Source organism: Cornus florida, unplaced genomic scaffold, assembly GCF_030987335.1.
Source record: "Cornus florida cultivar Cherokee Brave unplaced genomic scaffold, ASM3098733v1 CherokeeBrave_3.0.0_Hap2_Chr09, whole genome shotgun sequence".
NCBI classification, from domain to species: Eukaryota; Viridiplantae; Streptophyta; class Magnoliopsida; order Cornales; family Cornaceae; genus Cornus; species Cornus florida.
This window is the reverse complement of record NW_026775579.1, coordinates 82940171-82999282: the sequence shown is the minus strand read 5'-3', so window position 1 is coordinate 82999282 and position 59112 is coordinate 82940171. Positions and strand designations below refer to the sequence as shown.

Below are 59112 nucleotides of genomic sequence, written 5' to 3'. Positions count from 1 at the left end.
AACACTATTATATAATTTCTTCTATATAAGCACTATTCTTCTATATAAGCACTATTATATTACCCTACTTTCATAACTTTTCATTTATAAAAACTATTATATAATTTCTTTCGTAACTTCTTATTTATAAACACTATTATATAACTTCTTCTATATAAGCACTATTCTTCTATATAAGCACTATTATATTATCCTACTTTCGTAACTTTTCATTTATAAAAACTATTATATAATTTCTTCTATATAAGCACTATTGTATTACTTTCGTAACTTCTTATTTATGAACACTATTATATAACTTCATATATATATATAAACATTATTATATTATTGTGACTCAATCTAAATAATATATACTAACTCTCGTATCTTCTTATATATAAACACTATTATATTATTATGTATGATTCACTCTAAATAATATATAGGTTTTCATTTTATACTTTAAAAACAAATTAAAACAAATTAAAGTATAAAATGCAAAAAAAAAAAAAAATTCAAAATCAAAACTTCAAAATTTTAAAATATTTTAGATCCAAAAACAAACTAAACGCAAAGCAAAGTTGAAACACTAGTTAAAAAGTGTGAAGAACACAAACCATACGACAAGTAAACGGATGGCCACAAATCACACATAATTAACACACACATATAGCCATATTGAAACACTAGTAAAAAGTGAAAAGAACACAAATCAAACTACAATTAATTAACGGATGGCCACAAATCACACATAATTAACACACACATATAGCCATATAAGATCTATAATTACACCATTTCAGACTCCACATAGTCTGTGCACTTAACGTTAAACTTCACGTAACTAGTACTGCTAGTCAAAACTACATATATATATATATATATATATATATATATATATATATATATTTATATATATTAGTTGTGCGTGTGTGTATATATATATATATATATATTAGACTTTAGTGAATCGCATGTAACCCTCCTTGGATGGAAGTTCAACAGTCTGGTAACCCTGAGGCAACATCTGTTTGGCCTCCTCGTCCGACACACTTGAAGAGATCACCACCGGCTCACCAGGTTTCCAGTTCGCCGGAGTAGCTATCTTGAGCTTCGCCGCCTTCTGCAATGACTCCAGTGCCCTCAACACTTCGTCCATGTTACGCCCGGTGCACGCCGGGTAAAGAAAGCTCAGCTTTATCTACACCAACGTCAACATATATGCACCACTGTCAAGTACTCAGTTAATTAAAATGGCTTAAAATATATTGAAATCAGCATGTGTTCCTCGGAACATTTACTTTGAACTACCATCACTTTATGTGACCAAATTTCACCAAATGCGACCTCCAAGAACAAAAGTGGTGAAAGTTACTCTAGTAGGAAATATCTCAACACAATTAAATCGATGTAGTTTTAATAAGTAAATGACATAATGTGACCCTTTTGTGACAAATTTAATTGGTTGGCGCATTTTCAATATAGGCGCACATATCATCATGGTGTTATGCCTTGCTGCCCAACCTTATCTACTCGGATTATTCAAAATGTATCACTGTATATGAGTATATCATCAAATGTTCTATATATATATATATATATATAGTACCCCTTCGCCACAAATTAAATGTTCTGTTTGTATGACTATATATGAGTATATCATCATATGTAGTACCCCTTCGCCACAAATTAAATGTTCTGTTTGTATGACTGTATATGAGTATATCATCAAATGTTCTATATATATATATATATAATACCCATCCCTCCCAAATTAAATGGTCTGTTTTGTGAACGAAAATTAAGCGTTTGGTTTTGTGAACAGTTGTGAGTCCCAATTTTTAAAGTAGAACCCCTAAATGGGGACAGAGAAGTACTCCGTATTAATGGACGGAAAATTAAGAAAGTACAACCTTTTTATCGGGGCCCACGATGTGGAGGGCACGAGATGAAAGTTGGTTTCCATTAGAGTCTTTTTCATCCGGGTCCACCATATTCAGTTGCTTGATGATCTCTCTGTTTGGATCTGCTATGATTGGGAATGTGACCTTGCACCCACACTGCATCCAAATCAGACCACCTTAATTCAAATCAAGTATATATATATATATTTTTTTTTTTTGCCAAAATCAAATATATATATACATACATGTATATAGCATATGAAAAATTGAGATGGCCCATTTAATGAAAGACAAGTATTCTAATGTAATAGAAATAGGATAATACTTAGCTATTCACTCTTAGTGATTCAATAATAAAATAATAATTCATATTTAATAATTAAATAATTTACACCTAAAGACACTATACACTATATATCATATCACACACGGATTAAATATGACAAAATATAATTAGTTGACGGCATTGATGAAATGATAATACTGGTACAAATAAAATACTCTCACTGTGTTCGGATCCTTCTAAATAAAGAAAAATTACAGTAATTAAACAAAATCCGTGAAGATGATTGAATTAAGAAAATCGCTTACGCTGAAGGCTTCAACGTCCTTGATCCACTCCTTGTGAGACTGAATATCATCACAGGACAAGCCCAAAAGCTTCACTCCTCGTTTGGCAAACTCCTCAGCATAAGCTGCCATCTTCCCAAGTTCAGCAGTGCACACTGGCGTGAAATCACCTGCATGGCATCAATATTAATTCCACATCCAAACAACCCCTCCAAAACATGCAACAAATCAATATATATATATATTACCAGGATGAGAGAAGAGAATGGTCCAACTATCTCCAATGTAGTCATGGAGCTTCATCTTGCCATGGGTGGTTTCGACTTCAAGGTTTGGAATGGTGTCTCCGATTGTCAGACCTGGCATTTTCAAAACAGTGGAAAACAAGCCAGCCTTTGATTTTCTTGTGTGTGTGTGTGTGTGTGTGTGTTTTGGGTCGTGGCGGGGATTAAAAAGGTGTGAGGGTTGAGTGCATGGACAGCACGTGGCTACTTGCTTTGACATGTGTGTGCCTTAATCTTCTTCCACGTTTCGTCACCTTTTGCAGTCTCTCTGCCCTTTTGAATCCTTTGAAAGTCATCATAACTGCTGTGTCTGTTTGACCTTCGTCTGTGATTTCAATCAGATTATGCATGATCAACGGTGTTCCAATGGTAAAGTGTCACTAATCAGTTGTGTGTGTTAAATTTTGACTAGTGGATGATATGTTTTCCTATGCCCATGCTTTCTTGCTAAGACTTTCATCGATCGACCATCTCATAGATGTCCAATTAAGGATAAGATATTGGGAAGAAAAAATATAAACCATATAACATTGCATTTATTTCTCTTTTTCCCTTAAAAAAATTCTAATATCTAAAGTGACAACTTATAATATGAAAGGATGGAGTACTGCGAATAGGGACGGTGTTTAAAACAGTTATGGGGTGATTAAATAATTTTATGACGAAAATGGAAATTATGATTGAAAACCCGCATGGTTATCAGGTGGGGATTGGAAAAGTCACTCCACCCCTCTCTATCCCCGTATACTTTATTTTTATTTTTTATTCAATGATATTAGGTATATATATTAAGCAAATCCTAATTTATTATACTCTAAGCACTAAATATTCTTTTGTGTTTATTCTTATTTGAGAACTTCTGTGTATTATTTTGATATTCTTACAATAATATTGAGTCATATACGAAAAAATATATATTGAGCCTCAATTTCTAAGTGAGAAGTTGAATCTTGTATTTATTTGCATTAAGATCAAAAAACTTATTACCACAGGTAAAAATATGTTTTGCATTTTTTTTAGATTCGGAAGTACTTTATAAAACTTGTCTCCGCCCCGCCTCACTCTACCCGTTACATTTAATAAACGATTTTGAACAAAAATAGGAATAATTATGCTAAATGGGAATGAAAATGAAAATAGAAATGAGTTCCATGTCCCACGCCACCCCTATCCCTAACTTGGCCGAAGTCCAATTAAGGACCTCTTTGTCCAGTTATTCTCACATGCATAAATTTTCTTACCTTCCCACAAAAAGTTATTCAGTGAAAAATTGTAAATTGGTATTTATGAATATTTGGTCTCCACATTAATTCATGGGCACATGTTTACTAATTAATTATAGTTCTTGGTTGTGTTTGGAGTCAATATTTACAATCATGTTAGGCACAATTTATATCATCTAAGGTATAACTCACAAGACATGGAAACAATCAATGTAATTTAATTGTTATATTTGGATATTTTACTCACTTCTCTTCCTTTTATTTATTTTGTAAATAAAATAAAATATCTTTTTTTCTAATTTAATTTATGAATAAGTAATTGTTTAGACACACATAATTTTAGTTCTTAGACATATGTTTTAATATATTTATAAAATTATAATAACTAAAAAATTACAATGTTTGAAAATCTAATAATCACGCAAAAATATTATTTCATTCAACAAATCAGAGATCTACACAATTCCATGATAGATTTTCCCGCCCAATGGATTCAGTTATAGACATCGATAAATAACGCGAACGAATAAATTAGTCAATTTTCCCGCCCAATATACTTCATCATTGCACACTTCACTTCACTAAAACCTTTTGCCCCTTTTCGCCTCCAAACTAGGGTTTCCATCAGACCCTCGAATAGTCTCAGCTCAGCATGGAAATCAATCGAATCGCTCAGCTCCTCAACGAAACCCTCAGCCCCGATGGTCTCGTCGTCCATGCTGCCACCGAATCTCTCGACCGTCTCTCTCTCCTACCAGATTTCCCTTTCTCTCTCCTCTCCATTTCCACCGGTAATCTTCATCTCTTCCAATCTTCACACGCATACACACACAGACTGTATATATATATATGTGTGTGTGTGTGTGTGTATGGATAGGACGCAGTTTTACTCTATACATAAGAGGTGAAATCATCATGTTGAAATATTATGTCCTCTTTATAGGATATGAATGATTGTTGAGTTTAATTATGAGGAATTTGATGGTCATTGAACATGATCTCTATAGGCTATAATTTATAAATGACTGTTGATGTTTAATTATGAGTGATTTGATGGTAATTGAACTCGGTCGCATACACAGGAGGTGAAAACCAGGGTCAGAGAATTGCTGCTGCTACGTACCTGAAGAACTTCACTAGGAGAAATGTCAATGCAGATGGAGTGCATTCCAAAGTCAGTAAGGAGTTTAGAGATGCGCTTATGCGGGCTTTGCTGCAAGTAGAACCTGCGATTCTGAAAGTTTTGGTTGAAGCTGTACGATTGTTTCGCTTTAGCTACTTAGATTATTATGAATTTATTTTGCATGATCATTTCTTGGACATGGAGATTAATTGATTTTTTTTTTTTTTTTTTGCAGTTTCGGGTGATCGTCGCAGCTGAGTTTGTGAAGGACTATTCGTGGCCTGAACTTGTTCCAGAATTGCGATCCGTTATCCAAAATAGTAATCTTATTAATAACAGTGCGAATTGTGAATGGAAGACTATTAATGCACTTACTGTTCTTCATTCACTTATGAGACCATTTCAGGTACTCATTATGAGCAATGTATACTCCAGATTTTACATTTGGACTTATTTTCAATTTCTTTTTCTAGAGTGTCTTTAATATTTAAGAGAATTTATTACGATCCTTGGGGGATTTGGTATGATGCAAATCTATATGTACTTTGAAAATTGAGTTCAAACATATTTGGGAATAATTGTGAACTGATAGTTGAAACACCCAATCCCAACGAATATGTGGGGAAGATATTAATGACTTTATCCAAATGGCTCATTGTTTTTTGTGTGTCAGACTTTTTCTCTTTCATTTTTCTATTGGAACCCATTGCCATATATGGCAGTTATTGGTGGCAACCAAAAAATTGGAAAGTACTAAATGTGTTTTTTTTTTTTTTTTTTTGGAATTGGTCTCTGCAGTTGGTAGCTATAATTTATTAATCTGTTTGCAGTACTTCTTGAATCCAAAACTTGCAAAGGAGCCGGTTCCACCCCAGCTAGAGCTAATTGCAAAAGAAATTCTCGTACCTTTGGTTGCTGTATTTCATCATTGTGCTGAAAAGGTTATTATCTTCTCTTCCTACTTGTGTAACCATACTTTGCTCTCCCACATGGCTTTTATTATTATTATTATTATTATCTATATTTGAAGCGTCTCTTTGAATTTCACGGTGCATGAAACAGACGTTAACTATCCATGTTAGAACAGAAATGGAAACTGAGAAGATGCTTCTAATTGTATGCAAGTGCATATATTTCGCTGTAAGTAACAATTCTACTTCTGATTCTGATGATATATGGAATTAAGAATTCATGTATAAATATTATTTTCCTAGATGTTCAATCATTGTAACAGTTGGGTCTCAGCATATAATATATGAGAAAGGTTGATAATCTAGTTTGAAATCCTCGCATAGGTTTTTATAGATAAGTTCTACAAGACCCAACAACGAATATACCAAAAGAAGCTTTAAAATGTTTCCTTTTACATGTGTTAATTGGACCTCTTTTATTCACTTCTTTAGTCAAAGCTTGTCACTGTAACATTTTATCTCATACCATTGCTGCTTTGTTGTTTATGTGATCAAACAAGCATTTCGAATTAGTAGTAAGCTTGAGTGGCATCTTTTGCCACTCCCAAATTGAGAGGTGCTGGGTTCTACACTTCTAAGTCCTGGTTTAGGTCTTTAAAATTTTTACCCCAAAAGAAAATAATGATAATAATAATAATAATAAAGGAGAAAGAGGAAGTAAAAGATGCTTGTCATGTTTTTCCCCACACATAAACAGTCATCATGTCTATCAGATACTCTTCAATTTGTATGAACTCTATTATCATATCAACAATTTTCTGATTTCATTGAGTGAAGTTCAACTTTTGAGATGTCCATTATTCATTATAGATAAGGTGCTGCTGTTTAGATTTTCAATTGATTGCTGCTGCTTAGATATTCAACTGATTGCTGCTGCTTAGATATTCAACTGATTGCTGCTGCATGTTCTAGACCACTACCAGAGTAGCAGTTATTGCATCGTCTCTTTGTTTCTCTTCACATTCTTCCTGGTGCATATGTTTCATTTTTATTTCACAACTTGATCAACTTCATCCTGTCTATGATTTTCTATCTTGTATGTTGTTTTATGCCTTTTTAGCTATTAGTATTCTTCTTAGGAATATTTACTGCAGTCAGTTTTGTAGGTGAGATCACATATGCCTTCTGCCTTGGTTCCTGTTCTTCCTTCACTCTGCCGAGATCTATTTGGGGTCCTGAGTTCTTTAAGTTTTGATGGCACATTAACGTTGGAAGATGGGTACACGCTGAGGCTGAAGACGGGAAAGAGAAGTTTACTTATTTTTTGTGCTTTGGTCACACGACACCGAAAGTTTTCTGATAAGTAATGCGATCAAATATGCACTTTGCTATGATTTTCATTAAATATTTATCACTATTATTCATGATTTGTTATCTCTTACATTCTCAGGTTAATGCCAGACATTATGAATTGTGTTTCAAGAATAGTCAAGAGTAGTGCAACTATCAGTGTAAGTTCTCTGCGATTCTGGTTAATTTTGCAAATAGATGGTAGATAAAATACGTAACATTGTAATACTCTTTATTTGAAAATATGAATCAAGTGGCAGCCTGAATGCATTGTGGTTTCAAAGACAATTCTCCTTGTGCTAATTATGGATTATATAAGCACCATTTACATTGTTGGTCAGCACCAACCTTAATTTTGTAGCATGCATATAAAGCACCCACTTATGAGATTAGACCATGGCATCATACTCATGCCAATATGATATATTCTCCAAAATTAGGATACAAATAAGAGGAGGACATTGCAGTATATATATGTGTGTACTGTGTAAAAAATAATTATTATGGAGTTTTTAAATCCTCTATGCTTCTGAATATAAAACATAATTTCATGCTAGATAACATTGGATTATGTTGCATTGACTAACTAAATTATCATGTTTTACCATTGCACCATCTCACTTTTAAATAAGAAGGTCCAAGTGTAATATTAAAACCCTCATTTTCTCCCTAAGACTTATACACTTGCTTCTGTAGTAAAAGGCCTCATACTAGATTTAATAATTCCATTGTAGATTTTCCGTCAGATAGATTGTTACACGTGTTATATGATCTTACTTTTTATCCTCATATCTTCTTTTTCATGTGTGGTTTAGCAAATTCTTTTTATCATGCAGAAGCTGGATTTCCTCTCAGAGAGGATTGTTTCATTAGCTTTTGATGTTATTTCACATATTTTAGAGACAGGACCCGTAAGTTAACTTGATTTTGTCTCTTTCTCTTCCTTTTTTCTTTTGAAGTTCAATGTTATTATCTTGGCATTTTTGGTTCTTCGTATTCGATCAATATCTTCTGGTCGTTTACAGAAACCTTAACAACTGCAACTTTACTATTTTGATTTTTAAAAAGATAGTATATTTTGTTTGAATTCAAAATCACCGATATCATCTGAAAACAGGGATGGAGACTAGTTTCCCCCCACTTTTCATCATTGCTGGACTCTGCGATCTTCCCTGCACTAGTGATGAATGAGAAGGTGTGGTATGTCAGATCCTCTCTTTTGAAATATTGGGTTGCAAATATGTGTCCTAACATCTTTACTACTAAACTGTGGCCCGCAGATTAAATAAGGATCAGTCATTGATAGGCTTATGCTGTTTCGAGGCAACTCTTATTTTTTCTAAAGTCAATTATAAAAGTATTTGAGTATAAAGAAGTGTTCCTTTGACATCACATTTTCATTTCTCTTTGTTAAAAATTGGTTGGCTAATTCCGTGTTTGATTATTTTGTATGCATGTAGGACATGATAGAATGGGAAGAAGATGCAGATGAATACATACGGAAGAATCTTCCATCTGATCTTGTACAAAATTATATTTTGTTTTTTATTTTTATTTTTATATTTTGCAGTTTACCACTTCTGTATTTTATTAATATTGCTTTCAATTTGTGTTGCAGGAAGAAATTTCTGGATGGAGAGAGGACTTGTTCACAGCCAGAAAAAGTGCATTGAATTTACTGGGTGTTATTGCAATGTCGAAGGTTGGTGTTGTGGAAGAAGTGTCAAGTCATATTGTATTAAATTCTCATTGTAGTTGTTTCTGCTTGCAGGGGCCTCCAATGATCGCCTCAGGTAATAGTTCTTCAGTTTCCTCAAAGCGTAAGAAAGGTGAAAAGAACAAGGGAAAAAATCGCAGTTCCATGGGGGAGCTGCTAGTGCTTCCCTTTTTGTCGAAGTTCCCAATTCCTTCCAATGTCGACACATCTAAAACTAAGATTCTAAATGAGTGAGTTTACATATTTACTTGTAGAGTAGCTTCACTCGTTGACTCGTTCTTTTTCACTTTTTACCACCGGGCCATTGGTCCAGGTGCTATGAGCTCTCCTCCCCAAAATGGTGGTGAGCGGTTCGAACCTCATATGGGGCAATATGGTGTGTGTGCATTGCTTACCTACCAAAGAAGAAAAAAAAAAAAAAAATGGTTCTCAGAAATATCTAGTAATTTTGGTTGTGTAATGTATGTCAGCGTACATTTCACTTGTTCCCCATATGTGCATCAGTTTACATAATTGATTTGCCATGAAAATTAAATTTGATAACAACTATGTCTTAAGGGAGTTGCATTTAGTCTGTGAGAGAGGAAAATAAGTTGTCTGAAGACATTTACATATGATCTTGGTGGTACTTCGAAGACAAGGACGGAAGTGTGCATTTGACTTTCTGCAGCCTTACTGCTTCTTTTCTTTCTTTCTTTACCTTTTTTTAGGCGTTTGCTCACTTCTGTTAATGGATGGCTTACCTAATGAACAATTTCGCCCCAATTATCTTTTTTTTTTTCTCCTTCAATTATGCGTGCGTGTGTTTTATTTTCCTCATTGTGATCATTATAATAAAGAAAACATAATTTACTTCTTTCTTCCCTTTTAAGTTGATTTCTTTTGAAAAGAATATATATCTATATATAATTCACAATATTTGGGCTACTGCCATTCTTCTTTTTGTTCCCTTTTAACTTGATTTCCTTTTCAATTGTGGCAGTTATTATGGTGTTTTAATGGCATATGGCAGCCTTCAAGATGTAAGGCGATGTCACTTTATTTATTTGCTAAAATTTTGTTTTGCTCCAGTCTAGGAGATATTTAATACTATATAATTGCATATGCAGTTTCTAACAGAGCAGAAGCCTGGATATGTAACAACTCTTGTTTGTACTAGGGTGCTACCGTTGTATACAGTATCAATATGCTCGCCTTATCTGGTTGCCTCTGCAAACTGGGTGCTTGGGGAGCTTGCTTCTTGTCTCCCTGAAGTGAGATAAATCCTTTATTTTTTTTTTATTTTTTATTTTTAGCTTCAAGTCTAGATTTTAGATAAATGTTCACCTGCCAATAGTGCATATGCTTAATTTGGTATCATATACTTTGGATGCTTCAATAAACACCAGTGTATTTTTCATGGAATGTGCTTTTGGAATCCCCCTCTGAGGTTAGTTCTTGCTTTCTCAGGAGATGAGTTCTGATGTCTATTCTTCATTGCTGAAAGCCTTGGCAATGCCGGATGTTGAAGTTATTTCTTGTTATCCTGTGCGGATATCTGCTGCTGCTGCAATTGCAGAACTTGTTGAAGTATGTGGGGTGTACCGAAATCAAAGTCTAGCTGTGGCATCTACAATGTCAGTATGGTTTTTAATCTGACTTTTATGTTTATTCTCTGCAGAATGACTACTTGCCACCAGAATGGTTACCCCTTCTTCAAGTTGTGGTTGGTAGGATTGGTGTTGAAGTTGAAGAGACATCCATTTTGTTTCAGCTTCTTGGTACTTTGGTTGAGGCTACTAATGGAAGCATTGCTCTTCATATCCCACATATTGTTTCATCGTTGATTGATACAATTTCAAAATGTATACCTTCTAATCCAGAGCCATGGCCTCAAGTATGTATGGGATCCCCATTTAATAATATTTATGTGCTTACTCTGTTATTTATTTTTTCATTTTAAATGATCTTCTGATGCTAGATGTTCCAGATACTGCTTAGAATATAGTGACATGCAGTATCGTTGGCTTCTTTTTTTTCTCCTTTTTTTTTGGGGTTAAATGCATATTATTTGGATTACTCTTCTATTTACCAGTATGAAAAAAAAGAAAAAAAGATTCTCAAGCTGTTGTCCAGACAATCCATTGCATTTTTTAATATCATAAACAAAGGAATTTATACTTTTCAAGTAAATTAGATGACTAATATTTTTTTTTTTCTTGGTACTCACACATGCATGCCTCCACTGAGGTTCAAACCCCTAACCTCCCTTTGAGAAGTAGGAGCTTGGTACCACTAGGCCACTGGCCTGTTAGTCAGTGACTAATAATTCAATTGATTGAATTTTGATCTTTTGGATCCCTCATGCAGAATTAATCAAATGGGGGATTTTATCATTAATAACGATTTTGCTTTAATGCTTTAATATAGGGCAACAGTGTGAATCGCTTACAGTACACACACTAACATAACCACCATTTTCTTTTTGCTGTAGTGGGTTTTACACTCACCTTCATTGGTATATTGGAAACACTGCATTCTTTAGTTTGGAGATCTGTGAGGAAAAGATGTTGGAGAATGTCATAAATGATTTTAGTTTGTGAATTGGACTCTATGATTAATCTCTATCTCTTTAATGGTTTAGAATTTTTTTTGTTTACTACAAGTGTATTGTGCATATTTTAATATGAATAAGGGTCATTGCTAGGTGTAAGGGTAAGATGCTCGGAAGGTAAGTATGAGAATAGCCACTTTTCTGTAAATAATAACAAAGGTTAATTATGTATCCGGTCTAGCCCTCCTAACACTCTGCATTAGTGGGACTGTCATTGGGTAATGGCCTTCTCACTAGTGTATGACTAACTAAGAGAGTATTGAACAATAAGCTGACACTGCATTCTTTCTGGGAGTAAAGAATAAACTGACACTGGCTTCATAATAGATTGTTGAACAGGGCTTTGCGGCATTAGCGGTGATGGCTCAATGTTGGGAAGACTCTGTACCTGAAGAAGTTGAGCAGAATGAATCAAGTGAATGGGTATCTGGTCGTAATACCATAGCTAGAGCTTTCTCAGATCTCTTACAACAGGCTTGGCTTAGGCCCCTGCAGCCAATGGTTAGTCTTAAATATTGCTTCTTTATAATTTCTAGGAAAATAAAATTACAAGCATATACTGAATTTTACTTCTTGATGGCGTTATACATGTATATAAAACAATTCACGCCATCATTAATTAAATATATATTTGCACCTTATGAAGCTAAGTGACATTGTTCTTCTGATGAAACAATTGTTCGGAGTGAAGCTGGAAGTGTGAGCCACCCTAGTTACTTGTATTGTAAGGGAGATCACTTCTCACTTAATAAAGTTTCTGAAAATTGTGCTTCTGATGTAACAATTGTCCGGAGTGAAGCTGGAAGTGTGAGCCATCCAAGTTACTTGTACTGTAAAGGAGATCACTTCTCACTTAAGAAAGTTTCTGATGCTTATTATGAAATTGATTGAAATTGTACACTCGTTCAAATGACAAACTTAAGCTAATTGTTAGATTTTGCTAACTTTTGGGGGTAATATTTCAGTTTTCCTTTAAACCTTTGTCTCAAACATATTAATTAAATGGCAATGTGCTTTCTACTTGAGAATGGGGTTATAGTAGACATTATAAGGAAGTATTCTATGTCTAATAATTTAGCACCAGAAAACTGGACCTGTGTCAAAAAAAAAAAAAAAGGATGTCTGACAAAAAGTTACAAATTAATTCTCTGTTGCTATGAATTCCAATTGAGAGTGAGGTTGTAGTAAGTCTTATTAGGAAATATTTTTTGTCTAAAGTTTGAGTTTTAGGAAACTGAATATGTCAAGCAAAGGATGTCTAATGAAAAGAAAGTCAACTCCATTTCAAAGGGTGATTAGATTTTTCTGTAGAAATGGAAAATAACAGTACCAGAATATTTTCCATTTCATCATGAAAATTCTCCCGGAAGTCTTGCCAGCATCATGTCCCCACCCTTTTAATGGCCTTATAGTTCCATTATTGTAATTGTCCCAAGAATTTTTTCTGAATTTCCCCTTTTTTTTCTCTCTTCTTCCCAAGTTCTCCTGCAGTTTGCTGTGCCCCTCTTTCATCCCACGTGTTGTGTGCTGCATGTTCAGATTAATTTCCTACAGAGTGCCAGTCTTAGCTCACTTGATGTTGTGTCTTGGTATCTTTATTGTTATCAAATTGACAGGAACCTTCCATATCTTACTGCTACTATCATTATTATTTTTTATTTATTTATTTTATTTTATTGGGGTGGGGGTGGGGGTGGGGGTGGGCCGTTTATGGTTTTGTTTCTCTATGAGAATGAGTGGGAATGTGGAACTAACAACTGTAACTGACTTGCCCTTGAAGGATTTTGCCACGTGTAATTTTGGTTAGTAAATAGTTCAAACCTCCTTCTCTTATGATATTCCATTTAATTTTTCCTTGGACCAGAAAATATAGTAAGAACCTTCTAGTGGCAGGCAAACTGTTTGCATACGTCCTTGCCTTGCTACTTTGTTAATAAACAACTCTGGTCTGATTGTTTTTTAATCTTGTGTCATACTTTCAAATTCTTACCTAGTACGTATATGTTCAGGAAGGTGATGATGCTGCTGTGTTGCCCCCTCCATCATGCATAGATGATTCATCAGCATTGCTCAGGTTCATTATGCAAAGTGTCACTGAAAGCAATGAAATTATAAAGCTAAAATTATCAGAACTTATAGTAGTTTGGGCTGATCTGATTGCTGACTGGAATGCATGGGAAGAAATGGAGGATTTAGCAATCTTCAACTGCATCAAGGAAGTTGTGAGTCTCCAAACAAAATTTGCACTGAAAAATTTCTTTGTGGGACAAATGCCGTCCCCTCCAGCTCCACCCGTACCAAAACGTTCCATTATTGAAGGAATTGGTGCTTTCATCACTGAGGCCATGTCACAATATCCAGCTGCAACCTGGAGGGCTTCCTCCGGCGTCCATATGCTGTTACATGTTCCGAGTTACTCATTTGAAGCAGAAGGTGTTAAGGAGTCATTGGTGATAGCTTTCAGTCGGGCAGCATTTTCTCGTTTCAGAGGAATTCAATCCAAGCCTTGTTCACTATGGAAACCTTTGTTGCTTACCGTATCTTCATGTTATTTATGCTATCCTGATATTGTGGAGAAGATTTTGGAGAAGGATGAACATGATGGCTTCACAGTCTGGGCATCTGCTCTAGCTTTTATCTCCAGCAGCAGATTCGAACATGGTCTGTCAACAGAATCGGAGATTAAGTTAACCGGTTAGTATTTTACGTCTTGCTCTAGGATCCCAGTAGAAAATATAGGCATCAAAATAGATTCCTCAAGTATAGATTCTCAGTTCATTAGAAGCATGAAGTTACCTTCTTTTAGTATTCCTATCCATCTGATTTTCAATGAGTTCAGGTGATAACATGGCTAACTGTTTACTGAGGGTACATTTTGGAAAAAAATGGATTTAAATTAAATTAGGAAGTTGGATTTTAAGTGAAATGTTGAAGATTCAAGTTCCCTTGGGGTCAATAGTGTGTTTTTAACTTATCCACCTGAAAAAAACCAAAGATGTTGGATTCGAAAGGCCAAGGGGAAGCTAGATCAGAGGTATGGGAGACATACTTATAACAATCTTTGTGCAACTAAAATTCTTACCTGCTTGTCATCTCTCTTTCTATATGTGAGTGTGTGTGTGTGTAAGGCTCTAAAATCATTCTATGCATATTCTTAAATGTTGGGTCTTAATTAATGCTATACTCTCATTTAATCCTTAAATATATATGGAGCCTAATAGTTTTGTACTGAATTTCAGTGATGGCATTAGTAAAAGTGGTTGAGCGGCTGCTAAAACTAGGAAATCTGGGTAGTGGTTTGTTACAAGAATGCTTTACCTCATTAATGGAGGCATCTGTAAGGTTGAAAGAAGTGCAAGGAGAAGAAAATGAAGAGGATGAAGATGAGGATGTTGGTGATCAGGACACTGAAGAAGAAGAAGATGATGATGATGATGATGAGGTCTGGCTACCAAACTTTCTTGTTAAATTTTACTTTTCTGGAAAGCTATCTTTAAACATGCTTTAGAGATGAATTGCTGCTTTCTTTCCATCTACCTTTCCTTCTTTTTTTCCTACCTCGGGGTGGGTGTGACTGTACAATGCCACCCTGTAGCAATAAACAAATTGTTTGGAAAGTCCCGCCAATGACAAGAAAATAATGTGGCTTGGAATCATCAAATGAAGTGACAGAATCCCTTCTGTATTACTAATTAGGATTCCGAGGATGATGAGCGTGAAGAAACCGAAGAAGAATTTCTGGATAGGTGTGCCAAAGCAGCTGCTGCCTTAGAAAATGGGACTTTTCTAGAAGAAGGGGATGTAGAAGATCAAGAGCAAGGGTTTGAATTGGGTGAGTCATTAAAAAAAACTTCCATTTGTCAAAGTCACCTGTTTATTACTTGAAAAGTTGAAACAATTGGATGGTTAGTTAACTAAGTTTGATGCTTTTAAAATTTCGGACTGATTTAGATTATGTTTCCCTGATTTTTTATCATGAATGATCTAACATTAACATTATTGCTTTAAAAGATATATTTTACCTGTTATCTAATTTTCTCTGTAATCGGAAAATATGGTAGGCGTGTAGGATGATGATTTAGTTGTTGTCTCGTTGAATTTGTGTTGGTAACTTTTTGCTGAATCCTTTGTTTCTTCTGTTGTTTGATGGGGTTATATAGGCCATTTGGGAGAGATCAACCAGCAAAGCATTGTGGTGTCATTAATAGAGAGATACCACCAAGTTTTGGTACAAGGACAATCATTGCCACCAGAACTCATTTCAGCTTTTGTGAACACATTCCCTGAATGTAGTTTGTACTTCCAGCAATCTCGGTAAGATATTTATTATGCTTGAATATCTATAAACATGTCTACAGGGACAGCAAGAAGAAATTTGTTGTAATATTAAGTGTTTCTGAATATGTTGTGACGTAGAGATCCTCCTGGATCTGTTGTTTTCTTCTTTTATTTTTATTTATTCAAATTACTCATAAAGTTTTGTTTTTATTTACTAAAAATAATTTATAATTCAAAAAAGTGATATATATTCTTCCTAGTCCTGTTAACTATCAAGCCCTCTGTTGTCCCTTAAATCTTCCCAACCGAAGGCTGGACCTGACTTCAGTTACTAGCTTAGTAGACACCACTTTCATCAATTGCATATAGCATTGGGTGGTGGTGTGATTGCCCAGTGGTAGATTGTTGGTGTTTGTGGCCAATGGAACTTCCAAAAAAAAGAAAAAAAAACTTTGCACGTAGCAGAGGCAGCTGAACAGCAATAAAGTCATCACTTTTTCCTTTTTTTCTCTTCTTTTCTTTTTCTGGTTAGGTAAATGCTCACTCATGAATGTCCATTATGACCTCTAACACTCACCTTCACTTTGGGAGAAAGAAGTTATACCATTTGGGCCAACGTCCTGTTAAAAGTGTTGGTAAAAACTGCTTGTTTCAATATCAAATTATAAAGATCATTCTTTTTCTTGCTTTTTGTTTTGACATGAGCATTTTCTAGATCAACGGAGACACCAGTTCCAAGCTTTATGTATGAGAAAATCTTTCAGCACTTTCAAGTAATTAGAATTCAGTAAAATAAATTTGGCTTACAAGATCTAAAAATGAGCAACATGATTTGTATCTTTGGTATAAGAAACGCGGTGAGATTTCTTTAGAGTGCCCGTACCAACTCTATTTTTAAACCATTGGGTTTTCAATTTCCACATTTCAAAGTCCCATAAAGCATGTGGTGGGTGAGTATCCAAATACTTTACTGCAATAAACAATCAAAAACCAAGAAGTACTAGGAACACAAAATATGCTCTTTTGGGGGAACATATGCTCAGATGCTTGCTTTGCTGCATTTGCAAGCTGTCAATTTGCCAATCGCGACCACATTCATTCATATGGCATTCAAATTGAGACTAGAATACTCTTTGTGTGGCTTTAAAAGGAACAATTACGAATCTGGAATCTCACAATATATAATATTCATCATATCTTTCTAGCATTGTTTTCCAATTTTATCCAGAACACCAAGTCCGTCCATTCTTGGTCCTAGTACTGACACAGAGACTAAGGAAGAAACTCCCCTTCAACTTATTCTAGTACTGACACGGAGAAATGGGGAATAAACTCCCCTTACACTGGAATTAGGGTGTTCCTCAACAACAGAGCATGCAAATAATAATAATAACAATAAAGATGGCATCCCTTACTTTAACTTGTAAGCTCAAAACAAACGATTTTTTTCAACATTATCGTTACAACATTCATTAGATCTACAAACCAAATCTTAAAAAATACGACTTAGCAGCGCAACCTATACTGATTTTTTTCTTGGAGTAAATCCCATTACCCTTGGGAACCAACATTAATTTAGAAAATTCCATTTTAACAAGGCGGACTTGATTGAATCTCGTATCATTACAACAACATAAGCAAATATCAGCTTTGTTCTTTAGCCTTCAGTTTTGATGCTCATATCAGTCCATCATCAAAAACTACTTTCCCTAATCTTAGTGCTTAGAGAGGATCCCCATCAAGTATCTCTGGAGTGTTCTTTGTTCTTTCTCAGATGCTCGCCTCGAACCCTGGCAGGGTTAAGTTCAAAGGAAACCGCCTCTCTGTTGTAGGAGCACAAATATACAGAAATTAGCTAATTATTAAATTAAAATGACAGTTATTTGACTTGATTGTTCCGCAAGAGTTCTGAAAGGGGAAAAATAACACTCCCTCTGGTCTCATATTAGTTGTCCAGTTTTCCTTTTTGATATGTCCCAATTTAGTTGTCACATTTGAGAGGTCAGCCAAAAGAAATACTATCTTTCCATCATTACCCTTTAAAATTTTCAAATATCTTCCAAATTAGTAATATACATTTTTAAACTTAAAAGGACAAGTTGGTAATTTGAGAAGGGGACAATGCATTAATTGCATGTCCCTTAAAAATTACTATTCCCATACGGGATGGAGAGAGTAATAACCAAGCTGAAGCATACAAAAGTTCATATAAAAATATGCAAGCCGAAACTAATTAGATCATAAGCCATATAACAATAACCCAGCTGAAGCATACCTTGTTAACATTGTTTGAAAGCTAATCCAGTCCCTAGTATAACATTTCTCCAGCTCAACTTTACATGATCTGATCTCTGTTATTGCTGTTAGCCACTACGATAAGCTCATATGCGTTAACACTATCCCCAAAAAGCTTGAATCTAGAACCACGTCAAAAGAAGAATTGATGAAATATAGAGAAAGGTATTAAAAAAAATTCAGGTTGAAAACAAACCACTCAAAAGCACAGTGGCGTGTAATGGAGGGATATCTAATCATTACTAGACCATCCACATATCAAAATTGTCAATCCATACATGTATGCTATATAAATGAGTAAAAATCTTTAGAAAAAATTCAAGTGAAACCTAACAACCATCAAATAGGAAGTTAGGAATTGTAATACCACGGGCTGATATTGCAGAACCAACTAAGAGAAGGAACAAACAAATTGACTCTACTTGTCATAACAAAGGAATATATAAACAATGTCAGCCACAATGTAGATCACTGTTCCTAATAAAATTCAAAGAACGATTAAAACAAATTTGGCTATGGTAAATTTAGCTTATGATAATGTTAGGTACTGAAGGAGTGGTATCTAATCAGCACTGGACCGTCCATAAGCACACCCTATGGTAAGTCTCACCCTCATGCTTGTGTTCAAAAGACGCATGAAGTTCAGTGGAGTCCAACTCTCTTGAATTGAAATAGTATAGCAAAAACTCAACTTGGGGGCAAATAAATAAATAAAGAACTTCATTATAAATGGAACTTCATCAAGCAACACAATTGTCAAGATAGAAAGACATTTTTATTTAGTAGCATCCATCAAAATATACTACAAGTCGACAAGACATGCATAATCAAACAGAATGCATAATAATTAATAGACTGCCTCAATTTCACTTAACGCCAAATATTCCGGAAATAGTACTTGATCAAGTCCATCCAAAAGTATGCCAACCATAAAAAAATAAAAATAAAATTTGTGATATATATGTATTGATGAAGATATATCAACAGAATGAGATTGTGGTACAAGATCTTACAGCCCCCATAAACAATTATGGTTGTAATACTTTAGAACCTTTTTGGTAGCCAATCATGATTTTCATTTTAAAAAATGAAACCAAAGTAGTTTTCAAAAAATACAATCAAATATGTCATCAAGGTTTATATGTTTTCATTTCAAATTTATTCAAGTAAATTGTGATAGTGTGCATTATGGGGAAAATATAACACTAATTGGGTCATAAGTTCTGAAATATATATATTATTTATCCGGCAATAAATTAGAAACCCACAAATCAGAACTACCACTGGGCCTAAAGCGCTCAGTGGTCGTTCCCAAATATGTAAGCCACTACGCAGATAGCCTTCCCTTATGAGGTTAAGAAAAGACTTGAAAGACAAGGTGGCTAAGATAAATCTAGCTTATGATTATGTTAAGTACTGTTAGGGATTGATTAAAACAGCACTAGACCGTCAATAAGCACATCGACATTATTACCTCACAATCATTTTGTACACCTAGAGTAACTTCTGCGGCTAGCTACACATCACTGTTTGGTGTGTGTTTGTGTGTGTGTTTGGATCATATAAAAAACAAACATATTTCAGCCACTACATGAATAGCTTTCCCAATGAGATTGAGGAAAAACTTCAAGACAAAATGGCTGAGCTAATTCTAGCTTATGATTGTGTTAAGTGCTGTTAGGAGGAGATTGAAACAGCACTAGACCGTCAATAAGCACATCAATCTTAAGAATCAGAATGTGAACTTTACTCTAATACATCACTGTTTGGTGTGTGTTTGTGTGTCTGTTTGGATCATAGAAAACAAACATATAGACCGTCAATAAGCACATCAATCTTAAGAATCAGAATGTGAACTTTACTCTAATACAGGTCCATAGAACACGTGTACCAGTAGGGGAGGGGAGAGAAAACCCTAACGTACCTCGATCTGGAAGGAGAAAGAAAAGGCATGAGAGAAACGGTACACGAGGTATCGACCACTTCGTCATCGGGGCATGGAGGGTGAGAACGAGGCGGTGATGGTGTTTGAAAAGTGAATTTTATGAACCCTAACCCTCATTTTATAACCTATATAGACTTGGGGTAAATTGCTCTTGGACCCCTCATAAATGCTAAAATTTCGCACAATTGTTTCAAAAATTGCATGCGATACCCTTGACGACGTTTGTGCTTTGTACAATACACACCGCAAATCGTGACTCGGGCAGCAAGGCAGCAAATTTTTTTTTAAAACCATTTTATTTGTTTAAAAGGCAAAATGGACCTTCTAAACTAAATATTATGTTGATTTCAATGATATATAGCGGTCAAACCATCGGCTATCACGTTTTGAGGTGAAAGTGATACAAAATACAAAGTGTTTTGCATGCAAGTTTTTAAACCACGGAGGAATTGTGTGCAATTTGACCATTTATGAGAGGGCCTGGGAGCAATTTACCTCATAGTTATAGGTACCGTGGTAATTATAAATAAAAATGGTTTTAGGAGTGTAATATCGTAATATAATGAAGATGGGGCGGGGGTGTGATAAACAAAAATTTACCCAACTTTAAAAAAATTTTACGTGATTACAAACATTCATAACTTAACGTGCAAGTAAATATATCACCGTTATTCATATATTTTTTTATATGTCAATTTGTAATTCGTTGTAATCGTGTGGTCTCGATCATGTAATAATAATTTCTTATCTGATCCATTCCCAACTTGAGTTCACCACTCAAATTGTCCACCTATACATATATATATATTTTTAATAAAAATTAAGTTTGGAAGGCAAAACCACCAAAATAACTCACTGTAATGATCATATTGAGTGTTGATAGTGTACAATTGATCATCATAATTTCAATAAGGAGTAGTGTAAATATATATATATATATATTGAGTGTTGATAGTGTACAATTGATCATCATAATTTCAATAAGGAGTAGTGTAAATATATATATATATATATATATATATATATATATATCCATATGGCATGTATATAGAGTTTATAACCCATTATATATTCTAAAAACTCCATAACATTCAATTTTGGAACAAATAAAAAACTAAATGTTGGAAAAAATAAAGTATTCCTCTATAACTGATTAAACAATAATTTTAAAAAAAAGCTAATTAAATGTTGAAATAGATTAAACCGTCTCTCGTCTTGTTGTTGGCGATAAAGCCAGTTGCCTAATCGCTGTCGACTTCCTCTCATTCCGACGAGGTCGACGGACCTTACGACAGTCTAGTCACCGCATGTAAGCAGTGACTCACTAATTGTTCTTCATCGGTAGCAAACCAAGGTTGCTGCCCTTCTTCTGATGGTCAATTAGGTCGTTGGATTGTGACTTGGTGAGCACCACGGATAGCGACCCAAGTCGTCGTCCCTCTTCAGCTGCGTTGGGTCGCTACTTTTCCATATTACGACCTTGGTCGTTGTTCCTCTCACGGTGACGTACCAGATCGCCGGTAGGCGACCTGGTTTACTGTTCCATAAATTGGGTTTGTTAAAGCTCACAATAACCGAATGAATGTGGCTCGTTGTTGGGTTGCGTAGTTGAAGCTTCACCGAATTTAACTAAGTTTCACCGGAATTGTAGAGGTGAAGCTCTCACTGTCGTTTGCACCAATTAAAGTTCTCGTTGGCGTTTGCACTGATTGTGGGGCCCGAAATTGTCAGTCACCGAATTGAGGTACACACACGGGACTCAAGTTTTCTTGGAATGGGGTTCACTGAACTAGTTGGTTAGAATGAAGATCACCATACCTATTCATTAAACTTGTTGAAAAACAAATCACACCATAGTTGGGAAGGTTACCAATTGGGTATTCTTATTCGGTTTGGGCTTGGTTTCGTCATAACTGATTTTACTGTCTGGATTCAGTGTGTATAATATGTGTGTGTGTGTGCAAGGGCATTATCGAAATAGACAAATGTGTTTTTGAAATTTTATATCTTAAAAATGTCATGTGCATTTGTGCAATGCACATGACTAAATTTATAACGAACCAGTGACCTTAAGCCATCCTTTACCACATTTTTTTAAACTTAGGGAACTTATATATACAAAATAAAGGACACGGGTGTTATTTATCCAAAATGTAAACATTAAAGATGGTTTCCTCACCTTTCCCTTCCATTAAATAAGATTCATTTCACCATTTATTATATATATATATATATATATATTTCACGCATGTTCACTAAAAGCAATAGCTTTGCTAATGGGCAATGCATGCTGCTATAATGTTAGGATTTATATGCCCTGGCATAGCAAATTCATATCTGGATTATAGTGACATATGTTCCTGACATATCTGAAATATTTATGATTTATATAATTAGTGAATTCAATGTATTATGTTTCGATTCACTGTGAAATTGATAGTGTCCATGTAATTACAAGAAATATTTATATATATGTATGTGATGGCAATCAATGCATGATATATAAATAGTAATTATAAATTGTTCATAGTCGGTAATTATGGATGGACTCATAATTAATTAAGACTTGAACTGGATCCGCGTTAAGTTGAGATATATTGCGAGAGCCGTCGTATGCAATTACTCCCTATCACCGTCATGACATTTGACTCTTAAGCATGAGAAAAGTATAGACTCTTTTATTAATTAATAATTACTTTGATTTGTTCGGCGGATTCTTCGGGATCCTTAGACCGACACTTTGGGTAGTTATGTAATTAATAGTTAGAGGGTTATATTTTCAATATTTGCATCATTGCTACTTGTATTTATTTTGTATTGATTATGGTTGATCACAAAGTAAATTTGAAGGCCTTCGTGTGTTTTTAGACAAAATGATTTATTATATATTTATTTATTTAAATTATTATTTTTGTCAAACAAATGTTTTATTGTGATCGAGCCAGAAATAATCAAAGGTACCAAAATAGATATATTAATTAAGTAGTCGGATTGATGGCTTTATTTATCCGATAACTAATTATGCATAGAGGGGTCAAAGTGCAATATTGACTTAGAGGTTATTTATTATTTAATTGGAGTTCAATTAATTTCTTTTAGTGGAGTAGAAATTAATTTATGAATTAATTAAATTGGGTCCATGGACCGGGCCAATTATTAATTCATTGTAGCCAATAAAATAATAGGCCCAATGGATTCTCACTCATAGCCCAACTTGATATTGGAATCATATTAGATTTGAGACATATGAATTAGAGATGGAGAAGGATTTGTTGTTTCCTTTTCTTTATTTTTATGTTGCCTATAAATATACATGGTCTATGTATATTTTAGGGGGTGATTTTTATGAGAAGGAAAAATGAATAAATTTTCTCTCTCTAGAAAATTAGGGTTTATGTTATCATCTAATGGAGGCTCCCACAAGCCTAGTTTTCCAAGGTCATTCATGGAGGCTTATGAGTGATTCCTAAAGGCAAAACAATTACCAATAAGATGGAGATCCAAGAAGAAGGCATCTTGCTAAGGGATCTACAATAAGTGAGAACATTCACTTTAGAGGAAAGTTTTAAAGGTTTACTCAGACCTTTGATGTAAGTATTCAATCTGTTAATTGAATGATACATCATATTTTTTTTTTTGCGTAAAATTTGTCTCTATGTGATGAATCAAGATCTATGAATCAAAATCTCTCGAAAAGTTTTTAAAACTTGCACGTTTCCCAACAGTTTGCACTAATAGAAATTTCACAAACCACGTACCCATTTATATACAAGTTAAAATCATCCCCAGTAATATATATATATAGAGTGGTACACTGAGAAGGACGTGTTATTTGATACAGTGATCAAAGCATTCAATACTTGTAAGGGCACAAAGGGCGTAGCTTAGTGAGATTTTGTAATACCCCCAATTTTCAGAGCATTTTAATTGTTTTATTTGGCTAATTGTTGATTATTTGATTTAAATGGCTATTTTATTAATTTGGTTAATTAGGTTATTTTAAATTATTTAATGTGTTTTAATTGTCATTATTTGTATATGTGTAATTTGCTTGGTTAATTAATTGGTTTATTTTATTTTAATTAATAATGGTTTAGACTTAGAGTTATTTGACCCATATTGGGCTAATTAGATAAGATCAAGTTAAGTTATATAGAATTATTGCCATGGAAAGGTGTGTATATATATGTGTATGTTAATTTTTATATATATATATATATATATATATATATATATATATATATATATATATTAATTGGATATTGATTTTGTAAATTATACAGGATTTATTATTATTATTATTTTATTATTTTTGTTATATTTAGATTATGATTTGTGGGTTAGTATATACATATGTAATAGTAAGAAGAATAGGGTTTTTATACATGCGTGAGTTATAAAATAGACAGAGATCTAGAGAGAGAGAGATAGAGGGAGAAGGGGAAGAAAAATGTGATCGGAGATAGTTTGAAGGTTGTCGGAATTAGAGAAGAAGACCCGAGAGATTGTGTAGTTGATTTTCAATCCGAAAATCATAAGGCAAGTTCTTTATCTATCTCTTCCACTTTGAATCTATAGTCTCTTCATCACATGCTAGATTTTAGGTTTCAAATCAAAGAATTAATTGGACTATTAATTGTTATGCATTAATTGAATTAACTGTTTTCATGTTAATATGTATTTGTTCTTTACATTGATGGGTTTTTTAATTTAATGCATGACATTTGTTTTTAATTGAGGGTTCTTGTGTATTTTCATCATATAAATCGTTGATAATCGTATAAAACTTAGAAACTACGTTTTTAGGACCCAAACGACAAGTTTACAAGCCTAAAATAGATCTGTGAAACTACTGCCGTGACTTTGTGCTCGAGCACAACATTGTTCTAGGCACCGGTGCTCGAGCACTATGAGTTATCTTCAATCACAGGGTTATGCTCGAGCACAAGGAAGTTGTGCTCGAGCTATGGGAACTAGTTTTCTTCAAAAGTGTTCTGAATGATCTCGATTTGAGTATAAATGATCCCGAATATGTTTATAAGTATTGGTAATAGTGACACGGGTTTAAAAATATATAGAATTGTATTAGATTCTCAAGATTTGATGTTTGATGGAAATGATTAAATTATCTAACAAGTATAAGTTAATCTTTCGTGATATATAATTTGTGTAATTAAATGTAATTATTGGATCATGGCTATAATCATTGTTGTTGTTGTACTTATGATTTACAAGTATGATTAACATTGTTAAATATGAGTAAATAGTATTGTGGTTCTAATCATTCCTCTACCGCATGTATGTGGTCCTAGATTCGATCTACGACTGTTTGTGGTTATTGTGCCATTATTAGAAATGGCTATGAAGAGATTTATCTCTGTATGTGATGAGATCATCGAGATATATAATAAGCTATAGGCTCTTTGATATTTACACCATTGTTATATATGGCTTTGTTGGATTGATGTATAGGTGGACTGGCTAATAAGTCACGACACTCTATTTGTGTCATTGTTAGATATGACTCTCTTTATTGATAATGTATTATACATATATATATGTGAGCCATGATACGAGCTTGATGTTCCGGGATCAGTGGTTAGGACTAAGGCGTAAATTATCGGTTTAGATTGGTTGCTGGATATATGACATATGTGTACCCGGGTGTAAGGGGACTCTGGACCACCTCGTGTACGATTTTTCCATAAGATACCCACTATCTGGTTAAGACTGTCCTATTGTCCAGTGAGAGTCTTAGTGTGTATATATGTATGTATCGATTATGTAGATATTGCATGAGTTTACTTAAGGGTGTATGGATTGTTGGTTCTCTTATCGGGTTGTAGTGTAAGGAACTTGTTTGTGGGTCTGACCCACTATTTATTTTCAGGTCCTCGGCAGTACCAGTCTTAGAGTTATTCGTGCAAATCAGAGATCATTCATATTCACTATTTTGTATCATCGATGTATGACATTATCTTTTATTTCTTAGACTTTGTAGTTAGTTATTGTTTAACATTATTTCAGGTATGGGATTTTTATTAGGGGTCCTTAATATACGGATTTCTGAGTTATACTTTGGAGGTTTATGGTTTATTGGATTTTTTGGAGTATTGGTATTAGAGGATAATTATTTATTATTTAATTTTCCTTTCGATCAGCATTATTTATTTATTTTTATTCCATTTGTATTATGTGCTTGTTTTAAAATATTAATTATTTGAAATCCCCCTGGTTTTGGGCAAGGACTTGATCAACCCGCGTTCCGAAATTGAGAGATATCACTGATTTCTTTTATATTTCAAAATAGAAGGTTGGAGCAGATGCCTTCATAGTCAGCAGTTGGGTAGCTCCCCGTTGTCCTTGAGAATTTGGCTTCGAGCTTTCACACCCAATAACTAACTTATAATCTGACATTTTTACCATAGAAGAAAAAAAAAAAAAAAAATAGAAGGTAAGAGATTCAAATCCCCATTAGAACATACGAGTGTGGGAGTTTATTTCCAAGAGGGCCAAGAGGGGGGGGGGGGGGGGGGGAAATGCGTGAACAATGTAAGTTGTGAACTAGAGCGTGTTATTTTTGTGAAAATTCATTCAAATACGGGAATCGTATCACAATAGTAAGTTGAGAGAATCCATGAAAAAACAGTTTGAACAAAATTAACATAACAACAAGGGTTTAGTGTGGTGGTAGGGGTGGCAATTCGTGTTGACGTATCGTGTTAGAATATGGGTATTCTATTATATTGGTTGACACGAACACGACACAATTATTATTCGTGTCAAGAAACCCTAACACGGACACAATATGATTATTATACGGGTAACACGACATGACACGCGTAACCCATTTAATAAATGGGTCAAGGCTTGACATGGTACAACAAGACACATTTAAATCATTTTTTACATGAACATGACACATTTATTCAACACATTTAACTAAACGTGTCATTTTTTAAACGAGCACGACATGTTTAGTTAAATGGGTTATAAATGGGTTGGCAGGTTAAACACGAACACGACACGTTTAATTATTGTGTAAATTCGGGTCGACACGATTACGATACGAACGTGATTAAGTCAAATCCAAACCCACTTATTCCATGTGTTCGTGTCGTGTCAAATATTGTCACCCCTATGTGGTGGTATCTTTTTTATAATCTTATGTTGAAATGCTATTGAAGAGTTACAATTAGGAGAGGAAAAAAGAAAAAAAGAAAAACCTAAGTAATATCAAGTTTTCTTATACTTTATATAGGGGTGCAAACGGATTGTTTCGGTTCAATACAGTTCCGTCGGGAACCGAAACCGGAACTGATTACAACAGTTCCTTAAAAATGGAACCAAAACCGGAACCGTTATATATGGAACCGAACCCACGGTTTGGTTAGGTTCCACGGTTCCCCAACTATATACTTTTTGGCTATTGTTCCCTTACTTATTTGAAGGCTTTGAGCCCATAACTAAATCAATTAAACAAAATATATTTTAAAAAATTTATCCTTTACCTGATGTACTGATATATATCTAATTTGCAAAGACTTGTATACACACACACACACACACACACACAAATTTCATTACAACAAATGTTGCCTACCAAATGAAGGTTCAACATACAGATAGTCAAATTATAGAAGTTTTAATTAAGCATCCAAATGAAAAGCTCAACAACAGAGTTAAGTAGAAGTTTAAAAACATCAAGTAAATGAAAAACAGTAGTCAAGTAGTAGTTTTAAAGCAGTAGTCATTACCAAGGTGGACTGCGTGTTACTGGTGTATGGCAGCAGTAATATGTAATTAATTCTATATATAATTAAATATATAATCATATATATATACATATATATGCGGTTTGGTTCCCAATGGTTCCCACAGGTCTGGAACCAGAAGCTTACAGTTCAGTTCTGGTTCTAGACCCGTGGGAACTGAGCATACAGTTCAGTTCTGGTTCCAAACCCGTGGGATTCGTTGGGAACCGAACCGTATATATATATATATATATATATATATATATATATATATGATTATATATTTAATTATATATATTATTACAGTTCCAGATTTTCAGAACCGGGACTGTGAGAACCGGAACCGAAGCCCCGATTCGATTCAGTTCGGTTCGATTCCACAGTTCTACGATTCTACGGTTTTTTTGTGCATCCCTAACTTTATAGGGTAAAGTGTAAAAAACTCCCCTGGACTATGTTTGAATTTGCAAATAACCCATCTGAACTATATTTGGTGCATGAAACTCCCTCAACCATTACATTTTGTTGCAAAATGCCTAGATTATATTTTATTAAATGACCATAATGCCCTTTCTTATTGAAATACACTTGATCTATTTTTCTTATTTGAAATAAATAATGAAAAAAGTCATGCTAATTTGATAACATATTCTCCATTAAATTTGCAAAAATTAATTGTTTAAATAAAAATTTTAAGTAGAAAAATTTAAAATAATTTAATTAATTTCTTAAATTTTCATTAATATATTACATGAAAAGAGGTATTTTTTATTTATTTAAGTAGTTTATTAAATTTTCATCAATATATTGTATGAAAAAGAAGGTATTTTGGTATTTTTATATGATAAAAAAGTTTAAACGGGGTATAATAAGTTTTATTATACATAATAAAATTTTAATAATAAGTTAATCATTTTTGAAAATGAAATTTACAAATCTATTTATTTATTTTTTCATTTTTATAATAAATTGATGTTAATAATAAAATTAAGGTACATTATATAATTAATATTTAGATAAGAGAAAAAAATAAAAAAAATAATTTAATAAGAAATGACAAACTTAATGAGAAAGGGTAAAATAGTCTTTTACCATGAATTTGTCCTCAATTACAACCCATTAATAGTTCAGGGGATAGTTTTTAGTTCAGGAAGTTACTTACAAAAGAACAATAGTTTATGGGGAGTTTAGTACACTTTACCCTACTTTAGAATTCCTAAATTTGCTTGTTTTATCAAATATTTCAAGTGTCTTTCTATGAATTGGGTGGGGGATTAAATTCTTTCCGATACTTCCTCATAAAACCAAACTATTCCAAGTTAATTTTTATTTTATTTTTTTAATATTATGTAAGTTAATAATTCCACTTTAATCTGAATGACATGACTAATTATCATATTTAAGGAATATAAGGGAAGAAAATTTTTTATCATATAAAAATAAATAAAAGGAAAACCACTTATCTCTCTCTGTGTTTTTGTCAAAGTTAAAGTTGGCGAATCTCTTTTTTCCAATATATAAGTTTTTTTGAGAAAATGAAAATTTTGTAACGTCTAGAACCTCTCCTAAAAAAAAAAAAGAAAAACCAAATTTATATATTGTTTTTTACAATATATATATATATATATATCGTATAACCAAACGGATCCTTACAGTTTACACGGTTAACATTATTTAAGTCCAAAAATATCATAGGTACACAGCCGAACTCTGTACTATCGTTACAGCCAATAACACACTACCTTCCTGAACCCTAAACATCAAAAAGCGGTCGAGCCTTCACTGAAAAATCACCCATTTCATTGAAGTCGCACCACTCCTCTTTCGATTTTCTCTCACTGCTACAGAGGGACACGAATCGAGTTCTAGGGTTTCCATTCTTCTGCACGGCGTGGCCCAAATCAGGAGAGAGAAAGAGGGAAACCTAGAGAGAGAAAGGACACAGGTTTCTCGATTTTTTCAACAAGGTTAGCATGTTCTTCGAGCTTTTATCCGAATCAATTTATTGTTTTGAATTCCTATTTGATTGTATTTTAAAGATTGAGTTACTCTACTCGTGTAGATCCGATGAAAGCTTGCTTTTATGTATTCTGTGTAGCTGATTTTATCTAGAGTTTGAGTGACCGGACTTTAGCTGTATTCGTGTTGGTTTGGGTTTTCGTATCACGCATAGTTGACGTCCCTAGGGTTTTATCGGTATGTAATCAATCGACCTAGGCGTTTTCCTCCCCTAGGGCTTACCATAACGATGTGGGTTTGTTTTTTGTTTTTATAAAATTTATTTTGTGTGTTTGATTCTTTAAAAAAATTATTGAAAAAAGTAGGAAAAGAAAAGAGATGAATAGTAGTTGTTTTTGGATGAATTGATTTTGTATTGTTGATTCCCTCAGTTATTCATGTTGCCTTATACTGTTATTTCATGACTATATGGCATAGTCTACATATTGTATTTGTACCTGTAATTTATTGTCTTGGGTTTTATGTGTTTGTAGATATATATTGTATCTGAAATTTATTGTATTGGGTTGTATGTGTTTGTAGATAATCATTGAGCATGGCAACTGCGGAGCCAGCATCAGCTTCCCTTGGTCCTCGGTATGCACCTGACGATCCCAGTCTGCCAAACCCCTGGAAGGGATTAATTGATGGAAGCACTGGTCTTCTATATTACTGGAATCCTGAAACTAATGTCACCCAGTATGAAAAGCCGACTGCTTTGCCACCTCCTTTGCCGCCAGGGCCACATCCCACCTCATCTACACCTAAGCTGGCTCCTATACCAGGGGTTCAAACAATGCAACAAAATGGTGTTCTGGGCCAGCATGGGCAGCAAGTGACGCAGACCCCACAACAGCATGGGCAACAAATGACCACTTTATCACAGCAGCATGCACAACTAATTCCACAGGTCGCTCAACAAAATAGCTCACCATTAGCACAAGCTGGGCAACAACAAGGATCACAAATAGGACAGACCATGCAACAGCATTTGCAGCTGCCAACTCAACAATCTGAGCAGCAAATGATACAGCAACCGAATCAGAAAATACTATCACAGCCAGGACAGCAAATGCCACAGTCGGGACACCCAATGCAACAACAGTCAATGCAGCAAATGCAACAGCAGCTGGGGCAGCAAACACAGTTGTACCAAGGCTCACAAATGGGACAACCGCAGGGACAGCAATTTTCACAACAACAGATGCCATACATGGCCTATCAGCATAATGTTCTTCCACAAGGGCAGCAAAGTTCACAACCGCAGACTCAGCATATCACACATGGACAGCAGTTTCCCCACCAACAAGAGCATAAGGCAGGATTCCCGCATAGAGAGGATGTTGATTTCCAGAAAGGAAAGCAAATTGGGTTTTCTCCATCACATATTCAACAGATCGGTGTGCCAAATGTTCAAAATACACCTTCAGGAACCAATTCCATTCAAATGCCGCAGATGGGTGTTCAGCCTGGTCAAATGCAACAGTTTGGTAGCTCATCCATCAATATGCAACAGCCCGCTTCTTTGGCTCCATTGCAGCAAAGTGGGATTGATTTAGTTCACCAGCAGCGTGGTCCCATTGTTCAAAATCAGACAGGCCCGGGAATGTTGCATAACCAACAGTCCAATTTGCCCCCTGTTGGTTTGAAGATGGGGTACGAAGAAATTCCAACAGGAAGACCTGGAAATGAATATTTCTTTAACGCTAACAAAGATGGGCCTCCTATAATTCCCCAGCAGCCTAAGCTTGCAGCAATACCCATGGCAAGAAATCAGCAGGCATGTTCAAATTATGCTCATTGATTATGTTTCATTGATTCTTATTCCACTCTTCCAATGCTTATTGCTTAGGTCTTAACATTTTGTGGCTACTAATGTCAGTTTGCCACCTATGCGTATTTTTGATTTGGCAATTCAAATAATAATGTTTCTCCATGTATAAATGTTGTTTAAATTTACTATATGACATGAAGGATCACGAGTTGCCTTCTTTTGATATCCTTCCATATATCTTGTATACCTTTTTTCGTCACAATATGGTAATTATGGGTGATTGCTGATATTGTTCCTACTTCTAAATAGGACATGAGGATGGGTGGTGTTCCACATCAAAATGTTGCACCTGGTGTTACCGGTGGATTGCATGTTGTACCAGGGCCTTCCTCCCAAAACATGTACAGTCATGCAACTGGTGGTCAGACATTTCCCGGTAATGCTTTAATGCGGCCTCTTCCTTCTACAAATATGGGATCGTCTGATGCCATTCATCTCTCCCCTGTTGACGTTTACCGTCAGAAGCATGAAGTTACAGCAGCGGTTTGTAATTTACCTTCTCCAGAGAATGCGTTTATTATCATTGTTACATAACCCTTTGATATCACAGTTTCATTTACTTCGATTTTGGAATAGGAAATCTACTGTATGTTTCTGCGAAAAAGAAGACACTTGAGGTTTTAAATGCAAGTAATAACATAACCATACGATATCACAATTTTATGTAATCTGATTCTGGAACAGGAAATTTACGGAATGTTTCTGTGAAAAAGAAGAGAGTTGAGGTGTTAAATGCAAGGATGTCAGGATTGGGATCCTACCTAGGTCGATGGGGGGTTCATAGGATCAAGATTGTTGGATTGGATTGTGTAGAAAAATAGCTCAAACTAACTTTTTAAATTGGAATGTCTTTAAAATAAATAGAGAATAAGGCAAAAACACAAAAACCACATAGAAATACTACTATTATTTTTCTAAGAATATACTATATCATACATTTACAACAAGTCCATACAAGTATATTAGAGAATATAGCTCAAAGCATATATAACATACATCTAGGGACAAGTTCATTTTAGTATATTAGTGAATCTAGCTCAAGAGGTAGAGCTCTTGCACTAACCATGCATTTTAACACCATCATCATCAACAATCCAGCAGTAATTAGCAGAAATGTTAAATATCAAACAACCAATTAAAGCAGAGACTAAACAAACACATAAAAAGAAAGAACAGGAAGAAACATAGAGAACTTTTCTAACACAAAAAAGAAAGACCAGGAAGAAACAGATAACTTTTCTCAGGAAAAAATTGGTTGTGTTTATCGCCTTCCTGTTTAACTGAATTTGACCAACTTTAACTCAATCTCATCTCTTTAGGACCTAGTGTGGTTATTGATTGACAATCACAATTAATTTTGTCATATGTGTAGCTTTTGAGGGAGGGATGAATTCCCCTTTTGAACGCTTCTTTAAACAGTCTTATTTATATAAAAAGAAAAGAAGTTACTTATCAAAAAAAAAAAAGAAAAGAAAAGAAAAGAAGTTAAAGTTAGCATGCAAAGCAAGCTAATAGTCACTAATAAACTAGCAATTATAGTTAATAAATATCTGCTACTTTATAATGTAACTCTTTAACACAATAATATATTATATTGCCTTCATATCATTGTTGTGTTTGGTTCGCCAAGTGCTTCAGCAACCTGGTGGTGCAAACTGTGTTCAATGCTTTTTTGTTTTGACATCTATTGGTTGTAATAATAGTTTAATCAATTTTGGAATTTTATGACTTATTTTTGGATCAAATTGCATAGGGTGAAAAATTGGTTGTGTTGACTTCTTAGCTCTTAGCTTGACCTTCCCCCCTTGCTCTAAGAAAAGAAAGCAACTCCAACCCCGGATTCCTCCTCTGCTTTCTACATAACTAGGGTAAACCAAGTTCCCACATGCGTCCCTACGATGTAACCTTAATGAATTGCCCCAAGTCACCAGCCGTTCTCCCTTTGTGGGTCACTGAGAGGAGTTAAACACAACGAGATAGCCTCTGCCAATGGGGGATTCCTATAGAAAAAAGGAAAGATTCGTATCCCCAGGAATGGCCTGTAAATCTCTTTTGGGGTTCTTAGATCTGTGCACGCCTCTCAATCTAACATTGCTGCATAGGCCCATTGGATGTAGCTTGAATCCACTTTATCTACCTCTTGTTGATGGGACGGACTATCTATGGATAAAAAGGAGGTTCTTTGCCATAACGCCCATTCTGGGACAAGTTGGAAGAGGAATTCCTAATTCTTACACTGATGAACCGGATCACGCCTGATCAGTGAAAAATTATTACACCAATCATTTACGAGTGAGTATTATACCAAAAATTTACAAGCGGATGAGTTTGAGAGTTGGCAAGGATGAGTTTGAGAGTCAAAACCTGCCCTAAAGGTAGACGCAGGCATGAAAGAGCGCAGGATAGGTATAGGGCTGCCTTTCTGGTTCACCATTTTCAACTCTTTACCCAACTGACCTAATGGTTGCTCTAGTCTTAGTATTCCATGTCAGCGCTCCTGCTAGCTATGACACTCAGAAAACTTTCACCTACGGAAGCGAATGATGCAAAGGAAGCCTGCGGCTCCCAGCTTGGTGTACACATTATACCAATAAGTAGCTAATCCCAAGTGAGAGCATCTGACACTTCCAAAGGATACGAATGTGTAGCTTAAGTCTTCCCATACATGCCCCGGGGAAAGGAAAGAAGGACATCAACACAATCGACCCGTATTTTACTTCATTTTCGCTGGCTACGAAGGAAATCCCACTCATCTTGACAATGAACTACAGCTCATTTGGATCTTGCTTTTTTGATAAAGGTGCAGGGGCCTTCACGTTTAACTGAATTTGACCAACTTTTACTCAATCTCATCTCTTTAGGACCTAGTGTGGTAATTGATTGGCAATCACAATTAATTTGGTCATATTTGCTCAAGTTAAAGGCCCTATTTGGCCTTGTGTAGCTTTTGAGGGATGCATTCCCCTTTTGAACGCTTCTTTAAACAGTCTTACTTATAAAAAAAGAAAAAAAGTTAAAGTTAGCATGCAAAGCAAGCATAGTCACTAATAAACTAACAATTATAGTTAATAAATATCTACTTCTTTATAACGTAACTCTTAACACAATAATATATTAAATTGCCTTCATATCATTGTTGTGTTTGGTTCGCCAAGTGCTTCAGCAACCTGGTGGTGCAAACTGTGTTCAATGCTTTTTTGTTTTGACATCTATTGGTTGTAATAGTAGTTTAATCAATTTTGGAATTTTATGACTTATTTTTTAATAAAATTGCATAGGGTGACGATGTTCCAGCTCCTTTCATGACATTTGAAGCCACAGGCTTTCCTCTAGAGCTACTAAGAGAAGTAAGTTCTTGTACCTGGATTTTGAACAATGGTTCCAAGTTTTAGTGCTAGATAATAAGTGTCAAATACTTCCATTCATTCATTTTTTATTTTCTTTTTAAAATTTTTTAATTTATACTTCAAGCTTATCAGTTTTCACTTATCGCAGGTGCGATATCTGCTCCAAAGGAGGAGCACATGTCGTACGCTGCGCTGCTATGCGCATACTCACGTGACAACTGTTCTGACTTTTGGAGGCTGCAAAAAGGACAGTTGGAGCCTTGTGCGTCTTCTAGAAGGGTGGTTGGCCCTTCATCCAAATCACATTTGATGTGACTGGGATTTCTAGCTTATTGGCTCCGTCTCTGTCTTAATTTCTCCCTTTTGTTGCCTCAAGTTGCTTCAGTAAGCAACCACATACCCATGGGTTTTCTTTTTCCATACATTATTTGGATATCAGGCCTTAGTTCGTTGTATTTTACTTTTAATTGTGTGTGGTAATTTCAATCAAATGTGCTTGATTTTCTAGGGGTTTGTTATATCTAATTTTTGTTTCAGATACACTATGCCGGGTTCTCTTCTCCAACACCAATTCAGGCGCAGACATGGCCAATAGCACTACAAAGTAGGGATATAGTGGCTATTGCCAAAACAGGATCTGGAAAGACACTAGGCTATTTGATTCCTGCCTTCCTTCTTCTTAGACATCGCCGTAATAATCCCCAGAATGGCCCAACTGTGTTAGTTCTTGCTCCAACCCGGGAGCTTGCCACTCAAATTCAAGATGAGGCCATTAAATTTGGCAAATCTTCTAGGGTCTCTTGCACGGTGAGTTGCTGATTCTTCTTTCTCTTTAAGCTTTATTGATAAAATCTTCTTCTTTGCTTTTTTGGACCGACTTATGGATTTATCATATGATGCAATTCTTGTTTCAGTGCTTGTATGGTGGAGCTCCCAAAGGCCCTCAATTAAAAGAATTGGATAGAGGAGCAGATATTGTTGTGGCTACCCCTGGTCGGCTCAATGACATTCTTGAAATGAAGAAAATTGATTTTGGGCAAGTTTCTCTTCTTGTGCTTGACGAGGCTGATCGAATGCTTGACATGGGTTTTGAACCGCAAATACGCAAAATTGTGAATGAGATACCTCCACGCCGGCAAACTCTAATGTACACAGCGACCTGGCCCAAGGAAGTTAAAAAAATAGCTAGTGAACTTTTAGTTAATCCTGTTCAGGTGAATATTGGCAATGTTGACGAGCTTGCTGCAAATAAATCTATCACGCAGGTAAGTAAGAAATTTAGGCTGCCCTATGAATGATGCAACAGTTTGGATGTGTATAAGGAAAAGCTTTGGATTGAAGAAAAAGAAATGAGTGTTCTGGCAATTGGAATTTATCATAAGTTATATTTTAACTTATGGTTTAATTCGGAGTCTCTTTTTTTTATTATTTTTAAATTTTCTGCTCTTTTAGCGCTGAATTACCTAATACTCCCTCTGTCCCAAAAAGGATGTCTTGTGAGTCACGGTTCCCCAAACAGGACATCCTTTTTGGGACAGAGGGAGTAACATGTGTAACAACTACTGCCAACAAAATCTGTATTCTTGTTTGTTAAGCATCTTCCTCAAGGAGATCAGGAAGTTGAATCTTGACAAAACTGTCCACTTGTAATGGTAGGTTCTATTGGACCTCTAAGTCTGATATGGTCTGGAGGTTAATCTTGTATGTATAATTGGAAGTAGGCTTTAATGATGATTAGTGACAGGCTAATTTGGACTTCTATTGTATGTCTTATAGTGGGTTTGATGGATATTGTTCTGCAGTAGTTCTTTTCCAGGTTATACTCATATACTTTCAAATGGAAATGCCTACATATGATGTTCCACCTTGATGAGGATAATCACAAGTGGACAGGAAAAATAGTACTGTATTTTTATTTGTTCAGATTTAATATGAATCCTGCGATTCAAACTAGAAATTATTAAGATTGAGGATGGTGGTCATACTTGGTTGATTTAAAAATCTATTAACTAGTCGCCTTTTCGGGCAAGTTAACAAGCAGTGTGATGCGTACCTTATTTTCTGTTGACCAAGCACAAGTAGCAATCAAAATGTGAAATATTACTCACCATGCATAATTTATGTAAATAAATAACTGTGGCATTTTGATACTTCTGCTAATGTTTTTTTCTTTTTATTTTTCTTTCTTTCTCTTCTAAAAAATATTATACGTTATTATGATTCTGTGCAGTATGTTGAAGTGGTGCCCCCATTGGAAAAGCAGAAGCGCTTGGAGGAGATTCTTAATGCCCAAGAACGGGGTTCTAAAGCCATTATATTCTGTTCTACGAAAAGGTTGTGTGATCAGCTTACACGTAGTATTGGGCGTAACTTTGGGGCTGCTGCAATTCATGGAGACAAGTCTCAGGGCGAGAGAGATTGGGTTCTGAATCAGTTCCGGTCTGGAAAGACCCCAGTTTTAGTTGCCACAGATGTTGCTGCCCGGGGGCTTGATATCAAAGATATAAGGCCAGCTCTCCTTTCCTTTTTTTTCACTTGGTGGTCTTGTTCAAAGAATTTTAAATTTAAAGCTAACATGATACACAATAATGGAACAGATTTTTCAAATGGTTGTATTTTCATGGAGGATATGGCATCATCTGTGAAGAGTTACTTGTCGCTATGTTGCTTATTTTCAAATTGTCATGTTACAGGGTGGTCATCAACTATGATTTTCCAACTGGGGTTGAGGATTATGTCCATCGGATTGGAAGAACTGGGAGGGCTGGGGCTACAGGAGTGTCGTACACCTTTTTCTCTGACCAGGACTGGAAATATGCTGCTGATTTGATAAAAGTTTTGGAGGGGGCTAACCAGCGTGTGCCTCCAGAATTGCGAGATATGGCTTTGCGTGGTGGGCCCAGCTTTGGCAAAGATCGGGGTGGGATGAGCCGTTTTGATTCTGGTGGTGGTGGTGGTGGGCGTTGGGATTCTGGTGGCCGTGGTGGCATGAGGGATGGCGGCTTTGGTGGCCGCAGTGGTTCTAGGGATGGAAATTTTGGTGGCCGTGGTGGGATGAGGGATGGTGGTGGCTTTGGTGGCCGTGGTGGAATGAGGGATGGTGGCTTTGGTGGCCGAGGTGGAATGAGAGATGGTGGCAGGGATGGTGGCTTTGGTGGCCGTGGTGGAATGAGGGATGGTGGCTTTGGTGGTCGTGGAGGCATGAGGGACACCGGATTTGGTGGCCCTGGCGGTGGTCACGTTGGTTGGGACAGGAATGAACGAGGCCCACAAGATCGGTACAACATGGATGGGAGGGGCCGGGGTCGAGGCCGGGGCCGAGGGCGGGGCAGGTTTGATAACAGAAGGGACATTACAGATCGGAGCAGAGGCAGAAGTTATAGCTCTAGTCCTGACAGGGTTCGAACATGGGGCTATAGCAGGAGCCGGAGCCGAAGCTCAAGCAGGAGCAGGAGTTATAGCAGGAGTCGAAGCTGGTCCCGGAGCCGCAGCCCTCGTCGCAGCCGCAGCCGGAGCCGCAGCTATGACAGATATGAAAGACCTGAAAGGCCCCGTAGAACAAAATTTGATCAGAAGGAACCAGATATGCCAGCATTCCAGGCTCCTCCTGAATCTAGGATGTCTCCTATGTCCCCAGGTACCGTACCTCAAGGCAATGCATTTTCTGGAGCTGAACCACAGGTTCAGTTACCAGTGGTTGACGGTATTGAACCAGTGCATCCGCCCATGGGGGATGAGTCGAGCAATCCAGTGGTTGAATCTTAAAGATGTGATACAGGTTTTATGTGTTTTCTTCCGAGTGCGGTGCCTCAGTTTTATTTTTCCAGTGGTTCTCCACTCACTTTTGTTGAGAAGACGGTTAAATGTGGTGGTGATATTATTGGCAGCAAGTTGAGGTTGGGCTGCTTAGGTGATGATTTGATATGATGATGAAATTAAGAGCAAATGAATTATCTTTCTGCAATTGTTGTTGTGGAGAGTGGGTGCTAGCTAATCTAGGAAGCTATTTTTGGAGGTTGGACCTTAGGGCAGCTTCCCTTCTTCTTTCTGTAGGGGGCCTTTTTCCTGTATTCATCTGTTGGTATTTGGAATTGAGTTATGCCATTTAATTGTTAGTCCCCTTTTGGGGAACTAGGGTTAGCAACTGCAATGGTTTCCCTTAAAACTCCAATGGTCACAATGATGACGTTGGTACGAATTTATCATAATTGTAAGAAATATTTTGCAATGCAACCTTTTTTCTATTGGAGTAGAAGTTATGGTGTATGTAAACAGAGGAAATGAAAATAGTGACTTCTTTTTTCTTTTCTTTGTCACCAAACAGAATACCATATCATTGAAGTGGGAAAATGAATTTTTTTGTTTGGTTATACAAATTTTAACAGTGCTTGAAAGTATTGACTGTATGAGCCTTGCTAAAGAGTTCAGTTATGACCGAGCCTGTTGTGTAGGGTGGTATATTGATAGTGAAAACTGTGGATGAAGACTTGTCTGAGTTTTAGCTAATTATTAATACAGAGCAATAAGCCATAAATGAAAATGAGAATGCATGTGGTAGAAATGATGATCTTTAAAAGATTTGTTGGCATCAACACTATTCATCCGTAGCATAAATAGATTTTAATTATTTGTTTTTCTTTTCTCTTTATTTTTTCACGGGTGGGGCGTGGTTTGGGTCGTATACTTCTGGGACCAGGGTCCTTTATAAGAAGAATTTTTAAGATTAGCAGTAAATGAGTAATGACTGTAATGTTGTGGAGAGGTATTTAGGACCTACTCTTACAATGAGATGCCTTTTTCAATCGTTGGATTGAGAAATTTTTAGGATCGAAGGACTGCAACAGAGTGCTCATTAAATTTTAGGGTGAATTACATTAAACTCCTATTTTTGTTTTACTAAATTTCTATTTTCTATTTTTTTTTGTCAATAAATCCCCTTAACTATTCAAGGGGGGTGATTTAACTAACGAAATTAGCTGAAAAGAGTTATTTGGACATTTAATTTCTCATATATTTTTTAAACAAAAATGTCCTTGTACCTATTTTAATATACCCTCATATATATATGTACTCCATTATCACTCTTAACTACATACCTTCCACCATTGCAACAACACTTACTCTTCCATCATTATAATATTATATATAATTTGTATCATAATATAATGGTATATATAATATGCACCATTAAATATTATTTATAATATATTTTCATTTCCATCCAACCTTTAGACCAATATAAATTTAGGTTTTTTTCTTGAAAATTATTTACTATATATATATATATATATATATATATTTGAGAATTATATTGTGCATTCATTTATTTGGTTTTTATTGATTTTCATTTTATATAGATTTATTAAAGGAACACTACGAGAAATAATGGGCTAATTTTTTTTCTTTTTTATATTAATATTTATGCCTATATGTTTTCTTCTTCTTCTTCTTCTTTTTATTTTTTTTTTAATTTTTTTTTTTTATATATATTTCAATATCATTTTTTTCTATAAAAAAATAAAAAATTCCTTCCATGTGACTAATATAAACTTGTCAGTTTAGTAAAATGTTAAAACAAAAAAAACAATAGAAGTGTTAATTTGTGTGAATGATGTCGTTTAGGTTATTTAATAAATAAAAAAATAAGAAACAAAGTAGATTTCAAATGGACTTTAATGGGTACTTAAGTCAATTTATATTTCAGTTCTCTTTCAACTAATTTCTTTTAGTTAAATTACTTTTCTTGAATAGTTGAGGGGGATTTTTTGGCAGAAAAATAGAAAAAGAGGGTTTAATGAAAAACACAAATAGAAAAGGGAGGTTTAATGTAGTTCACCCTAAATTTTATAATTTAAAAGATCAAACGACGTCAAAGTTAAAAAAGAATTGAGTCATCTTTTACCTGGTATAACTAAAAGCGGAAAAAAGGAATGGAAAAAAAAAAAAGAACAAAGAAAAAAAATAAAAACATGGTGCTTCTTCTTTCCTCTCACCAATTGGAAACTAAAAACTCTCTCTCTTCCCATTACCAAAATTCTTTTGTTGAAACCAATAGTTAAGGAAGTTTTGATTGTTAAAATAAGGAAGTTCTGACAGTTAAAATAATTTGATATATTCAAACTGTATAATTTTACGAATTTTTATTTTGTAAATTTAGATTTATGGAATACGGAAACAAGTAATCTGGGGAAAGAAGAAGCAACATATATATATATTTTTTTTTTTTGTTAACTCTTACGTGCTAACCAAGTTAGATTTAGAAAGTTTTAGCGTTTTCTCTTTCGTGTTGCCTATCATTATTTTATTAGTAAAATAGCTTAATTGTGATGCTATTGCCTATTTCTTAATTATTATGTGAAAAGTCAATCAATTTTAAGGTTGTGATTGGTTTTAGGCACGAGTCATGACCCACGTGACAATATATATATGGGTCAAGTATAGAAAACAACTTAAAATATGCTTATATTGCATATCACACCCCTCACGTGCAAAAAACACTTCTAAAGTTTTAATTTTGTGCAAATAGGTTCATCTGACAAATTTAAACTTTAAGTTGACTAAATTACCCTCAGTGAACCATTTTATAAAATATATAAAAATAAATAATTTTATGAAATGACCGAAAAAGATACTATTGGAGGACGTCTCTCTTATACAAAAAAACACCTCTAAAGTTTCAATCAGGTGCAAATGGGTCCATCTGACAAATTTAAACCCTAAGTTGACTAAATTACCGAACTATTTTATAAAATATATAAAAATAAATAAATTTCTAAAATGATCGAAAATGATACTATTGGAAGACGCCGGCAATGGACAAGTAAAGATAAAAATAAAAGTATAAAAGAAAATAAAGATAAAAATAGAAAATAAAAATAACAAAGTGTAAACTAAAGAAAATAGAAATTTTCCAAACTCCGAAAACCAGTGCACACTGATAATATTGGGAATTTTTTTTTATTTAACAGTTTTTGTACGAAAAATAAAATAAAATAAAGAAAAAAAAATTTAGTAGAAGAGTAAACTGGAATCTCATAAATTCAAATCCTTGTTTCACAAATTCTCAAAGTTTTTTTTAAAGAATGTTTAGAGATATACATAGAGAAAAAAGTTTCAAATATATATATATATATATATAAGGTAATGTATACATAACATCCCTATACTATAAGATTAGTAGCATATATATCCCTTTAGGCATTTTTAGAAGAGTAAAAGGGCAAAACGGGTATTACAGAACTAATTTATGTCAGATGGGATATTTTTACACAATGTAAAAAGATTAGTGGTATTTTTTGCATATTTTTTCAAATAGGGAATAAAAATGTTGCTCGAAACATACTTTAGGGGTGTTTCTTGCACTTGTCCGGTATATATAATCCCTGTCAAGTACATATCAAGTGGAGTGGAGGGGAAGTTATTCTGGTGCAAATCATGCAAGGAAGCAAAGATATGGGAACATAATTCTTTTCTATGAGATGCCATTTTGAAGAATCTGAGAGCTAAAAAGCAAGAATAATCTTCATTTTTCTTTCTTTTGCTTCAATCCACTATTTGTTCTCAACAAGTCTCAAAGTTCCATCCCTCATATGCAAGCCTTTATAAATTTGTTTATATTTCATTTCTATATTGTTCTTAAACTATAAGAAGCTAAGCTTAATAAGGATTAACACTTTTCTTAATCCATAAATTATGTTATCCTTATGTCTTTTTAATGGTGACCAAGCTAAGCTTAATAAGGACTAAGACCTGTTTTACTCAATTATTTTATCCTTTTGGTTAGTGCTCTCTTTTTTTATGATTAACCTTTTTCAATATTGGTACTTTGCCATTGGAATCTTTCTTTATTTATTGTTTGTCTTGTAATATATAATAATTCCTCTAAGAATAATCTTTCTCGTTGCATTTAACGCAAAAATTAGTTGATTTTGTGTTTGAAGCGGAAAAGAGATGGGAAAAAGAATTATCATATATAAAATTAGTGAGAGAAGGAAAAAAAAAGGGATTACAGGAGCTAATAAAAAAAGAGAAGGCATATGAAGAGGCCAAATTGAATTATAAAAAATGATACGTAGCCCGCAATCGGATTAATTCAAATGTTGAATACAAGTGAGAGTTGACGTACTTAGTTACTTAGGTGACGTCATGATTCCCCTAATAAAAATAATTAAAATTATCTAATTATCGAACTCCATAACTCTTATGATCATATATATATATATACATATAACACCTTTGAGTATCATTGAGTTCGTGCAAATACACTATTGAAAGACAAATATAACATGTCTTTACATTTGGGGGGGTTTAAGAGAGAGAAAAGAGAGTTTTGATTTCTAGGAAAAAGAAAGTTAACAATGATACCTTCCATTGTTTAGGAATTAGTATAGAGAAAAGAATAGCGTGTTCTAATTTTAAAATAGAAATGACCAAGAAAAATACCAAGCCAACGTGTTTGTAGGTCTCATTACATGGTGCCATAGTGGTGGGTTCTACAAACTTTACAACTTAATTAGCTTGGCTGATTTACCGTATAATACTGTTCAATCATAAAAATAATTTCACTTATTACTACATAAGTTTGAAAATCACTATCCGTTGCAAAAAGAAAAGAGAGAAAGGAAGTGAAGAAACAGAGAAACTCCCCGAATGGATTCCTCCTTGCACTGCTTTCTCTTGTTTCCTTTTATTTCCTTCCATCCAAACAAATTGTTAACCCATTTTCCTAACACAACAACTAGCATGGTCAAACACTCAAACCCATATTAAAGACGCCCAAATTATATTTTAATATTTTTGCCAAAAAAAAAAAAAAATTGGTTAGTGGTTGTAGTCACCTTACATTTTAAGATTGGTCCAAATATATATATATTTATCTTTCTTTCTTTGCAATTTGTGTGTTTGCAGGATGAATAGGTAAGCATAGGAAGATTCCAACTGGTTTCATTCCATGACTCTTGGCGCGAGAGTGGACAAAGATGGGCCTCCTACTTTGTTTGACATTATCTTCTACTTTTATTAGTTTGATCAAACAATAGCATTTAATGAGATTCTTGAAATGACTATTTCACATTCTGGCTCACATAACACTTATGAGTTTGTTTTGTTCTTTTACAGCCATTTGTGAAGACTCAATTTTGATTGTACCTTAATATTATTGATTTCTTGAAAAGAAATGAATTCTCAAAGGTGGACAACTTGTTTTTTGTGGTCGTTGTGGCTCCATTTAGTGCATTGCTTTGTGCTTTAGAAAGTGAAAAAAGTGCAATGCATTTCTTTCCCTCTCTTTTTTATTTTTTACTGTAGAAAAATTAATTCCCGAGACGAATTCACACCCGCAAGTCTTGTGTTTGGTAGAAAAATTATGCGGAGTTGGAATCAGTAAAGGAGGGTCGAACCAATAACTTTTGGGTATGCTTGGTTAAGTTTTTTGAGAATTATTTTTTATTTTTTTAAAATTTAAAAAAAAAAAAAAAAATTAGTTGAGAGTCTTTTGAAAACAGTTTCTTGAACACTCTATTAAAGTTACTCTTTTTCTGCGAGTTTGTCTTTTATAATTTTTTAAAAATTAATTTTATATTTTCTGAATTATTAAAATCATTTTTAGATAACTAAACAAAGCAATTTAGAATCGATTTCCGAAAAGTTATGTCCTATCAATTATTTTACCAGGAGATCAACAGGGCAGAGTTAGAGGGGGCAGTAGGGGCCATGCCCCCGCCCAAATTCTTTTTCCCCCAACCCAAAAAAAAAAAAAAAATTCAAAATATTTATTTATTATCTCAATGGTTATACCTTGTGATACTCCAAAACTCATATAAAATTTTATTTCCAACTTTTTTAATTTTTGAAAGCTTAAATTTGATAAAGAAAAATATATAAGTTCATTGCTGGTAGAAGTTTACAGCAATACATCCTTGTTTTACTTATATACATATACTTACGAAGTCAGAAATTAAATAGATTCTATAAATCAAGAGACCAATAAGAAGAATTACTCAAAATAATAGGTCAATTAATGAGTAATTTAAGAAAAATAAATAGTTAACAAAAAAATTAAAAAAGGAAAGAAAAATGAGAGAATTTTGAAAGGGAAAAAAAAATTGGATTTGATTCAAAAATGAAAATTTTGACTTTTTAAAAGGAAATTAATCGAATTTAAATAATAAAAAAGAGAAGAAATACAAAATTTAAGAGATAATTTTAGAAAATAAAATTTTAAGAAGGACATTATATGAAAATTTTCATATATACATGTAAACATAAATAAATTTAGAATATGTATTATAGTAAGAATATGTATTATAGTAAGCGGGGCCAAGCCAGGGGCACGTGCTGGCTCCGCCCCTACATATACACACATATAATATTTATTAGTATATGAATTCAAGAGAGAAAAAAAAAAATTATTCTAATCTCTCCTCGTATTTAATAAGAAGAGTAGTGATACTTACACATTGTATAAATGAATAATTTTTAATTGGTTATTTATACCAAAAACAACTAAAAGGAGGGCTCCATTTTTTTATTTGTTGTATAATTGGCTAATTAAAAGAGTATGTCTAACAATTCACTGCAACTATTTGGTGTAAGAATCATTTACCTAATAAAAAATACCTGTACCTTCTTTGTGAATCAACTCATGAAAAGTAATAAAAATTAAAAAATTTAAAATATTGTGATACCAAAATAACAATAATTCTAATAATAAATTTATGTTACCAAACAAGTTTTAAAATAGTATCGAACACACTAATCTAAATTAAGTAGAAACATTGCTTTTGCTTCGCGTCAAAGTAAAAGCACAAAACAACTTTAGTTGCCAACCTGCCCTTATATTTGGGTGTAATATAATATAAGCCTACTACAACTATATACATGCAGTTGGAAAAATTGCATATCTTTCCCTTTTTCTGTCACAAAATTATGGTACATGTAACAACATGTGTGCATGTGTCTCTCTAATTAGAAATTTAAGTATTGCATGTACGAGTAACTAATTTTAAAATGGTCCGATCAAGTCATGGAAAATTAGACGGTAAATATTTATAATATATTAAATTGCCATATTTCTTTTCTTTGATTATGTAAGAACATGATGATTAATTGATATCAATAAACTTTTTTGGCCTATCCAAACAGTGGATTAAAGCTATGATCATGAAACTTTTTAAAATTGTTACTGTCAAAGCGTGTTGACGGATCAAAATGGAGAAAAAACACACAGCGTAACCGGCCTGTTGGAATTCTGAACAAAACTTGATATAAAAGTACAACAACACTTTGTTCATTGTAACTTTCATAAAGCATCCAAGACTCCAAGTTGACATTTTACCCCAAGGAGTCAACATTGTTTATAAACACTTCCACTTTTGAAACTACCAATCAGAAGTGGGCACTGTTATAAAAAAATTAAATAAATATATGGAGAGGAAAGCAAATAAGTTATTTTCGGTGAAAAGGGCAAAATGGGCAAAATTATTTCATTGTTTGCTATGCACGAAAGGGTAAAATGGGCAATCTAATTTCACAGTTTGCCATGCACGAAAGGGCAAAATGGTTTCACGGTTTGCTGTGTGCGCAGTTGACTGTTCTTGTCATCTTATACCCAAGTCATTCTTGGATAGGGAAGCAACTAATTTCTCATTCATAACAATATATAATTCTGAAACAAAATATATTTAATGTCAGAATAAAAATTATAATATTAATAAAGGATGCCTTGCCATGTTATCACCCATTTCATATTCATTTTTTTTTAATGTTATTTATTAAATAAATGCCTAAATTATAAGAGAGATGTATTTAACATAAAGAATTACATACGTGTATATTATGTATACACTTGTTAGTTTTATTTTATTTAATTAAAATTCTTACTAAATATTTTAGAATTTATTAAAGTAATATCCTTATGTGTGAAATTTAAAACGACCTTTTGAGGATATAAAAATCTATTTATAGACTTTTTGATATACAAGGACAAACTCAGTTTAGAATTTTTCATCATTGCAAGAATTTTTGAAGAATATTATATCCGTAAATAGATTATTTTTTGTTTTGAACTCTTGTCCTTAAAGTTACAATAGGTGACTCTTATGTTATATGACTTGTAGTTATTATTATTATTTATATGCATTTCTTAAAAAAAGAAAAAAAAAATACAATGCAACTTTCTTTAATTCTTCCTAGTAGACTGTTGGGTTAGAGTGTTAAGTCTGACTAGCACCGTAAAAGAAAATTATTCCTAATGAATATATATATATTCCGGTTTCTAATGGAGTTTAAACTCTTGAAAAAGTGAAGTACCGACACATATTATTTAATTTTAAAGGGTACACTTGAAAGCAAGGCGACGACGTCGTTTTACGTGGTGGTGACTTGTGAGGTTGCAAATAAATCGTCGTGTAGTTTTTTGCTTTGTCCCTTTTGGAGGACCTTCACACATAGAAATTGTTGTCATCGCTGACACTGTTAAAGCGAGGGTACTTTCGGAATAAAAATAAAAATCAGCACTGCATAAAAACACCCTTCCCCAAACGCTCCGCGTCTTGCTATCTCTCTCTCTCCTCTTTCTCTCTCTTCTGCGTCTCTCAATTTTTTCATTTTTTTTCCAACAAGACCGCCATTTTACGAGAGTCTTTCTCTCTCTATGTTTGTTCCCAAGGGTTAGGGTTTCCTTAGGCGCGTTAACTTTGACCTCAAAATGTCTCATAAAAACCCCAATCCTCTCCACGCCTTATCCAATTTGGTCCTCCAACAACTTTCTAGGTCAAGCATGGCTTGAATTACATCTTTCTTGGTAATCTTCATCACTAATCCCCTTTTTATGCATACACACAAATTATTTATATACATATATTCTTCCACTTTCTATGATGCACACACTTGTTTAGTTAATCGAACTTTACATCTCTTCGGTACGTATCTCTTTCTGTTCCTTGTTGTTTCTTGGACTTTGAATTGCTGTTTTGGTTTTAGAAGATCGATGAGAGCTAAATTATTGAACAGCTTGTTCAGTAATCTGCTATTTTATTATAAAATCGTTTTTGGGGGCTTTATAAAGGAGCAGTTTATTATTTTTTCTAAATAATAGGAACCATTTTTTATTTTTATTTTCAATAGGTGGGGATATTTTTTGAGATTTTCTTTGCAAGAAATTGATTTTTAGGAGGGTGTTCTTTGTTGGAGTGATTGTAATTTTTGGAACTTAGTGTTTGGAATCGGTAATGAGATTTAGGGTTTTCTTTACTGTTGACCCAGAGATCTTTCGTGCATAGTTCATATTTGGAAAAGTCTGATCTTTGAATTCATGTCACAGTTGACATGCTCACTTGATTTTTACTAATTAGTTGTGTGTAATTGATATCTGAAATATTTAGATTCAAGCAATTGCACACTTTAAACACACATAATTTTTGCTTTATAATTTGAATATAAGGTTTTAAGCGGAGTGAGTTGGATCAATCAAATATATATTTCTCTTGAGCTTGTTATAGCTGACTGGATATTATAACAAAATTTTATGATATGCATGTCTGGATTTAAGAAGTATCAGCTGACTCTTTTAAATCTGCTCAATATATTGCATTTTTCGGAAACCTAGTAATTGATGTTGTTTGCTTGCATTATTTTTCTAGGTTGTATATATGCTTGAAAAATGTTCTGAGGGTTTATTTGGGGGAGTATAATCTATTTATAGACTGTTCCTCATTTAAATAAGAGGGGAAGGAATGTGCTTAACACTTGTTTTTCTTTCTTTGGGATTTTAGTGTTTCTATAGTTTTACTTAATTATTTTCTAAAACCAGATTGCGTTGATCTCTTATATGATTGCGTTGATCTCTTGTATGATTGCGTTGGCTGGCATGTCATTTTGCTTCTAATTATTATTTGCTCAACTTTTTTATTGGACCATTTATCTACCTTTCTAGTGTTGTTGTTATACATGAAAGTTTCTTTGTGAGGACTTCATTGATGTCATTGTCAGGTTATCTTTCTTCATTTTGCATGATGTCAATATTCTACTTTCCCTTTTTGGTTTGTATTAGTGTTGTGCCTTCTATATTCCTTCTCTCTCTCTCTCTCTCTTTTTTGGGTGGGGGGGGGGGGGGTGTGTGTGTGTGTGTGTGGTGGGTTGGGGTTGCAGTGTTTTGTTTGCTTACACTATATCACATCTATTCTTACAGTGGTGGCAGTCCTGGGATGGAAATGTATAACGTTTCTGAACATGGAAACACAGATGTTTATCTGGTGATTTCTCATGACTACTGTTCTTTACTCTCATCTCAATTAAAATTAGAATCTTCCTGACAATCCAGGGGAGCTCAGTCTGCTGTGTAATGTGTATTGATAGTAGAATTTCTAATCTCATCATGTCTTGGTTTGCAGATTCAAGGTACCGAGTCAAACCCACATTTAGCAAGTCCACCTATTGAACAGTTTGAAGCTATGTATAACAAAGGAGCCCAAGAGTTTGTTTTTGAACAGGGCTTTTACCCTACTGCCACCAACTATGGCTACATATGTACAGGTAAATTGTAGGTTATATTATATTCACAACTTGATGATGATTTGAATAGCAGAAGGCACTTGATGGCTATATTTATGCCTTATTATTTAATGTGGTCAGGATTTGAATCACCCGGCAATTGGGATGACCACCACAGAATTTTTGGTCTGGAAGGTCAAGAGATTCAGTACGCGGTCAGTCATCCTCATTTTATTATTTATTTATTTTTATTATTTTTAAATTGGTTTTCTGAAAGTAAGATCTACATCCCTTATCTCAGTATATATTTTTTTTCTCCTTCAGGGTGCGCAAACTGAAAATTTGCCGTATGTATATTATACACCTAGCTATGGATATGTACAGTCTCCATATAATCCATACAATCCTTACATCCCTGGTGCTATGGTAGGAGTAGATGGCCCATTTGTAGGGACACAACAGTATTATCCCATCCCCTCTTATGAAAGTCCAGGGTCATCACCTGGTTATTTCCCCATGCTCGTCCAGTCTAGGCCAGATATAATATCGAGTGGTACAACCGACCATTTCTTAGATACTGGTGCATTTAATGCTGATGGAACTGATGGCCCAGGCCCAAAACATAACCGGTCTTCAGCATCTACAACCTTTTCTCTGACCTCTGCAAGGCCTGCCTCAAATCAGACACTCACAGTTACTAGGGCATTAGAAGGCCCGAAAGCCAATTCCGGATCAAGTAAACAGCCTGGCGCGCATGGAAGTGTTACTTCTGGTAGTTTTTCTAATCTGCCATCATCACAAGTTCTTCAGGTACGTTTTTTCCTCTGTTCAGATATGGTCCAATAAATTTTCCCTTCTGAAAAAGAATGGATTGTTGGAAGCTATTATCATTATTTTTAAAATAAATTTCTAGACAACCAGTTGCCTAAATTTTTTTAAGTTGCCAATGAATCAGCCCAGCCATATGTGTGGAGTCCTCACACCTTACCTCACATGTGATCTTGTCTCGCACGTAGACAGTCATTCAGATAGATAGAAAGCTCAACTTATTTTGCAAAGATAGGTTGGGAAATAAATGAAGATTGAGTCTTCACCTAAGAACTACTAGAATCAAGTCACCAATAGCATGTCAAACCAATACTCCGAAGAGGTTAAATTGTCAATGAATGGCAACAAGTCTGTATATCAAGATATCACAATATTAAAAAGTCACCGGAATTCTTCTCGTTTTTTGTTGCAGAAAGACCGTCAGGGCTTTATAATTTTGATTGATGCATTATGCATCTTCCTACATACTCCTTCCTATCAGCTGCTGGATGCCCCATTTTGATGGTTTTCCTCTGTATTAGGAAATAAAAACAGATTGGATACGTCGTCAGTGTCATAGAAGTTTCTATTGGATGCTTTGAAGTACGGATACATATTAGTGTGATGCAATAATAGTATTTGGCTTCCTTTAACCTATACTTTCCTGGGTTTAATTCTTAACTTGTATTTACAGGGTAGAGTTGCTCAACCTATAGATAAAGTTTCACATGGAAAGACACTATCTCACCGTAACCAACTAAAAGTTGCCCTCCCTCCCAGTAATGGCTTGTCTAACTTTGCATCAAGTGCTCATGGACGAGCTGTAGTGGATAAGGTTCGACCAAAGTTCAACTATGGCAGAGTTCCCAGCGATGTTAATGGAAGTCCAGATGCAATAGCTGAACAGAATCGGGGCCCTAGAACCAATAAATCTAAGCATCATTTGGCTGTTAAAGCCTACACAACGAGAGCTGGAGATTCTGATGCACATGGAAACATCATTATCAGTGCTGATCAGTACAACAAGGATGATTTCCCAGTTGACTATTTGAACGCAAAGTTCTTTGTAATCAAATCATACAGTGAGGATGATGTGCACAAGAGTATCAAATACAATGTGTGGTCATCTACGCCTAATGGAAACAAGAAGCTGGACGGTGCTTATGCAGATGCCCAGAGAATAGCTGCAGGGGAACCAAGAGGCTGTCCTGTTTTTCTGTTCTTTTCTGTGAGTTATATTCTACTAGTTGGTTATTGATAAACTGGAAGTTTGTTTGTTTGTTTGTTTTTTTTTGTTTTTTTGTTTTTTCTTTTTTTCTGCCATCTATTTCTCATTCACTTTCTTTCTGAGCCGGGCAATTTTTTCAATATTCATTTGGTCACTTTTTTTCCCCTCCTATACAGGTAAATGCAAGTGGCCAATTCTGTGGTGTTGCAGAGATGATAGGTCCAGTTGACTTCCATAAAGATATGGATTTCTGGCAGCAAGATAAATGGAGTGGTAGCTTCCGTGTCAAGTGGCACATTATAAGAGATGTACCAAACCACAACTTTCGTCATATCATATTAGAGAACAACGAGAATAAGCCTGTGACTAATAGTAGAGATACACAAGAGGTTTGTTTGTTTGTTCCTTGTTTCTGTTAATGCACTCTTCACATTTTCTTATCCTGCACTTATATTTTGATTTTTGTTGCATATTTTCTTATTATTTTGAATTTAAGTTGTCTATTTCTTTTGTCTATTTGTTTGCTAAGATATTCATGGGTAGTATTTGAATCATTGTGCAGTTTATTTTTGTCTTTTGTCTGTTTCTTTTTGCATATTAAATCATCTTAGTCTGTGTATCTGCTACGCACTAGTGTTTTCATGCAACTAAGACACTATTTGGTAAAATTGAAAATTAAGTACTGATTTACACGCCAGACACTATTTGGTAAAATTGAAAATGAAGTACCAATTTACATGAGCTGAATTTTAAGTGCTAAATTTGCAAATCTGAAAACATGTTGCTATTGTCTAACTTTTGAGTCTCAACTATATGAATCCTGTTTCAAAAATATATAAACTGAAGTATGAGAAGTGGTTACTTCATACTTTACCGTCAGGATCATGTTGTCGACTTGTCACACAAATTAGAGATTACGTTCCATTGGGTCTAGTTAACAACCAGTTCTTCAACAGCTAAACTTGAACAAAGATCATTTTTTTTTTATTTTTTTATTTTATTTTCATGCAAATACAAATAAGCATGTGTATGAGTGCATATCAATTTAGAAAGTCCATTTTTTAAATGTGCATTTGAGTGTGTATGTATTTACTCATCAGTTTACTAATAAAAGTATGAAATGTTGAAGGAGATCAAAACTGACCACCCTTCGTCTATCTTGCTATATTGTTAATTTGTTATTTTTAATTTTCAAAAATTTAACAAACCAGTATTCAATTATTTAGCAATGATGATTATAATGATCAACTTATTCCAAGCAATTATGGTATGCAAAACATCCCCTACATGCGTACATATAGTTATTACGACTTTACAATTGACATAAAATGTTGGTTTCTCCCTGCTAATCCCTAGGCCCCGAGTTCCTTACTATATATATATGTGTATGTGCCAAAATGGTTCCCAAAGTTCATCACCACACTAAGAACTGGTTCTTTGCATCAGATTAAAATGGCAAACTAGGACTTGTCTTTCAGTGGCCCACAGTTTATTCATGGTACAAAACTCGTAACAAGAACAGGCATAATGCAGTCTCTCTTTCCTCGTACAAAATTAATTAGGATAATTATTCCATGCCTCAATTTCACTCCTACCAAGCCATAAGCAAAAAGCCTACACTAGAAAACTCATAAAATACCCGACAAGGTACATGCTCTCTTCATTCCGTCTCGTTCAATTGAAGTTAATGAGCGCCATGCAATCCTAGCAGAAGAAATTCAAATCCAGATCACCACGATTGTCTTTACGAACGAAGAATTCAGCAATGGGCTCATGCATAGTTTAAACAAGGCGATTTAGTGTTATCATTTGCTCTGAGGATTGAAGAGTATCAAGATAATGGAGTGATTTGACAATGGCGAGGTGTAGATTATAGATTAGATACAGACATTGCAGTGAATGGCTGGTGAAGAAGGTATGCAAGACCAGAAGGGATGTTATTTTTGCTGTTCGTGTTTGGGTGATTCTTAATGAAGTTAATGGTGTTTTTTGTGTTCCTATGTCTCTCCTATTTATCCATCCAACAAGGAAAAAAAATCTCTGGTATCTCTGGTTTCTGCTTGTGAAACCCGATGTAAATAATGTTTGTTTTTCCCCAAAGTTTAGTTTTGTTGATGAAGCTGGAGATATCACCGCTGCTTTGAAAGCAAATGGGAAGACAATGGAATGATCTCGAGCAATGTGGAGGAAACTAGTACAGTTAGTTATTAGAGAAGCAGTTGAGAAGGTTAAGGTATACAAGACTAGATGTTGGGCCAGAGCAGACATTGGTGGGCTGGCAAAAGAGGGATTCTGGCGGCACTTGGTGTTGGGATTTTTGAAATGGTGGGGCCGGGGCTGTTGGAGGAAGGGGTGGTTGCAGCAGCAGTGCAGAGGAGAGTGGAGATGGGAGTTGTTGATAGTTTCTCACAGGTAGTGATGAGTCTGATGACAAATATATGCTGGAATTTGACAACAGTGAATGATCGAAATTCATTGCCCATGGATAAAGAAAAACTGTTTGCACTGCAGGGAGATAAGTCATTGTTATGGAGGGTCTGTATGAGAACACATAGGGGATTTGAAAGAAAGGAGAGGGGATGTCAAATTTGACGACTTGTTACTTAAGTTCATTTTTGTCTGTTAAGTACCAGTAAAAAATTATATCTTGAGTGCATTTTGCATTCAGTGGTAAGTCCCTTCCGTTTATAGTTTTGGCCCCTTTTAAGAAGAACTTGTTATTTTAAGTTATACCTAAATTGTGTTATCAAATACGCTTTTGAAAAATCAATCAATTGTTTAGTTTTAGGTAATTTAATGGGTTAGCGAGCAGCAGCTAGACAAGGCTTTATACCTACCAATCTGTTGACATGGTGGTACACTGTGGAACTATATCAGTTGACGTAGTCAAGTAGAATAACTCATGCTGATGCAGACAAACTCCTCCATTTTCAGTATTTATAATTTTTGTCCTGATTTAGTGACTTGAAAGCATGTTCCTTTTAGGTTTTATTTTGATTTACTTTACTATGAACAATATCATTTGCATATTGGAAAAAAGAAAATGATCATCTTTTTTTATTCCACCTGGTGTAATAATATCAGTTATTTTACAGGAGTGGTGATGTAAAAGTGCCACTCTGGCTGTTTCAGCTGATATACATTATATATATATATATATGTAAGTGTTTGTTTTATCATTTCTCTCTCTCTTGTTTCCCTGTGATTTTTTTAATTTAACTTTGCCAACCCCTGGTCCCGGTGGTGGTACGCTTATTTTTACTTATTGTTTAGAACATCCCGAGTACTGCATTTGACGTGCCCGTTACAAATCTTCTCTTGCCTTAAATATGTGATTTAAAAATGGAAAATCAGGATTGGGTTCATCCCGCCCTGATGATTTCAGAGTATTGTACTTGGTCTTTTGTATCTATGGGGCTATTGCCTCTGAAGCACATATTATCACTGTCAATTTGTCTAATATGTACATGTATACGTATTTTTGTCCATGTGCAGATAAGATACAAGCCAGGTATGGAGATGCTGAAAATTTTCAAAAATTACACATCGAAGACATCTTTACTTGATGATTTCATGTACTATGAAAATCGACAGAAGATAATGCAGGAAGAGAAAGCCAGGCTACTGATCACAAGCTATGGAACTCCATTCCCTGGACCTGCATTGGATCCCCCCCGCAAGCTAAACTTTGTGGTTGACTTGCCTTCTAGTGGAGAAGAGAAAATTACCAAGCATATAGGTCTGAGCAAGATAGAAAAGACAATAGCCTCTCCCAGTGAGCATATTCCATCAGATTCTGATGTTAAATCAAGTACTAATAAGGAAACTGCGAAGCACATTGCTAATGATAAGGAAACTGCGAAGCACATTGCTAATGAAGCAGAAGATGATAACGTATCTTCTTTAAAGATTGGTTTACTGACCATCAAACCAAAGCAGGATGAATCTAAACGTTCGGCGCCTGCTTCTTTTGCTGCTACAGTTATGGATACTAAACCAGTTGATGTTGTCACAGTAGGGTCAATGCCTATCAAAGTTAACGGATCTGCTGAATCTTCTGGTTTCATAACAGTTGGGAGTATCCCACTTGATCCGAGAGCACTGCAGCTTGATGAGGCAGGTGTTCTTACTAAAAGTGGGTCACAAGCTTGATAGTGCCGAACCATGTCAACTATCTTAAAGTTATTATGCTATGGAGCATCTACCATCCGGTGTTATCAGTATGGGCAGGATCCGTAGTCTTGAAATTTAAAGCTGTTGGTGTATCATACTCATCTTGGTTTTAACTGTAGTAGGTCATATGAATACTCTCTGTCATCTTTTTCTTTTTTCGTCGTCTCTGTTTTGTGTTGGTCTGTGGTAGTTGGTGATGTTCGTACACACACGACTCTTGTATGGGGTTCTTTTGGAGATCATGGTGGTGTTGGTTGATGATATTAATTGGGAAACACGGTGTAAACCAACCTTTTGTCTTTTTACCTCTTCCATAAATGAATTGAGAGGATACTGAGAAGTTGAAGTTTCTTGTTGATGGCTAAAATAGTCTTCCCCAATCTCTCTCTCTCTATCTCTCATACGTGCGCACACACGCGCACCTACTAAGGAATGGTATTCCTTGAAATGGAATTTATGGGTTGGGAAACACGGTGTAAACCAACCTTTTGTCTTTTTACCTCTTCTATAAATGAATTGAGAGGATACTCAGAAGTTTCTTGTTGATGGCTGAAATAGTCTTCCCCGATATCTCTCTCTCTATCTCTCATACGTGCGCGCACACGCGCACCTACTAAGGAATGGTATTCCTTGAAATGGAATTTATGGGTTTTCACCATTTATAGGTGCAAATGCAGTTTTCAGTTTGATCCAGGTGGGAAAGCCAATTTGGTCATATACGTGCATTTAGGAACTATAAATTAAGTATGAAATTAGCACAAACAAACCCGACCAAACATAAAGCAAATTCAGAGCGTATTGCATGAGTAATGCTTTTTGATTAACGAGTTCTCTTTTCAAATTTTCAAAGAAATAAAATTTACCAGATGGAGGGAAGAACAGAACAGTGAAAATAATTTATTTATTTATTTATTTTTTCGAACTAGAGGTGAATGATGTAAAAAATGTATTTTAATTTAAATAAAAGGTAAAATTAAATTGTATAATAATATATTAGTATAACGTAGTATAAAGTCGTCAAGTGAGAAGATTTTTTTTCTTAATTTTCTTTCGTGACATTTACTACAAATTAGTCTCAACCACATTTTTTCTCTCTCTCATGACAAATAATAATGCAAAATAGATGTCAATTTTGTAACATATATGATATATCAATCAGTTTTAAAAATGCCACGCAGTCTCTGTAGAACCTAGGGAGGTGTACGTTTTTTGGGGTTTTGTGCATTTTACCCGAGAGAAGAATCTTGAGTTGAATAAGATGGAAGATTTTAGAGTTGAATAGGATTTTGTAGAATTAATTAAGAGGATCAAGAATTCAAGATAAGAGTAGTAAAAAGGTTAGAAAAGTTCTAGCGGATCAAGATAAAGATAAATGCATCTCAGTCGTTGGAAATGTCTATAAATAAATACTTGTTTGTAATCGGTAAGTATCAAAGTTTCATTTGAGAAAGCTTCACAAATTAATCTAAAAATGAGATATATATATATTTATAGGTCAAATACTTACTTAAAGTACTAAACAAGAATGAATCTATTTCGGGTCTATATGGTTAGCTGGAAGTCCAATTTTGGGAGGTTGAGCTACTCTTAGAACAAGGAGGCGAAGAATTAAACTTACCGCTTATGGAACGATTGGATACTACCCGTAGACGATCAAATTGGTTTTTAACAACATTACATTTTATTAATCAATACGTGTTATAATCATAAATAAAATCATTTAAATATTTATTTCAATCAATTCATCCATTCAAACCACTTCATTTGCATTTATTTAACCAAATACACCAATTTAAATAGCATGTAGTTAACTTACATTACAAGTAATTAACCTACATCTCAGATAAAAGTTCATAATTATGATTAGAAACTTTATAAGCATTTATTTCAATTGTTAAAACAATTTAATAACTAACCATCCATTAAATAATACATAAAATTTAATAACTAACAATTCCTTAAACATATAAAGTATATTATGCATTCTAGAACTTTCCAATGTCCATTTAACCTATTTAGATTAATTAAAATAAGTTTTAAAATAATTCTGGATAATTAAAATAAAAAATTCAGGTTGTAACCCAATTGAGTCGGCTCGATTGCCAACTGAGTCGGCTCGATTACCAATCGAGTCGGCTCAATTCCAACTGAGTTGACTTAGTTGATGCTGAAGATCGTCTTCTTCATCGGTTCAACTTCTGTAAACCCTAAAACTTCATTGTTAAGGCCTCTAAGCTTCAACCTAAGTCCCATAAGTCCATATTAATTTATTTTAGATGTTTTAACATGTAAAGATGAAACTTAAACACCCAAATATGCATAAAAAATTCAAGAACATCAAAATCAAGAACATGTAAATAAACACATTAAACCCTCTGTTCTAAACCGATTCAAACATGCATAATTATTCAATTTTAATGATTACGCATCTTGAAATTTTCTAGTCATGTATGAAAACACAAATCAAAGGGAGAGAGTAAGAGAGGAAGTTGCTTCTTAAGGGTTTTGAATAAACCTAACTCCCTTCCTCTCCGATAAATCCCTTGACGGCGGCAGCCTCTGGATGCCGTCGTCCTCTGCAGGTTGATCTACACCCACACGAGCAACCCTTGCCTCCTTCCTTCCTTGGCCGAGACCTCTCTTCTCTCCCTCACGTTTTCCCCTTCTTTTCCCTCCCTGTTACTTCTCTATGTATCATATATAACGTAATATGTAATATAGCCTCCCACATACCTATATTATTATATATATAGGCTATAAAATCTAACCCTAATCCTAATTGTTTTATAAGTTAGATAAAAGGAAATATAATAAAAGAAGAAGAAAATAAAATAATATTCATATTTATATATATATGTCCTAAGTCATCAACGTGATATATATATATATATATATATATATATATATAAAACTATATAAATATTATTCACTATATTAACTAGTATTAATAACATAAATAATAATATTATTATTATAATCTCCTTATATACATATATACTCATATATATATATATATGTACAATAATTCATGGGTAAATATCCGTACTCGTTAAGACTCCTTTACAAATAGTCTATGCGACCCAAATAATTGGTCCATTACTATTATCAAAATTCATCCTTTAAAATACAATAAAATAAAATATAAAACAATTAAATCATTTAGTCTTAACAAATAATTGCAATTAAATTACACATCATTTAAGCAAGCAAAATACCCAATTACTCAGCTACACAAGCACCCAATTAAATTAAATAAATCACATAAACAATTAAGACAAATAAATATATAATCATATGGGCACATAA

The 59112-nt window shown here is 34.4% G+C and overlaps 4 protein-coding genes and 1 long non-coding RNA gene across 6 annotated transcripts; 3 read left to right on the top strand and 2 right to left on the bottom strand.

The window, feature by feature from the left end:
* Window positions 1–937: 937 nt before the first annotated feature.
* LOC132273392 (1-Cys peroxiredoxin) lies at window positions 938–2822 on the bottom strand. Its single transcript, XM_059774349.1, has 4 exons — window positions 2705–2822; window positions 2478–2626; window positions 1896–2042; window positions 938–1183 (listed from the first exon to the last, which is right to left on the bottom strand). The coding sequence occupies exons 1-4, from the start codon at window positions 2820–2822 to the stop codon at window positions 938–940; spliced, it is 660 nt and encodes a 219-aa protein (XP_059630332.1).
* A 1650-nt stretch (window positions 2823–4472) lies between these two features.
* Window positions 4473–16133, top strand: LOC132274692 (importin beta-like SAD2 homolog). Its single transcript, XM_059776022.1, has 21 exons — window positions 4473–4754; window positions 5046–5218; window positions 5322–5492; window positions 5917–6027; window positions 6149–6226; window positions 7164–7360; window positions 7448–7508; window positions 8184–8258; window positions 8465–8542; window positions 8808–8870; window positions 8966–9049; window positions 9119–9294; window positions 10047–10086; window positions 10174–10317; window positions 10514–10633; window positions 10725–10940; window positions 11985–12158; window positions 13667–14351; window positions 14897–15099; window positions 15354–15489; window positions 15818–16133. The coding sequence occupies exons 1-21, from the start codon at window positions 4616–4618 to the stop codon at window positions 15973–15975; spliced, it is 3282 nt and encodes a 1093-aa protein (XP_059632005.1). The 5' UTR covers window positions 4473–4615; the 3' UTR covers window positions 15976–16133.
* Window positions 16134–17356: 1223 nt separating this feature from the next.
* On the bottom strand, window positions 17357–20283 carry LOC132274691 (uncharacterized). Its single transcript, XR_009470490.1, has 3 exons — window positions 20155–20283; window positions 18211–18352; window positions 17357–17758 (listed from the first exon to the last, which is right to left on the bottom strand). It is a non-coding gene; the product is annotated as an uncharacterized LOC132274691 (long non-coding RNA).
* Window positions 20284–29625: 9342 nt separating this feature from the next.
* Window positions 29626–39363, top strand: LOC132274690 (DEAD-box ATP-dependent RNA helicase 46). Its single transcript, XM_059776021.1, has 8 exons — window positions 29626–29896; window positions 30471–31707; window positions 32011–32244; window positions 35040–35108; window positions 35646–35915; window positions 36023–36373; window positions 37339–37616; window positions 37802–39363. Exons 2-8 carry the CDS (start codon window positions 30484–30486, stop codon window positions 38871–38873), a joined length of 3498 nt encoding a protein of 1165 aa, XP_059632004.1. The 5' UTR covers window positions 29626–29896; window positions 30471–30483; the 3' UTR covers window positions 38874–39363.
* An 8288-nt stretch (window positions 39364–47651) lies between these two features.
* On the top strand, window positions 47652–56173 carry LOC132274689 (YTH domain-containing protein ECT4-like). 2 transcript variants are annotated; one of them, XM_059776020.1, is made up of 8 exons: window positions 47652–47910; window positions 49297–49360; window positions 49499–49640; window positions 49740–49813; window positions 49923–50408; window positions 51100–51633; window positions 51810–52022; window positions 55129–56173. In XM_059776020.1, the coding sequence occupies exons 2-8, from the start codon at window positions 49313–49315 to the stop codon at window positions 55783–55785; spliced, it is 2154 nt and encodes a 717-aa protein (XP_059632003.1). In that variant the 5' UTR covers window positions 47652–47910; window positions 49297–49312; the 3' UTR covers window positions 55786–56173. The 2 variants fall into 2 exon arrangements, with proteins under 2 accessions (XP_059632003.1, XP_059632002.1); XM_059776019.1 differs by lacking the exon at window positions 49297–49360 and having other exon boundaries at window positions 47771–47910.
* Window positions 56174–59112: the final 2939 nt, after the last annotated feature.

Bases quoted from the DNA above. Each gene is read 5' to 3' on its own strand.
- LOC132273392 (XM_059774349.1), bottom strand. From the start codon at position 2,822: ATGCCAGGTCTGACAATCGGAGACACCATTCCAAACCTTGAAGTCGAA. The intron at 2,627-2,704 runs GTAATATATATA...GATGCCATGCAG, and splicing joins CATTCTCTTCTCTCATCCTG to GTGATTTCACGCCAGTGTGC. The intron at 2,043-2,477 runs GTAAGCGATTTT...ATTTGGATGCAG, and splicing joins AGGACGTTGAAGCCTTCAGC to TGTGGGTGCAAGGTCACATT.
- LOC132274692 (XM_059776022.1), top strand. From the start codon at position 4,616: ATGGAAATCAATCGAATCGCTCAGCTCCTCAACGAAACCCTCAGCCCC. The intron at 6,028-6,148 runs GTTATTATCTTC...TGCATGAAACAG, and splicing joins TTCATCATTGTGCTGAAAAG to ACGTTAACTATCCATGTTAG. The intron at 8,871-8,965 runs GTACAAAATTAT...TTTGTGTTGCAG, and splicing joins AGAATCTTCCATCTGATCTT to GAAGAAATTTCTGGATGGAG.
- LOC132274690 (XM_059776021.1), top strand. From the start codon at position 30,484: ATGGCAACTGCGGAGCCAGCATCAGCTTCCCTTGGTCCTCGGTATGCA. The intron at 31,708-32,010 runs GCATGTTCAAAT...ACTTCTAAATAG, and splicing joins CCATGGCAAGAAATCAGCAG to GACATGAGGATGGGTGGTGT. The intron at 37,617-37,801 runs GCCAGCTCTCCT...GTCATGTTACAG, and splicing joins CTTGATATCAAAGATATAAG to GGTGGTCATCAACTATGATT.
- LOC132274689 (XM_059776020.1), top strand. From the start codon at position 49,313: ATGGAAATGTATAACGTTTCTGAACATGGAAACACAGATGTTTATCTG. The intron at 49,361-49,498 runs GTGATTTCTCAT...CTTGGTTTGCAG, and splicing joins GAAACACAGATGTTTATCTG to ATTCAAGGTACCGAGTCAAA. The intron at 52,023-55,128 runs GTTTGTTTGTTT...GTCCATGTGCAG, and splicing joins ATAGTAGAGATACACAAGAG to ATAAGATACAAGCCAGGTAT.